The following is a 60,948-nucleotide window of genomic DNA, read 5'->3' on the forward strand; positions in this document are numbered from 1 at the left end:
CCACATTAAAAATAGAGAATCAAACACTACATATATGGTTAAAAAAAGTAAGAAAGGAAAAGGGAAAGGGAAAGGTACCTCAACAATAGCTGAACACTTTGAGACCCAACTTTCTTTTTTGTTTTGTTTGAGACCAGGTCTTCTGTGACTCAGGCTGACCCCAAGCTCACCAAGTAGCACAGGACGACCTGGACACCTGCCTCCACTGCCCAAACACTGGGATCACAGGTGTGAACTACTGTATTTGGTCCTAAGACTCAACTGTCTTTCTTTCTTGCATGTCTTATCTTTGTGTGTGTGTGTGTGTGTGTGTGTGTGAGAGAGAGAGAGAGAGAGAGAGAGAGAGAGAGAGAGAGAGAGAGAGAGAGAGAGAGCGTGCACACGCATGCATGCATGCTAGGAATTGAATTTAGGTGAAGCATGATTAATAAAAACTCAGAGAGAGAAATTGGGGTTCAACCCGAAGACCAGAAAAGCAAAGCAGCCAGCCACTAGTTCTTACCTTGACCTCAGTCAGAAAATGGTGATCCTTGCCTCCAGGAATCTCAGAATGATACTGTACCTGAGAGCTGTTTTCTCTCTTCGTTAGTGCTGGGATTAAAGACATGCACCACCTGGTTTCTATGACAAACTAGTGTGGCTACTGGGATTAAAGGTGTGTGTCATTGCTGCCTGGTCTATAATACTGTCCAGTGTGGCTGTTTTATTTTCTGATCCTCAGGCAAGTTTTATTTATTAAAATACAAGTGAAATGCCACTCCACACTGGGCCTCATGCATGCTAAGCAAATGTTCTGCCACTGAGCTATAGTACAGATAATTTTCAATTAGACACTTGGTTTGGGATTAAATAAACATAATTATTCATTGCTATTTAATTTCTTATAATAATTTTATGCAATGAGAAAGTTTTCCATGTTACTGATTCATAAGATTAGTAAAGTTAAAAAAAATAAGTCATGCACAGTTACATAGTAAATGATGAGACCTAAGTCTGAAGCCTAAGTCTGTCTTAAATGCCATGTTCTAAACACTGTTCTAGCTATTGTATAATATATATATACATATATATATATATATCAGAGCTAGGCACCTTTTAACAAGGACAGAAATGCTCACTGAAACTAAAATTAAGTAAAAATTATTGTTACATGAGAAAGCAAATCATTACAAATTATATATGTATAGGAAGGAGGTCTGCTTGTTCGTCCTGGCAGCCTGGCTGCCTGGCCGCCCAGAACCAAAATAATCACACAGAAATTATATTAATTAAAACACTGCTTGGCCCATTAGCTCTAGCTTCTTATTGGCTAACTGTTACAACTTAATTTAACCCATTTCTATTAATCTGTATATCACCACAAGGTCATGGCCTACCAGCAAAGTTTCAGCACGTCTATCTCTGGCAGTGGAACCATGGCACCTCCCTGACTTTGTCTTCTTCATCCCAGCATTCTATTTAGTTTTCCCTGCCTACCCAAGTTCTGCCTTATCAACAGGCCACTGCAGTTTCTTCATTCATTAATGGTAATCACAGCACACAGAGGGAACTCCCACATCATATATGTTCTATACTAATGGTATAAAACACTAGAACTAAATTTCCACCCCTCCATGCATCTAGAATCAGCCCTTTTCTTACTTTGCTGTTAAATACTAAAGGCAACCACCCAAGCTAACACATTTTTACAAATACGGTGCTGAGGTTAGAACCCAGGGCCTTGGATCAGCTCCCCATGTGCTTTACCACTGTACTATCAATCCTCAAGCAAAAACTTCTAAGCGGCCTTCTCTTTCCTATACCTAATACATTAGGAAATCCTATAGCCTGTCCCTTCATAGGTTATCTCCATCTCACCACATTACCTCTCTTACAGTCATCTAAGCTGCCACCATCTCAGTCAGATTCCTAGATTACTTCTTCACGGAGGCAACGCAGATCCCTAGAAATCTATTTCCACAAAGCAGACAAGTAAATCTTCTAGGACAAATTTAATGTAACCCTGTGATTTCCCCAAATCACTTCATGCAGTTAATTTGTAATGAAATCCAAATTCTACAGCTCTTTATGGCTTTATCCCTACACCTTTAACTCTTTCTCTCTTTCTAAGATCCTGTCTTTCTACATATTCCTGGAATTATGTAGACCAGGGTGACCTCAAACTCACAGATATCTGCCTGCCTCTGCCTCTTGAGTGCTGGGATTAAAGGTGTGTGCCATTACTCAATGGCTTCTGCCATAATTTCATCTTCACTATCCTTAGCAAATTACTAAACCAAATTCATAATATAATTCTATTTTGAAAAACATAACACATATGCATAAATATGAGAAAGGATATTTCCAAACATGAATAATCATAAGTAAAAAGATTACAATTAATTTTTTTCTTAATGTAAAAAAGTTAATTTCTAATTCCAACAATTGTTAAACCAAAACAAGAAAAGGCATTAAACCCTTTGCATCTAGTGTGGCAATAGAGTAACCGGCCCCCAGACCTTAGCACAACCTATGCCATGTTGGAAGCACCATTTTTATCTTAGAACCTAGCACATAGGTTCCAACACCTGCTAAAACTGGAACATCGAGCTAACCCACCAAAGACCTGGTCCATGATTCCAGGATCCAAGAAAGTCTCTAAACGGTCACCTTGCTTTTGGGCTTCTGTCGTTTTTCTCCCTTACTGTTCTTGCTAATCAAAGTGTGACAACCAGATGTGTTTTTTGTGCATAAAGGACAAAAAGAGATAAAGCTTGGGGATGGATGATTTGGGTAAGTTCCCTACACAGTCACCAGCAGGAAATACAGATTTTCTATGTGTTCTTTATTGGAGTTCCCATGCAATGCTAGTACTTATACATAGAATATATAGAAATAAATCATATGTCACCAAAAATAAATCACACAAGAAATACTTAGTAACTGCTATTTATTAATATAGACATTTTGGTCATTATTTCATTTTTATACAATGAGAACTACTATCCCCATATTACTGATTGGTAAAACTAGAAAAATATAAAAGTGAGTTATCCTTAGCTACACGATAAATGAAGAAGCCTTTATTGACATAAATCCTAGGTTATTTTAAAAATAGTCCTATTACATCTTATTTGCGTGTGCATTAATAGAGGTCATTAGACAATTCATGAGGGGGTTTGAATACTGAACCTAGCCTCAGGCCTCTGGACAGGCATCTTTTCCCAATGAGCCACCTTACCAGCCAGCCCCCTTGCTTTTTCTAAACACTGTTCTGTTTTTCTTTATAGTTATAATAGCACAAAAACTGATACAATCTAGACACCTAGTAACAAGAAAAACAATGCAGCTAGATGTTTGCCAAAGCAGAATGACATAAACACTGAGAGCTATCACATCAGAGAGCAAACTATGTCACCGTGAACACAAGCGCGAGAAAATTAAATATTTCACATAGGAAAAGACTAAAAGTAAAACGACATATTCTTGTTTGTTCAATGTGGGTAACGGAGGGAGAGTTTTCTTTACTTTGCGTTTGCCCCGTTTTCATAAATGCACCAGAACTGCTTCAAAACAACAAAACGCTAAATTAAGACAGGAGGCATGATGCATCCTCATGCGTGTTAACATCAGTTTGGCGTCTTCCCAGAAAACTCCAAATTCCAACTCTAAACTCAAGTGCTGTCCACTTGGCTGGCGTTCTACATCCTTCAAAGACATCTGGAAACTACAGGAGTCAAAGGAGTTTACGATGCCCGTAATTTGTTGGTAGTCTGTCACAATGAGCCTATTAAGAGCTTACTGGGATTGATGACTATCTGCCTCTTAGAAGGTACAAGTTTAATAGCTTTCCACGGGAATAAACTTAACTCAAAGATATTTTTCAATTACTTCAGGAATGTGCATCTCGTTAAAAATAATACTCGAAGCAAGCACAGGTGGTAGGAAAAGATGAAACGTTCACAAAGACGCGCTTGCCTCCAAAGCCTCAACTTTTTGCAGTCTGCCCGCTGTGCGCCAAGCGTTGTCTCCAGTGTCACCATACAGGACGGAGCTCTACTGGAGGGAACTTGGGGTCCGCAGGGAAGCGCAGAGCGCAGAGGCAATCTCCGCTGACGTCGCAGGCCAGGAGGCGGAGACGCGCTGGGCAGGAGCCCGGAACTGGCAAAGCCTTGCCAGACCAAGCCCGCCGCAGTACTGTGGCAGCAATGACCGCGGCCCGCTTTGAACACGCCCACGCGTTTCCCAGGACGCACGCACGCCTGCGTCTTTCTAGGTGCCAAAGACTTCCGGGAAGCTGGTGTGTTCTTAGAGCGTTCACTTCCGCCCTGTTCCGCGGAAACCGTGGCTACGGGTCAGGGCGTTCCGATAACAGGGCTCCCGAGGCGGAAAAAGTACTAGAAGGAACTGTTTGGTCTGTCCGTCACTTTGTAAACGTTTCCGGAATGATTAATGTTTGATTCACCTTTACTAACTGTTAACAATATGGAATGCTTTAATCTTCTCTTTTGCTCGCAAACCGATAATAGCATGGGAATGAACTTGGTGGAAAAAAAAAATCTTCAAAGGAAAAATTTTGCCAAAAATTCCCTGCCTGCTTTATTCTGCTCTTTTTGTTTTGTTCTAATTGTTTGTTTTCAAGACAGTTTCTCTGTAGCTTTGGAGGCTGTCCTGCCCTGGAAGTAGATCTTGTAAACCAGGCTGGCTTTGAACTCACAGAGATGCCCCTGCTTCTGCCTCCTGAGTGCTGGGATTAAAGGCCGCCTGGCTTTATTCTGTTTTAAGAAATTGGTCGCAGTTCGGTATCGGACAACGTCCGTTATTTATCTTCTACTTATCCCTTCCAAAACCAGAAAGCGTAATTCCCATATAAAGCAAACCACAAAGAACATGTGGTCAAAAGGGGACCTGCGGGAGATTCTGGTGGTTTAAAAGCTTTCGGCTAATCAGTCAACAGCAGTAAGAGACACAGAGGTATTTTCACCCACTTCTGGGCCCCATCAAGAATCAACTCCCAGAGATGCACGTCCAGTAATACCAGCAGCCCACCCCGCTCCTTACTCTAAGTTTCTACACGGAAACAGTCAGCTTCCCTATGGGGCGTCGCTCAAGTTAGAAAGGCCTTCGTCCCCGCTTGGCCCGCCCCTACCTCCGGAAGTGACGTCAAGGCGCGCCTGGTCCCGTCCCCGGAAGTAGGGTTTTTCTATCCGGATTCTTAGCGCGGACTCGGAGCGCTGCTTTTCTCTACGTGCTTTGCACATGCGCGACTGCTTTCCCCTTCTTCCTCCGCTTCCACTGGCGTCCACGGTTCGCGGAGCCGCCGCTAGCGCGGCGGCGAAGTCAGGAAGTTCAAGATGGCCGCCGCGGAGCCCCCGTCGCTGCGGGAGCAGCCGGAGTAAGTGGACCGTGCGGGGCGGAGGGTGAGGGCGCCGGGCCCGCGGGCCGCCGGCCGGGAGGCGGCTCCGACCTGCGCGACAGGCGGGAAAGTTCAGGCCTAACGGCGACAGCCAAACTTTGCCTTTCCGCGCGCCGTGGGTGGTGCCACCGGTGGGAGGTGTGGGAGCGGCCCCGGCTTTGCTGCCCGTGGGGCCGCGGCTGTTGGGGCGCCGGCAGCGCGGCCTGCTGCGCGTCGTTGCCCTGGGAGGCGGCGGCTCGAGCGGCCTCTACAGGTCCAGTTCGCGTGGCGGCTGCGGCTGCCCTGAGGTCGCGCCTTCGTGCTCCTCCCCCGGAGACGGTGGAGCTCCCTGGCCTCGACCCTCGGCGACCTCTGCGTGGGGGAACCGAGGGACAGTGGCGGCAGGCAAACCAAGCCCTACTTTGCTAACGCGTCCCCTAACGCTGCGGTCCGAGACGGAGGTGGTAGGGTCGCACTTTCCGACTGTCTCAGAAATGGTCTATGCTAGCGAAGTCCTTTGCCCTCCCCTATTCAGCCACAGCCCGGTATTTCTCTGCCCATTGGCAGCTTTATTTCCAACTTCCAAACTTGAGGCAAAGTAAGGTGCACTTCCTGGTTTTTGAGGCCGCGTGAGGCCTGACAGTTTTTGCCCTAGTTTATTGCCTGTTCTGAAGACACATGGGAGAAATGTTGAGAATTGTTACGTCTAAACCATTCTAGTCTGTGTTTATAAGTAAGCTAACGCAGTTGTTGAGACCAAGTGAAAACACATCCTCGAATAGGCAAAGGCTAACCTTGCTTAAATAAGAGCATTGGTTTTATTTTTTCCTCGTCTTTATGCTAGAAAATTTAACTTAAAGGAGAATGGCATTGAAGACAGTGTTGCAACAGAACCACACACACACACACACACACACACACACACACACACCTGCATTATCTAGGGTTTCCAGCCTCTCTAGGAAAGCGTTTAATACCGTCTCTAGCAACTTGTGATAGAGGACGGCTTTGCTACCAGATAAACTTGACTTCTTTGCTCAGAGTCTAGTCCTGGGTTCCCCTGTCATTTGCTTTACTCAGCTTGACAGAGAAGTCAGCGTGTTTTTTTTGTTTGTTGTTTTGTTTCTTGTTTTTTATTAAGTGTGTTTTGTTGTGACAGTTTGGCTTAGCAGAGAACAGATAGGGTTTTAACTAGACACAGCTTATTGTTTCTCATAGAGGTCCTGGTGTGGCGGTTACAAAATGTCAGGTGAGTACAGTGGATGTCCTCGGCTGTTCTAGTAATCTCAAAAGTTCCTAGTATTATGTCCGTTTATTTAATTTGAGGGTAGAGTTCATTTTGAAGATGATTCAGCCCTATAACATTTACACGATTAAATAATACTATAGTTATAAACATGCATTTGTTTTAGGCTCTGGCAACTGCACATAACACTGGGGGAGTCTTTAATTTGCCCTCCCTTCCCCCACAGAAATTGTGTAAATGGAATATTTTTTTCTGTGCCCTATTTTCGCTAATTTGAAAGTAATTAATGAAGAAAGTGACAGTTTGCTATGAAAGCAGGCACTATGTGTGCTTCATAGTGCTCAGTGTCTAAATGGCTTCTAGTTACACTGATTAGCTTGTAGTTACAGGGAAACTATTCAAATAGAAAATTAAGAAAGAATGCATATGTTACATAGTTTAAAATTTTCTCAAAGAGCTTTTGTTGTAATTGCCTGTACATTTGTCAGCTTCTTTAGTTTAGCTTTTTTAAAAAAATATCTATTTGCGGTCACTAGCGACAAGGTACTATTCAAATCATTCAAATAGTAGCTCATTAATTCTTTTAACAATACTACTGAGGTAGATGCTGTTATTGTTGTTTCTTTTATGGGTGATGAAACTAACAGAAATAAGGTAGTTTGCTCAAGGTCACATTTAAATTTGTGTAGTCTGGTTTTAAAGACTCCCTTTTGACTGTTGTACTGTGTCCCCTTTTCAGTTTTGCTTAAGGTGTGAAATAATTTATTTTGCTAGTGTCCCAGAAAGATCCTTGTAGGGCGCCAAGAGGAATTAAGGATCAAACTCGACCCTTTTGCACATGTTAATAAGCAAGTACTTTACCCCTGAGCCACATTCTCAGCCTGAGATTATTGAGAAGGGCCTGGTACTAGGAGTGAACTCAGCCTCACCTTTGCTAGCCTAAGTAAGCACTCTGCCACAGAGATGCACTCCACCCGCATGAGGGTTGGCTGAGTCCTTCAGACCAGCCTCCCAAGCATGCCTTACCATTCCCAGATAAGATGTGTTTTTGATGTAACTCATTAAAATTTAATCTCTAAAACATGATATATATATATATATATATATATATATTTTAAGAATTGTCTCCTTAAAAAACAATTGTCTAGCTTGCTTGTTTCTAATCGATTAGCTGAATCCTTCCAATAATGATAAGACTGGGCATTGGTGGTGTATGCCTTTAATTCCAGCACTCAGGAGGCAAAGGCAGGATCTCTGAGATCGAGGCCAACCAGGGTTCACAGAAACTCTGTCTTGAAAAGCCACTAATTTTTAAAAAGGAAAAAAAAAAGAATATCGGTTGATAACAAGGCATGATCCCAGCTCTAGAGAGGCAGGTCTCTCCGAGTTCCAAGCCACCTAGGGCTATATAGTGAGACCCTGTCACAGTCTGTCTTCGATCTGCTCATGTTGGTGCATGCTTATAATCCCAGTACGTGGGTAGCTGAGGTGGGAGGAATGGCAGTCACAAGCCAGCCTGGTTGCATTGGGATAACCCCACCTTAACCTGCCCCTGTTTTCTGGGAGAAGTCTGTGAAAAACAAAGGTAAAATAACACTAGTGCTTGGTGATTAATGACTTCATCTTATTCTGAAGTTTTTCCGTGTTTGTATTTATTGTGCCAGATCCTTCCAAGACCTAGGTTGCTTACAGGGTAAAACTTAACAAATGAACACAAACTTCAGATTCAGCTTTGTTGCAGGATATTATGAATAAATGTTAACTAGTACTTTGTAGTAGGCTGTCAGTAATACTTGTTTGCACATTCATTTGTTACATTGTGAAACGCAGCTATAAAGAATAGATTTCTGTGTACGGGCTTTATAGTCTCTATTGTCCATGTAAACGATCCAAGAAATCATCACCAGCAGCCTTTTACTAAGCTTTAAGAGAAAGCCATTGATAATAAACATGTTTTTGATACTTTATTTATATACCAATTTCTTGTACCTATTTATATACCAATTTCTTGTACTTATTTATATACCAATTTCTTGTACTGGTCTAGTTCCAAGATTTGACACATGTCAGGCACTATATCACTAACGTGCCCTTGGAACCATAAACTGGGACACTTGTTTGTTTTGAAAGATCAACTGTAGAAGTTAGCAGTTTGCTGTCTGGGTGTATAGGATTATTTTAGTTAACACTGTTCCGAGGTAACGTTTGTTATCAGGAAATTATAATTTGTAAAATTGTAGATTTTTTTAAGCTAGAAAAAATGTCACTATTTCTAATAGAACTTATTTCATAAAGTTAAAGGCTATACTTAACATTCTATTTCCACCATTGAAAAAGAAAACAAAAAACCCAGGTGTTTTTGGGGGAGGAAATGGGTAGATTTGAATCACTTAGAGTATTGCATATTAAGTACCAAGGAGTAAGTACTATGTGTGTGCATAGAAATCTTCTAGGGAGCACTCTGTGCTAAGGAATCAAAAGCAAGACTCATGTAATTACTGTGACCACATTTTGTGTGAATTTAATCTAATTGTCCCAACAAGCCTATGATTTGTCTGTTACTGCTACCTAGATTTTATAGCTGGAGAAATAGCATTAGAGGAGCACCTTTCCCGTGTTGTGTTGGGGGCACTTTGAGTCAGGTAGCTTGATTCTAGAATCATTCCCTTTTTATGGTATTCCTTCAGTGAATTAATAACCACCCAGTCATCTCCACAGAGTATGTTTGAATAGGTATATTTGTCTAATATGTATACAATATCTAGCTGGGGGGCAGTTCATGCTAAATACGTTACAAATAAGCATTTAATATCTTTTTAGGTAGGTAGAGTTGTTTTCCCCTTCTGAACTTATAGATACTTTAAATTTGCCAAACCGTAGTCCCAGCACTGGGCAGAAGCAGGTGGATCGTTTGAGGCCAACCTGATCTACTAAGCAAGTTCCAGAACAGCCAGGACTACACAGAGAAACCCCGTTTCAGGGTTGGAGTGTGGGGGTCCTTGTCAAATCCTCAGTATAGTACAGTGGTGGGACCAAGTTTTCACTGCAGCAATCTAGCTTGGGGATTGCTTACTTTCATTTTAGAGCAGTTTTATGTAGTATGATTTATAATTACTTTCATGACGAAAATTCTTTACTATGAATACTTGTATTTTATACAAATTTAAAATGTGTGTTAAATTACCTTTAAAAAATTAGTGTAAATTTTCTTGAACCTTTCCCCCTTATCAAGAGTCAAGGAAAAAAATTGCGATTCAGGGAACTATCCTGTGTTTCTCCTGTATCATCTCATATTCTGCTAATAAGAGATGGATGCATACTAAAACCTGGCTCATCATAGGACAGTGTCCTCTGCATATCTCGTCAGTACTTTAACAGAAATTGAAGTTGTAGATTCAGGGTTCCTTTTGTCTGAACTGTGTAATGGCTATGTGCTTTCCATGCCTTTGTGTTGTCAGCTGGTACCTTCTCACTCAGAAATACTCTGTCTCCCTCGCCCCTACCAAGTTATTGAGAACGGAGGCCTGCCAGAGGAAGAGACTGTGTCCCGATGTCCTGCTGCAGTCCCCAGAATGGTGGTTTCTTTCTAGGTAGCTCAGCCATCACATTAACCTCGCAGTTCCTGTGCCTTTGGGTTCTCAGTGGATGTTTCGTTCTGTCTCAGTCTCTTCTAGAACGGCATACACTTGGTCGCCTAGGGTCTTGCACAGGGTTGGCGCATTGACCATGGGCATCTATGTGTGGTTTTCTCTATATGACTGCCTTGTGCTGCCTGCTTTCTCCATTCCAAGTGCTGTTTCTCCACATTCTTTCCTCACTCTCCAGAATACTGTTATTGCACCTTTAGTTTTTAGCCCAGACTCCTTCTCAGTTACCATCTTTTCTTTACCGTGCCCACTTAACAGATGGATTGGATTCTCGCCCTCCACACACACACACCTCCCTACCCCTGTGATCTACAAAGCTCCCCTTTCCTCTATTTTTAAAAATAGGTTTAAGTGACCTTTCCATGTTCAACACCCCCTTGTTTGTGTCTTTTGTTATTGGTACTTCTCTAGTGTTTTGTGTGGTGTCCTTTCCTTGAGGGAGGCAAATGTGTCTTTGCACATTTTTATTTTCTGGTCACCTTGCTTAAAATCTGTATATAGTAGTAGGTCATTTAAAAATGTTCAGGACTAATAGATTCATGATTCTTCCTTTGCAAGAAACAAACAAAACCTTACCCAGAAGCAGACAAACTATGCCTTCCTCCAAATTAGTGTGGTGGACAGAACCCAAGACTGTCCTAAATTCACCCTTGGTCCCATCTTGTAGAAAGCAGTGGTGAATTACTTTCAAAGGGAGATGATACGTGCTTACTGGTTGTCAAAGCTGTGACCTTTGGTAGGATTGGTGCATTCAATATGTTATTTCATTTAGAATGTTTTGAATTTACAGTGGTTGTGCTGGGACACAACCCCATGTAAGTCAAGGAGCATCTGCAGTGTTGTTGAGGCTGTATTTAATCTGGAATTACTGAACACTAAGCCTTGATAAGTTGAGAGTCAAACTCTTTCAATAAAATGTAAGCATTTAAATAAAATGCAGAACATACCTTAGTTCATTCTTTTTTGCATCCACCTGTGAATATGAACATAATTTGGGATAACAGTTTCTATTGGAAATTCATAGAGAGCGAATAATTTGCTGAACAAATACTAGATCAAATCCTGCAAAGTTTCTGGTATTAGACTGCTGTTGACCTCCAGAATGTCCTTCCCTATGGTTGTTGTAGCTAGCCAGGAGTCCTCACTCCTGGCTAGTTCTCTGAACTCTTAGCCCGTGGGGATTTGTTTATATTGTTACTGTCATCTTGAGAAACTTCCAGTGCACACTGACTGCTTATTTGAGCTAGTCAGTGGTAGCCTTGAGATTTTTTTTTTCTTTCAAGAGGGGATGATTTGGTGAGATGTTCACAAGTAAACTGCTAGGCTTATTGTAGAACCTGCAAGTTTTCTGAGTGTCATGCTGACGAGATTAGCTTCTCAGTATGTCAGTATCTATGCTCTACGAAAACAGAAAGTGGGCCTTTTGTTTAAGTTTGTGTGAGAAATGCTCGTTTAAAATCAAATTACTGGAGTTTCTATGTAACTAAAATTCATGGGATTTTATTGTTGCTGGTTTGGATTTTGTTTCAATTAAATGATTTTTTTCTTAAAGCCATACTCCATAATACTTGTAGTTTTTTAATTCAACTATTAAAAACAAATTGTTGTATCTCTACCATCTCAGCACTTATCATACACCTCCTTTGAAATAAAATATCTGAAACTTAACAACTTTTAGTGACTAATGTGTTACATTGATCAATCATTTTATCATTACCGTTGTTATAACTGAACACTGGGTGAATATTGTGATTGTTAAATGTGTTTCATACATTTATAGAATGGATGATGGTGATAATTCTGAAAAGAGTGTAAATGAAGAAAATGGAGAAGTATCAGAAGACCAGTCTCAAAATAAACACAGTCGTCACAAAAAAAAGAAGCATAAACACAGAAGTAAACATAAGAAACATAAACATTCCTCAGAAGAAGATAGGGATAAAAAACATAAACATAAGCATAAGCATAAGAAACGCAAAAAAGGAGCTGTAGATGCCTCTGACAAAGAAGGCCTCTCCCCTGCAAAAAGAACTAAACTTGATGACCTAGCTTTGCTGGAAGACTTGGAAAAACAGAGAGCCTTGATTAAAGCTGAACTTGACAATGAGTTAATGGAGGGAAAGGTCCAGTCTGGAATGGGGCTCATTTTGCAAGGCTATGAGTCTGGCTCCGAAGAAGAAGGAGAGATTCATGAAAAGGCAAGAAATGGAAATAGGTCCAGTACCAGGTCTTCCAGTACACGGGGGAAACTTGAAATTACGGACAACAAAAATAGTGCAAAAAAACGAAGTAAAAGCAGATCCAAAGAAAGGACTAGACACAGGTCGGACAAAAGGAAAAGCAAGGGAGCTATTGACATGGTGAGAGAGAAAGCAAATAGGAGCAAGTCCAAGGAGAGGAGAAAATCCTTAAGTCCGTCCAAAAGAAGCAAATCTCAAGACCAAGCAAGAAAATCAAAGTCCCCTACCCTTAGACGGCGGTCCCAAGAAAAGATTGGGAAGGCCAGATCTCCTACTGATGAGAAGATTAAGATTGAAGATAAAGGTAAAATAAAAGATAGGAAGAAATCACCAATTGTAAATGAAAGAAGTCGAGATCGATCTAAAAAATCCAGGTCCCCAGTTGACCTAAGAGATAAATCCAAAGACAGAAGGTCAAGGTCCAAAGAGCGAAAGTCAAAACGGTCTGAAATTGACAAAGAAAAGAAGCCAATTAAATCTCCTTCAAAAGATGCCTCTTCAGGGAAGGAAAATAGGTCACCCAGTAGAAGACCTGGCCGGAGTCCCAAAAGAAGAAGTTTATCTCCAAAACAGCGAGACAAGTCAAGAAGAAGTAGGTCCCCACTTCTCAATGACAGGCGGTCTAAGCAGAGTAAATCGCCTTCTCGAACTCTGTCTCCAGGTAGAAGGGCCAAGAGCCGATCCTTAGAAAGAAAGCGAAGAGAGCCAGAGAGGAGACGACTTTCTTCTCCAAGGTAACCTGCTTAGGAAACATTTCATGCTCTTTACTAGTGCTTTATATTTTAAAGGGAAAATAGAGTGTGATGGTAATTTTAAATGAGATAGTGATTAGTTTCATAACTTTAGTGTAACTTAGTACATTAGTTATATTAACACTGAAGTGTTTTATAGTAATTTGTGTTTTATGGATAGTTTGATGACCATTTCTTTCAAATTCTTGACTTAATTTAGCCTCAAATTTGTTCAGTCAACCATTTAAATCGAAGCAATTTGCCAAATCTGCATGGGATTATTTTAGCTCACTGAGGGGGTAGTCCTTCATAAACTCTTCTTTTTAGGGGAGGGTGTTGAGGCATGGTCCCATGATGTAGATGTGACTGGCCTCAAGCTTAGTGTTCTCACTTGAGTCTCCTAACTTCTGGGTTCACAGGTGTGCCCCACTACTCTAGCCCTAAGCTAGTAGATTATATAACCAAAGGAATGATATCTTAGAACCATAGAATGAAATTTGGGGAAAATGGAAGAGGCTTTTTAGAAACTAGTTTATTGTGTATATAGGAATTGTGTATTTGAAATTATCTGATCTGCCAGCTTTTACTTAACTAAAAAGATGTTGGGTTCTAAAGATGGCATGAATTCTTAACTATTTATTCATTGCTATTAATATTAATATGTTCATGTAACTATAAGTTAATCTTAAAGTTAAATCATCACATTCTGAGAACTCTCAGGAGTGTTTTCAAGAGACTCATTCTTCACTTCTGAGTAGCCTTATATTAAACATCTCCCCTTTTCCTTCAGCATTCTGCTTTGAGGCTTTTACTGATCGTCTTATCTGAAGTGTTTTAGTCATCGCAGTTTGCTTGGAGTTCAATAGGAAATTCTGAAAGTTTTATAGAAGACCAAACTTATATAGAACCCCCCCCTTTTTAATCATAAAAAAGATACAGACTAAAGAAAAGGTCAAATAATATAGAAGCCTATTAAGTCCTTTGCTTCCCCATCCCTCTAAGACTCTCCCAATAAGTTTATATCCTGCTAGCCCACGTCATAAGCACATTATAGTTGAATATAAGTGCTTTCTTATAAATGGAGTCTGTACATTATCTCAAAGTACAAATGGTATACTATTTTTTGAAACATGCTTTGGTAACAGTATATAGGTCATTTTTTATATTTTATAGCCACAGTAACAGTGTAGCTGTTCTGTATTTTGCTGATGAACATTAGATGGGTTTGTTTTTCACTATTGGATACAGAGGTTCTATTGGTTATATTTGAAGCTTCTTTGTAGAATAATCCCAAGTGAATTTGTCCAGTCTCTATATATACAGTTATATCTTAGAAGATTTTACTTAACTCTGAACTCTCACATGTCCCAAGACACAAACACACACACACATATATTATATATATAAAATAAACAAATAAAATAAGATTTCTTACTACAGAAATACCAATATATATATAATATATATATAATATATATATATATTATATATGAGGAAATAGAATATTATAAGCCAGTTAGGCAAAATTCCTTTGAGTTATACATCTAAAATTAGAGTTTCTTTTTTAACAGGAATACCCTTTAATTCTTTCATTTTGAGTTCATGGGAAATACTTTCATTATATGCCTTCTGTAACACCATAATGCCAGTGGGGTCGTCTGACTTTAAATGCTAATTCAGAGTAAATTAATCAGAGTTACTCTAAGTTGGTGAATCTTAACACTCTTTACATGTTGAGAGGATTCTTTTAGTTTGTTCTGTCAAAAGGATTTTTTTAGTTTGTTCTATTTTCGTCTTAACCTCCATTTGTTTCCCTTAAGAACACGACCTCGAGATGATATTCTCAGTAGATGCGAACGATCAAAAGATGCTAGCCCCATTAATAGGTGGTCTCCAACCCGAAGAAGAAGTAGGTCTCCCATTAGGAGGAGATCCCGTTCCCCGTTGAGACGCAGCAGGTCTCCAAGACGAAGAAGCAGGTCCCCTCGGAGAAGGTAAATATAAAGGACAAATGTTACCGTTTCGACTTGTTCACCTTTGACTCTTTTTAAAATTTTAGTTAACTGCATTGGCAGGTTTTCCCATAGACCATTTTTCTCTGAAACATTTTTGTTGCTTCCATAGCCACCTCCTGCCTGCATGTGGTATTGCACACAGTTTTCTTTAGTGCAGTTTCCTTTGAAATTCATGCAAGCCATAGGTCTTCAAGAACTCAGTTACAGGGCTAGGGAGATGTCTCAGTTGCCTTTCCAGAAGACCCAAATTTGGGTCTTATCATTCATGTTATGTGACCAAAACCACTTGTAACTCCAACTCCAAGGGATCCAGTGCCCACTTCTGGTTTTCCTGGACACGTACATACACATGGTATTCATGAATACAGGCACACATAATAAAAGGAGTCTTTAAAATTGATAATACTTAGATTTTTTTTTTTAACTTGTAGCAAGACCTTTTTTAAAAAAGGAAGGTTGTATAAGTAACTTGATTTTTGGTTAGGATTTCTGACTAAAACATTCCAACTCATTGTTTGAAAACATTTTATATAAAGTGTATTTACAGGTTAATAAGAAAAGACTTAAAATCCATGCATACATTAACCTGAACTTAAGCATAAATGAATAGTCTTTTGTCAACCTTTAACGTTTGAATATAGTTTAGGAAGACAACAACACACTAAAGGCTTACATTAAAACCATTTCTTTCTTAAAAGTATCTTCCTAGAAATGGGAATACATAAAAGTGCTTCTGCTCAGTGTGAGGTTTCTGCCTTTGCCAAGTTTGTGTGTGCCAGTGTGTACAATTGTGATCTCCTTCCTGCACAGACTCAGGCAGGTGGTGTTCCTGCTACTGTCCTCTTGACCACTTTCTTTCTTCTCAGCTGTAGACCCATTTTCTGTTCGTAGTGTCATTATTTCGTGTGTGCCAGTGTCTAAGATGCCCAGAGGGCACTGGGTCTTTTGGAACTGGAGTTAGAGGCAATTGAGTCACAGCAAGTTGTGAGCTTCCTGATGTGGATGCTGAGAACTGTATCTTGGTCCTCTTTAAGAACAGTAAGCTGGGCTGGAGAGATGGTTCAGTGCTAAAGAGCCCTGGCTACTTTTTCAGAAGACCTGGATTTGGTTCCTAGCAACCACATGGTGGGTCACTGTTATATGTAACTCAAGTTCAGGAGATCAAATGCCCTTTTCAGGCCTCTGCAGGTATCAGTTGTAAACATACATACATTTAGGCTCTCACAAGCACAAATCTTTAAACCAAATTTTTAACAACTCTGGGTCAGCCTCCTCCCAACTGCTGAGATATATGGTGTGCCACCATGCCTGTGCACCTTTCTTCAGTAGACTAGTTTTTGGAGATAGGTGAGTTCCCAGAAAAAGAAAGTCTTCCTTTATTCTTCCCTATACATGTATGCCCTTCGCTTACCTTAACTGATACTTTAACAAACACTTATTTGTCCCCTTTTTTCCTTCAAATAGAGATAGGGGTCGGAGGAGCAGGTCTCGCTTGAGAAGAAGATCTCGGTCACGTGGTGGTCATAGGAGAAGGAGCAGAAGCAAAGTAAAGGAAGATAAATTTAAAGGAAGTCTTTCTGAAGGAATGAAAGTTGAGCAAGAATCTTCATCTGATGATAAGTAAGACTGGAACTATGCCCATTTCATGTGTCTAGTGTAGGAAATGTACTAGGTGATGTAGATGTACAAGAGATCTTTCATTTCTACCTAAGTGACATAAGTGAATCCCTAATTGCGTGCAGAATATACAAGCTAACCTTTTGTGGTCATTAGGTAGGCTTATGGCATAGATACCTCTCTGATTTTAGGGGTTCTGTTTTGTCTAGATTGAGTTGAATGTTGGGCCATCATTTTAACGAGTCTTCCTTTTGTTTTTATTAGAACAGACAAGTTTAGGGGAAGACTTCTACAAAATTCAGACTTTTCAGTTTGTCAGATGTCATGTGGTTTTCAGTTGGACTAGTTGTTAGTATTTCTGTTAGAATGAGATAAATACTTCAGTGGTGTTTCTCAAGTGTTAGAAATGTTTTAAAGTTTCTATAAACACTATCTCCAAAGCTAATTTAGTTGGGTATTTCTCACTAGCACTTCTTGTCCCCATTGGAGACATTTTTATTGGTGTCTGAAGACGTTTGATTGTTACCATGTGTTAGAAGGCCAGGAATGCTAAATCTTGCAATACACAGGCTAATTTCACCTCATAAAACAACCCATCCCCCTAAATCAGTAGTGCTTGGGTTAAGAAACCCCAACTGGCTCTATGACTGAGGAAGATGGGAAAGAGAAGAGTTCTGCATAGAGCCTGACAGTCACAGTGCACTTCTTAGTGTCATGAACTACGCAGCAGACGCTAAGCATTCAAAGGACAACTACGCTTAGGAGGTCCTAAAGTTTGGGGGTACCATTGAAGAACATGTGGGTGGATATTCAGAATATGGACATTCGGAATAGTGTGGTGGACATTGAACCTTATTGCCCTTCTGAAAAGAGTCAAGTGTTTGCATGAATACTTTCTTTTTTCTTTTTGTGTTTTTTTTGGGACAGGATTTCTCTGTGTGGCCCTGGCTATCCTGGAACTCATTTTGTAGACCAGGATGGCCTTGAACTCAGAGATTTGTCTGCCTCTTCTGGGATTAAAGGTGTGTACCACCACCACTATCCAGCAGACCATGAGCTTTCTGTTATCTAGAAAAAAAATTACAGCTTACTTGTTCCAACTTTTCTTTAGAGGTGAGAAAACTCAGATCAAAGCAGGAAAAGAACTCTTTTATGTTTATGTAGAGATCCTTCTTGTTTTCTAGTTTGGGTGCCATGAACAAGGTGAGGATAAAGTTTGCTAGGCTTCCATCAGGCAGCTGAGAGTTGGACCAGCAGTGATGGCTCAGACTGTGGCTCCAACTTTAATTTTTAAATATTCGAGTGAACAGTTTGGGAATCTTCAAAACTGTTTGAAAACATTTTTTTTTTTTTAAAGCCTTGAAGATTTTGATGTAGAGGAAGAAGATGAAGAGGCTCTAATAGAACAGAGGAGGATACAGAGGCAGGCGATTGTACAGGTATGTGATGTGTAAATGGACATTTCCTGTTCCAGGAGTCACTTCCTGGTTTCTCCATAGAGGCTTATATTAATTAATTAATAAAATGCTCAGCCAGTAGCTCAGGCTTGTTACTAGCTTTTACACTTAAATAACCCATAATTCTTACCCATGTTTAGCCATGTAGCTTGGTAACTTTTATCAGTATGGCATTCTCATTTTGCTTCTCTGCATTTGCCGGTGACTCCTGACTCTACATCTTCCCAGAATTCTAGTCTGGTTCTGGTGCTCAATCTCTTCCTGCCCAGCTATCAGCCAGTCTGCTTTTTATTAGCCAGTGAGAGTAATACATGTTCACAGTTTAGGAAAAGATTGTTCCACAGCAGTGGTGTTCCTTCTAATGCCTGGTACTCAGAGAAAAAAAAAGATTTTTAGGTTGAGCACAGAAGAGGAGTAGTGACAGTAACCAGATCACTAGAAGAGCCTCCACATTTATGACACTTGCATTTCTTTAGTTACTAGAGCTGACTGTTTGGTTTTTCATAGAATTGTAATATATGTAAAACGTGAGAATTTGAAGTATTCTTTTTTTAAAAAATAAACATGAATTTTTTTTTTTTTTTTTTTTTTTTTTTTTTTTTTTTTTTTTTTTTTTTCCGAGACAGGGTTTCTCTGTAGCTTTGGAGCCTGTCCTGGAACTAGCTCTTGTAGACCAGGCTGGTCTCGAACTCACAGAGATCCGCCTGCCTCTGCCTCCCGAGTGCTGGGATTAAAGACGTGCGCCACCGCCGCTCGGCCTAAACATGAAAATTCTTCTAGGATAAATTGTAAATTCATTTAGCAAAATCAATTATCTGTTACTATACAAAAAGCACTTTAGTATCTAAAAAGATAATGGCAAGGTTTATAATTGGAAAATTTATTTTTTTGCACATATGTTGTGTGTACATGTACACGCATCATGGCATGAGTATGGTGTATGGTGGTGCTGTGGATAATTTGGAAGGACTTGGTTCTGTGTGTGTGTGTGTGTTCTGGAAATTGAACTTCGGTTGCCAGGTTTGGTGGCAATTAACTTTTACCCACTGTGCCTTAGTTGCCAGTCCATAATTGGGCTTTATATGAAAGTTGAGTAAGAAAGGCATTCTGTTCAGGTTTTAGTAGTCACAAAGTAATAAAATTTGCTGCTTTGAAAGGCAAACCACATGTCTTTTGCGGTCCTGATACAAAATCCTGGTACATCTTTTGGGGCCATTGGGGACAACAGTCCTCATAAAGTGTCTCAGAGGACAAAGACAAGAGCAGCCATGGCAGCTTACCTGCTCACATATAGTAGACAGTAAGTCAGGAAGCCAAGGAAAGAATCAAATGCAGAGGAAGCAAGATAGACCTGGAAAGTTTTTAATGGCATTCTGGTAAAGTCTTTATTAAGCCCATACCCCTGAAAACTTGGTTGAGCCTGTTTTTCTTTTGACCAGATTCAAGATCCCTTATCTGCAATCCTTCCCAGATGAGATTCAAAACTTAGACACTTTTGATATGGGGTGTATCTGTGTACATCACTTAGAGCCATCTGAGGAATCTAAAATAGATCCTGTAATCAGCACATTAATATTTCTAAAATGAGATACATGAGTAGTCAAACCAGTGGGTAAAGAGCAATGATAAATAGAAATTCATATAGTCAGGTCAGGTTTACCACCTGGTGAATGTACACCAAACACAAATACTTCTCAGACTTGGTGAAATTTGGAATTTTGTAAGGATTGTACACCTGATGCAAGCCAGGTATGGATGTCTTTGTTGTTTTAGCATTTGCATGACTCCCAGTGTCTTAATGCAGCAACTTTTGAAAGTCATATATGTAGATAATTTGTTTTATGAAGCTCATGTATCTATTGTTATTACAGAAATATAAATACCTTGCTGAAGATAGCAATATATCTGTGCCATCTGAGCCAAGTAGCCCCCAGAGCAGCACGAGGTCACGATCGCCTTCTCCAGATGACATCTTGGAGCGGGTAGCTGCTGATGTAAAAGAATATGAGCGAGAGAATGTTGACACCTTTGAGGCCTCAGTAAAAGCCAAGCATAATCTAATGACAGTTGAACAGAATAATGGTGAGTTAGTGTCTTAATGATGCTTTTCTTCGGTTTTAGCTGTATAACCTTCTAATGATTAGATTTGAGGGAAACTAAAAGGGAGTAGGACTATTGTGCTTAACATGCTTTTTAGCTTATTTTGGGTATATGTGTGTCTACTGTATGGTAGGGGTTTCATGTGTAGGCCAGGGGACAACCCCAGGTTTTATATCTCTGGCCTCATTCATTTTTTCTTGAGACAGATCCTCTACTGTCTTGGAGCTTGCTGAGTAGACCAGGCTGGCTCACCAGGGCATCTACCTGTGTTTGTCTTCCTAGTGTTGGGATCACAAGTGCAGCTATGATGCCCTGCTTTTTTATACAGTCTCTGGCAAAACAAGGACTCCATTGATTCTCATTTCTTGTTAAGGGTGTCTATGTTTTATTCAATCATCTCACAGACGTGTGTGGATTATGTTCAGTTGTGGCTACCCATTAGATACTAATTTAGTAACACTGTATATCAGGTTGTTTTCAGTGCTAATCCACAGAGTTTTGGAATAGTTTTCTAGAAAGCCAATGTGTAAGAAGTAAAAAAAGTTTGATTAATACTACTGATTTTTCTGTTGACTTAGGTTTTAGTTTCTATTTTCATTTCTCAAGTATTAATATGATCCCTGGATCAGGAATGGATTCTTTGTGTGTGCTCTTGCTGTATATTGTCAGATTCTCTTCTTTCAAGTTATGTCATCTTGCCATTCCATAAACAACACCTACGTACTTACTTAGCCAAAGTCTTATTAATAATATAATATTAATTGTCTTCTAAATAAGATTTTAAGGGTAACTACATTTTAATCCAAGATTATTATGTAGTAGCTGTTAACTTATTTATTCAAATTGACAGTGGCTAAAGTTGATGTTAGTCTTTCTGACGTGTACTTGTGGATTTTTTATATCAAGTTTTATGAGCTGCTTTTCAATTACTGGTTGAAAGCCAGTGTGAAAAAGGAAAAAGATTTGATTAATACTACTGATTTTTCTGTTGACTTAGATTTTGTTTTTATTTCTCAAATATTAATGTATATTTCATTTAAGGTTCATCTCAGAAGAAGCTTTTGGCACCTGATATGTTTACAGAATCTGATGATATGTTTGCTGCTTATTTTGATGTGAGTAATTTTAAGTCAGTACTTAGGAAAAATTCTGTTTAACTAGTGCATATAAGCAGTTACAGAGAGAAATGAGGTTCTCTTTGACAAAGTAAGAAAACATCTGAACAGGCTATGTGAATAGCATTTCAAAACCAAAGTGTACTAATTTTGTACCTCACCGAAGCCTAAACTGTTGGAGTTGTTAAAAGTAAGGTGTTCAACAGAAGAATTGGAGAACTTAACCAGAGTTCTCTATCCAGAAGCCTAAATGTGCAGTACTTGTCTGCATATATGTACATACCCCACCTCAACACATGAACAGGAATATATGCATGTGTTAGATACCATGGGGAGTTAGTTAACAGACCTAAGTCACTAGTTGGTTGTGTGTGTTGTGTGTGTGTGTGTTTTGCTGTAATGTTTAACAGTGCCATTTTATTGGAAGTCTTAACTACAAATACAGCTGAAAGTCTTGGGCCATTTTCAGTTTATATTTAAAGGATCATAAGAAATTCAAGGCCTTAGTAAGAAGAAATAGAGAGGATATAGCAGGAAATAAAAATGAGGTAGAATAAACAGTGTGTGAGACCCTGAAGACATGATAGGCCTAAGTAATCTGCAATGCATCTCATGAACCACAACGGGCACATGAGATGAATTTGTCCTCATTGAACTGTCAGCACCTATCATTTGCCTAGATGATACTTTGTGTTCCCATTCTATTACTATAATGAAATACCTGGACAATTATTCGTAAGAGAAAAGATTTATTTGGGTTCTGATCTGTAATCAGCTGGCAGCACATCATGGCAGAAATGGATGGCAATAAAACTGCTCATGGTCAAGAAGGGGAAGAATACGAGAAGGATTTTGTGTCTCAAAATCTTTGAACTTATGCTAGGTGATGGCTCTTTAAAAGATTCCGCTGCCTTCTGGTTGTGCCACTTGAGAAACCAAAGCCTTTGTCACAAAGACTTGGGAGTGTGGGTTGGGGTGTCTAATAACCAAACTATGACATCATTGCAGGACCTTCTGGGTACCATGGAGAATAATACAGAATAGGGTTCTTCACAAATACTAGTTAGATGTTGTTATTTTTAATTTTCCACACAGACTCAACCTAGAACAGCCATTGAATGTTAGTGTATTTCATGCCCGTGTGGTAAGGGTACAAATGTCTCTGGACAAGGAGGCAGAGAAAGGAATGATGGGAATCAGTAGGCAATGTTGAACACTGTGATAGTTGACAAGTTATGTAGGGCTTTCTCTAGTTTGTCTCACCAGCTAAAGGAAACCAGATCTGGTTTTTAATTTTTGTTGTCATTTTTAGTGCCCTAATCATACCCCTAAAACTTCTGGAAATCTTGAATGTTTTTCCTGGTATTAAGATATAAGACATTTGGTAATTATATTCTGTCTACCTAATGAAATGTTAGTTTGCCAATTTTTGTTACTAAGGAGGTCTGCAGCCCCCCAGCAAGCACTCATGTTGCCTCCCTCATTTCAGAGTGCTCGTCTCCGTGCTGCTGGCATCGGGAAAGATTTCAAAGAGAATCCCAACCTTAGAGATAATTGGACAGATGCAGAAGGCTATTACCGTAAGTTTGCATTTCTCATCAGCTTTAAAATTCATTGTGCAGTTCCATAAAAGCACACACTGTTTAGTGTAATCACACATTGTTCAAGTCTCAGTAGAAAAGTGTGGCACAACTAGTCGTGGCATAATGAAGTTTTGTTATATTCCAGTCAACAGCCCAGAAGAAGCATTGCATGTTAATTAAAGCAAAGCTAAGTTTGTGTGTAGATAATTTCAGCCGTGAGTGAATCCTTTAGAGGAGAGGTCTATCACGTGACAATCTTTACATTGTAAGTCAAGAGAGCAACATGCAGAAGAACTCAGGTGCCAGTCACAGTGTTTGCAGTGTTACAGCTGAAGACACTTCAGTGAGCATGTTTATAAAGTTGCCAGCAGTTGATGGGAACTCTTAGAATTGTCTGAAATAGGAATGCAGCTTCTTTCACATTTTGAAAAGATGACCAGCAGAGACCGTGACTGATTTTCTATTGTGTATTGGAAACAGTGGAGATTTGATCCAATTTTTAAAAAACTTGGTTTTGTTTTTATAATCAAACTTTTTAACTTTTAAATTTGGTTTTAGGTGTGAACATTGGGGAAGTCCTAGATAAGCGTTATAATGTGTATGGCTACACTGGGCAGGGTGTGTTTAGCAATGTTGTACGTGCCAGGGATAATGCAAGAGCCAATCAGGAAGTGGCAGTAAAGATCATCAGAAACAATGAACTCATGTAAGTAACTGAACCCAAAACAACAGCAAAACACCCAAACATGAATCTTTGGGGGGGAAAAAAGAAATTTATGTCCTGGCAGTGTGGAAGGGATGCATGGGCAGCCCATATATGGCAGTTCTGTTGAACTTGTCAATCAATATTGGGTTTCATGGTCTAAGTTGATGAGGTGACAAACCAGGCAGGTCTCTTGCTCAAGAAGGCATTAGATCGAGCCACCATGTCATTGCTAAGATTTGAACTCAGGACCTTTGGAAGAGTAGACAGTGCCCTTAACTGCTGAGCCATCTCTCCAGCCCATGAATCTTAGTTAAATAAAATTTTTAGAAGATTTTTTTTACTGTAGATTTTAATTTACAGCCATATCTTACATGTGGTGGTCTAGAACCATAGATTATGTTGAACTCATTTTAGTACCTACTCTGTACCAATATGTTCTTAGTTCTGCTTCTGCCTTACCTAATGCCATGTTCTATTTTGACAACCTTAATCTAGAAGAAAGATATCAAAGTATATTGATTGCTGCTGGCAGGAATTATTTGTCTTTTATCTCTTGACTTTTTTCTTTCATGAGCATAAATAATTGCTGTACCCATATATTTAAGTTTGTACCACACACTGAACTGGTAATAGAACCAGATTTTCACTGAAGTCTTAGAGATTTTTATTCAAGTCTTTGATTAAGCTTAGAAAGATGTGTTTGGTTTGGAAGGTCTGACCTGTACTATAGACACTAAGATGTAGCTTATGACGGTTTATTGTCAGATTTTCATTAGCAAAGTTATACTTAGGAAGACATGCCCAATAGTTACGTTCTGAGAAGAACCAAAATAATTATATCAAGCTATTTTGAGATTTTTTTTAAGTTTTTATCTTATGTGCACTGGTGTTTTGCCTGCATTTATGTCTGTATGAGGTGTCAGATCCCTTGGAGCTGGATCACAGACAGTAAGTTGTCATGTGGCTGTGAACCCTGACCCTCTGTAAGAACAGCCAGGGCTCTTAACCACTGAGCCATTTCTCCAGCCCCAAGATTTAAAAGAATTTAATAAGTTTAATATAACACTTAGTGTTACATGTGTTACAAATGGCATATCAGGCTGTATCTGAAAGATGTTACTCCTAAGTTCTTGTATCCTAATTTTCTTTTTCATTGCAGGCAAAAGACTGGTTTAAAAGAACTAGAATTCTTGAAAAAACTTAATGATGCTGATCCTGATGACAAATTTCATTGCCTGCGCCTCTTCAGACACTTTTACCATAAGCAGCACCTCTGTCTTGTATTCGAGCCTCTCAGGTAACATGTCAAACTGAGCAGTCAAGTGCACATGTAGTATCTGCCTGCCAGCCTCATCCTGGGTAAATGCAAGGGAGATTTCGGGACTGCTTAGGGTTTTCCTGCTGGTTCTTTTCGTTAACCATATTCTGAAAATCATCAGTGTGTAAAACATGAATTGATTGCTGTATTGTGTAGCAGACAGTAAGTAACCTCAGGTACCGTGCAGGTCAGCAGTAATATGGCTTCCGAGTTGTGTTTTCAAGGGGGCTTTTCTTGAGTAAAGAAGAAATTACTATATAGTATCTCTTCCTTTATTTTGAAAATCGAACTTTGTTGGAAAGCTGTACTATGGATATATTGTTATTCTCTCAGATAATTTAGCAAACATTGGGGATAAGCTTTCTTAAACAATTATATAAATTGTATTTTGTACTTTATTCTTTTTTTTAATAAAACAAGAACTCTTGTTCATTTTACATACCAATGCCAATTCCCACTCCCTCCTTCCATTTCCTTCACCTTTCCCCCACCCCATTCAATTCTTTTTTTTAATGCTTGAAAATATTTTTGCCTTTTGTGTTTGATTTTTGACATTTTCTTTTATTTTCTCTCCTTAAAGTATGAACTTGCGAGAGGTATTAAAAAAGTACGGTAAGGATGTCGGGCTCCATATTAAAGCTGTGAGATCCTACAGTCAGCAATTGTTCCTGGCGTTGAAACTCCTTAAAAGATGCAACATCCTGCATGCAGATATCAAGCCAGACAATATTCTGGTAAGTCAAACAACTAGGTCAGCTTTGGTGTATGTCCACATCTCTTCCCGCTGATAACAGGACTACTGTTATATTGCAGAATAACATTTTAACAGTATAATTCTGTGTATTAATAGCCCATTATGACCTAATTTGCCAAATTTTATCTTTTTTGAAATTGAACCATGAATTTCATAGAAAACTCTTGAGGGAAGATGAAATGAATTGTCCCTTTTTAAAAATTTGTTGATGGATTTATAGTGTGCAGTGGTCCTAAGAATGATGGCTGTCATTTCCTTGAGTAGCTGAAGACAACTGTGCAGTGTTGCTGTGTTGAAATGTGCTCTGATCTTGTGAACACTAAAGAAGTTGCTCTCTACTGAGCAGCTATTTGGAGTTCAATGTTTAAGGTGCATGCTGAGATTACAGGCACATCCTACCACATTTGGTTCCTGTCTTTTATTTATTTTTTTTTATTGCCTTTGAAGCTGACTTCTGGGAACTCAAGCAGTGAGGCTCAGCTCCAGCTAGGTGTTATTGTTGAAAGGTCTTTCTTTGAAGTCATAACATCTCTTATTAGTGATTTCTGCTGTAGTACAATCAGATTTCACAGTGACTGTGGTGATTTTGCAATCTGGAGACGGTGATAGCATTAAGGCGCTGGCATACCCTGCCTTTCTTTCCCTTTCTGCAGCAGTCAGAGTTTGAATCATATTTACAACTTGGTGAATTGCTTCATTGTTTGCCAGTGATATGATCTACAACATGTGTTTTCTTTTGCAATTTTTCCCCTTTAAATCTTACTTTATGAATGTAAGTGTTTTACCTGCATGTATGTACATAGACTAGGTGAGTGCAGTGCCCACAGAGGGCAGAAGAAGGTGTCACATCCCCTAGGACTGACATAGTAGACAGCTGTGGGCACCATGCATGTTCTAGGAATCAACCTCTCTCTGGAAGTGGAAGTCAGTACTCTGAACAGCTGGACTATTTCTCTAGCCTTAGCACCCCCAGTTTTTCATTGTTTTGTTTTTGTTTGTTTTGTATTTGTATTGCGTGCTTTTTTTTATTTTGTTTTGTTCATTCTGGAATAATGCCATAGAGGAAAAGCCATGTATGTAAGGTTTTCTTTACTGAGATCGTGTTTGAGCTGTGACAAACCAAATTCTTAAAGAGATTGTGATTGGGCAAGGGTCTGTTGTAGCTCAGAGGTAGAGTGCTTGCCAGCATGCCTGAGACTCTGGGTTCAATCTCCATCCAGTACCGTACCCCAAAATTGCGATCTCATAAAGTTTAATGACTCCTGAGGCTCTAATTTTTAGTTCACAGTTATTTTGTGTGATTATATGTATGTGGTACATGAATGTGTACGCGTGTACATAAGGGTGCTTGTGCCCATGTGTAAGCATGTAGAGGCCAAAAGTCGGCATAGAATGTCTTTCCTCTTGTTCTCCATCTTGATTTTTCGAGGCAGAGACTCTCACTGATTCTGGGGCTTGCTCATTAGCTAGCTTAGCCAGCCAGTGAGCCCCTAGGACTGTCCAGTGTCTGACAATACAGTTCTCCCACCACTCCCATCTTGAGTGAGTGCTTGGGATCTGAGCTCTGGTCCTCTTACTTGTAAAGCCAGCATTTTGCCCACTGAAACCACACATACCATCTGTCTTAAAGTAATTCCTTCCAGTCTGTGACATTAATAATGATACACCTTCTATCTTGATACTTGGTTTGTGTTTATTGTATTGTACTGTGTGTCTAGTAAAACTTAGGGGTGGGATTACTGAGAAATTAGCGAAATGATAGGTATGCTCTAAGTGGATTAAGAAATTAATAGCCAACTTTGTACTTTTTACTTCTGATTGGTCTTTTTAAAAATTGTATCAAACACCTGCAGTTTAGAAGATACTTACACAGCAAATACCTGTGTATTATTATGGCACTTAAAGATATTTGGCAGTAGCTCCTCTTGTTTCCTTTTAATGTTAGATTTTCACATGAATTTTGGGAACCACGAAAAGGGGGAAAACAATCTTAGAGAACACCTAGAACTGATTTCATTCCTGTCAATCTAATGCTCTTAGCCTAGTTTTAGCTGCAGTGTGATTCATGTGCAGCATTCCTCATGGGGAATAAAAGTTGCATAGCAAACTAAAGAGAGGCAATGCTGAAGGTATGGTGCAGTGGTGTATTTTTAGCCTACGTGAGGGCCCTGCACTGTACCCAGTACCAGGTAAAACACCGTCTGAGTGAGTGTAGGGCTCTGCTATCGTTGAATGTGTGGAACCAGCTCACAAGTTTCCCTGGTGCATGGTTCCATGTGTTTTAAGTAGCTAGATTCATTTTTTGTTGTTTTGTTTTGATCACAAAAAAATGTTTACCATTTTAAGATAACTTTCTGCTGGTCTCCAAAGTAAAGAAATCAGTGTCGGTATTGTGTTATAGTTTAAAATAATTTGTGTTTGTTTGAGCTTCCTGGCTTAGGCCTTTAATCTTAGTGCTTAGAGGCAGTCAGACTTCAGACTTTGTGAGTTCAAGGCCAGCCTGGTCTACATAAATAAGTTCCAGGCCAGCCTGAGATGCATAGAAAGGCTCTCTCTAGGTCTGTGGGGAAGAAACTATTATAGCTCAATTCTGTGGGTCCCAGTAACAGTCCAGCCTGTTCCACTAGTTTCACCTTGTGGTGATAACTCACCTCACACATAGAGAGTTCTAGAGCCAGCTAAACTAGATTGTCACAGGGCTGGGATTCAAGTAGGCTGAGTTTAAGTTCCACCTTGGCATATGTATGTGTCTCTTTGGGTGGGGGGGGGGGGTTGGAATATTAATTAACTTCACTTGTTAGTCCTAAACATGCTTCTGATCATGAGTGGCAGCAATCGTGGAGCAGCTCCAGCCTTTCTCAGCAGATGTCACTGTTACTGTGTATGTGGGAGTACTTACCAACGAACAAGGACAGATGGCTAAGAGAGTTCATGTTTGTCAGTTCTCTCACATTTAAATTTTTCAGATTTAAAGTGATTACAGTGGATAGAAACCAGGTACACAGATGAAGAATCATTTAGTGTTAAGTGTCATCTTTCCTTTGCCATTGTATTTTTCTGGCAACTGGTAGTTGACTTTAGTCATTTTTTTTATTGATAAACATTCTCATGCTCTTTTTAGAGAGTAACTTGACTTTAGGTATTAAAGGAAATATTAGAAATGCTTTGCCTCATGAAATAAGATTTTTATTTCATGATTCAAATCCATTTTAAATATCGTTAAGTCAAATTAAATAGGCCTGATGTTCCCCCATGCTGCCTTACTAGACAAAAAAAAAGTCTTACTAGTTGTAATAAAATATTTTAAAAGCACTTTTTTTATAATTAGGAACTTGTATAATAGAAAAGGATTTTTTTAAATGCGTGGATTTTTGTATTGAGTTTAATATAAATTTTTAAAAGACAGTTTTAATTTGCCTAATTATTCCTGGCATGAATTGAATTTTCTTGAAAAATGTTTTGCAGGTCAATGAATCAAAAACAATTTTAAAGCTTTGCGATTTTGGATCGGCTTCGCATGTTGCAGATAATGACATAACGCCTTATCTTGTCAGTAGATTTTATCGTGCTCCGGAGATCAGTAAGTTTCTTAGAGTGTTCTTGTACCTGGGCCATCCTCTGTGGTGGCGGCAGCGTGTGTAATGTCTAAGCACTGTTTTCCATCGCACTTCAGCAGCTGCACCAGTTCATTCATGAGGAAGGGAACCATAGCAAGTTCATCCTCCTCAGGTGGAATGAAGGTAGTTGTGGCAGGAGTCTTGATCATGTCGAGCAAGAGTAGCAAAACAGTTGTGGAAAACCCTCGACTTTAGAAGACTGCTCTTGATTGTTCAAGGTCTGATTATCACGTTTATGGATTGTGTGGGACCTTTGGTTTGCTCTTCCTGTTGCCTGGGTTGAGGTGGACTAGCACCTCCAGCAAAAGTGAACAGAAAGAGAGAAGGAAGGCAGCACCTGTGCTTGTCCCTCCAGTTCTCTCCTCCCGTTGTTAAACCTGTTGCATTTTTGTTTTTCTTTTTTTCTTTTCTTTTTTTTTTTTTTTTAAAGTATATCTCTTAAGAGTTAGTGGGAAAGAACATGGATCTAAACTGAGACATGGATGTGGCTATAGTTCAGGCTCAGGTCGTCCCCATTACTGGAAATAAAAGTTAAGGAGTTGTTCATTCTTATTCTCATGTATTAACCCCCTGTCTTGTTTTCAGTTATAGGTAAAAGCTATGACTATGGCATCGATATGTGGTCTGTAGGTTGCACCTTATATGAACTCTATACTGGAAAAATCTTATTTCCTGGCAAAACTAATAACCATATGTTGAAGCTCGCCATGGACCTCAAAGGAAAGATGCCAAATAAGGTAGGATAAGTTCCTTCCTATAGACTTAAAGACTCCTAACACTTCGTCATCTAGACTACAGCTTGTAAAATAAAGCTCTCAGAGGCGTGGGTAGGTAGCTGTTGTGAGGCCTTAGCTCCTTTCTTGTTAGGGTTCCAATTAATGATTCTAATCAGCCAAAAGCTATGAAAGAGAACTCCCTTTTCAGTAGCATAAGGAGGGGGCACCCTTGTTGATGAGAAAGAATTGCAACCATGAGACAGTAAATGAAAGACAGAATGAAAAGCAGCACATGAGTTAGTTCACATGTGAGGGAGTGCACTGGTCAGAAGAGAAGGTAGCTAAACATGGCAGACTTACTTGATAGTGCTCTTGGTTCTGCGTCCAAGGGCTTCTGGGCACTAGCAAGAGTCTTAAATAATGTTTGCATGAATTATTGCATAGAATTGGTAGTGTGCCAGGCTGCTTTATAATATTTTTAAAGCCCTTTCCCCCACTGTTTTTTAGATGATTCGGAAAGGTGTATTCAAAGACCAACATTTTGACCAAAATCTGAACTTCATGTACATAGAGGTTGATAAAGTAACAGAGAGGGTAAGTCTGGCTTAAGTGTGCCACAGTGGTGGTTGCTATTTGTCTTTTCAATGTGGGGACTGAGATGGGGTTTCACATTTATTAGGTCAGTGCTCCTGCCACTGCACTAAATCCCAGATGCTGTGTGCTTTATTATCCATGAATTGAGTTCTGTGTGGCATATGTATTTGTGAATATTTTTAAAATGACAACAGAATATGCAATTTCTTTTTGCTATTAATTCCTGAATAAAGCACATCAGGCTGTGAAGGGAGTGAAAATGTTTCTCTATGGTCATAATAGTCCCTAGTTAGGCCCTTGCCACCTCACTTAGATCCCTTGATCTGGCTTTCCATGTCTTCTATATTGCTATTGGAGGATGTTTTCTATATTTTGAGTTTTGCAGAGTCACAAGCCAAGTTCTCCATAAACTCTGCCTTATTTAGCATTCTTCTCCTTTCTGCAAGGCCACTCTTGTCCAAGAAACACACTGGTTCAGGCATTCTTGGGCTTGGTGCCTTTGCTCACAGGTTTCCATGAGCTGAATCATATCCTGAGTTACCTCCTCTCCTGAACACATTTATCCAGCATTGCTGAAATACACATTCCGTATCAACCTTTCTATAACCTACAGGATGAAGTAATAATTTGCTAATTTTTGATCTGTAATACCAAACCCTTGCTTTGTTGGAGCACTTAACTTGTTCTGGTACTGGCCTGGTTCAGACTGTCTCTTGCCACTGAAGAATAAGACCAGAGAAAGCATAGTTGAGGCAGCCTATGCTCACTGTGTTTTCATGGCTAATTGGGGATTTTTCCATTTAAGTTCTTTGATTGTTCTTTGAAAAGCTGTGGAGGATAAAACTACATAAAAACCATGATTGGTCACCATAAGTATTCTTGTTTATATATTAATATAGACAAAGTTTGGTTTACATTTATATACATGTAACCTATTTAGAACCATGCATTGTAAAAATTATTTTTAGGAGAAAGTTACTGTCATGAGCACCATTAACCCAACTAAGGACCTATTGGCTGACTTGATTGGGTGCCAGCGACTTCCTGAAGATCAACGTAAAAAAGTACACCAGCTAAAGGACTTGTTGGACCAGATCCTAATGTTGGACCCGGCTAAGCGAATTAGCATCAACCAGGCCCTGCAACATGCATTCATCCAGGAAAAAATTTAAACGAGATGAAGAAACTCCAAGGGTTTGAGTAATTAAATACAAAGACTGAAGAAATTTCACAGCAGTTTATTATTAATGTATATAAACTTATAAATATTTCTGCAGCAAATTTGAGGAAGCATGATATATTTGAATTAACACCAAGGGTGATATTTCTTTTAGAAATGTTAGTTAAACTGTTTTGTGTCTTATGTGAAATTTCACTGTAGAAATGTTTTAATTGCCAAGACTGCACAAAATTAAAGTGCTAATGTATATGGTTGCAGTTCATATAAAAGACAAAAGCATCTGTTATGAGTAGCAGTGCTGGGTGGTTGATTTGTTTTTAGCAGACTTGGCTTCATTTTGGTCTTCAGATACAATGGCCAGCATAAATGCTGTTTATATTCACGTTTTCCTAGGTGTGTGAGTGCAGGCCACAGCAGCATGCCCTTGGTGTAGTCAGTGCCGAAGGGAGTCTGTTCCTTCTTGAGCCTGCCTGCAGGGATGTCTCCTCTTTTAAAGCAGGTTGTGTACAACATTCAGTACACTGAAGGTAAGCTAAACCATCAACATCACCAGTGTTTTAAGATGTTATTTTATTGGAATAATTGAAAATGAGGGATAGCTTTGTGGCAGAATTTCCTGCATGTGTGATAATTGATCTTGTTTTATTTTTCTGGCATCACGACTGTGGCATAGTTACAGTTTCTGTTCTGTTCATCACATTTAAAATTTGAAGTGTATGCGCTTGATGGATAGAGCGCCTTCAGTGTACTGTTTCTTATTTACTTTTTTTTAATCAACTTGCTATAGACTTTATATACATTTTGTTAAATACAGTTCTTAGTGACATAGAAGCTGCATAGTTTTCATTTCCTAATTAAAATGTTGAGGTCTACTTCTGAAAGTCCTCATATTTAAAAGATAGACAGCATAATGAGATTTTTAACTATTTGTATGTCATTTTGAAAGTGTACTGCTTTATGGTAAAAGTGTTTTTCATTTGTTCATTGTTTGCATTATTTGTGATCATGTTGTCTTTCAATACAGGCATAAACCTCCCACTCTTGAACAAAGCAGCTGCTTTTTAAAAGCGGTAATTGCTTCTTTACCTTTTATTTCTTTTGTAAATGAAGCTTTTCTTTAAAAATGTGACTTTAAAGTGTTGTCTATTGCATAAACAGTTGACACTCACTTACTGTAAAGTGAACATTGTTCTCCTGCATGGGAAGTGGACCATGCAGAATTGTGTATGTTCTCAGTATGCATCACTAGATAATAAAGTCTTTTGTGAACAAGGCATTGGTAGCCATTTTTAAAAGATTTTGTCTTCAGTGCTGGTAAGTCAGGTAAACTGTAAATAGTTAAAAACAGTCTTTGTTTTTCTCCTGAAAGTATTACCTGCTAAAGATATAACTCAGTCTAGCCTGAGTTTTAAATTTTTCTTAATTATTAGGGTCTTAATTATTTCACGCAGATAAAAAGTTTTGTCAGCTTTCAGTGTAGTGAGGTTATTCCTGTAGGTTATGGGGTATAACTCAGGATTTAACTAATGTTTCTGCTATTTTCTCACTTTTCCTTTTGATGGTGCGGAAAGAGAAAAAGGAAAACGGGGCACAGGCCATTCGACGCCTTCTCCAAGGGGTCTGATTTGCTGAGACACCAGCTTCACCTTCTTAACAAGGTTATTTCTGACAGCATGTGTAGATAAACATTTAGCAACAATTTAAAACAAAATCATGTAAATCAGCTTGGTTTTACAACACAAAGGAATTTGTATTTTTAATATGGTATAAGAGAATTTTCAGAATCCTGTGTAATCTTTTCTGTTTGGGAGTGGGTAAACTTACTGCTTGTCTCCCTGAGGATTATGAGAACAATAAAATTTTGGGGTTTAAATAATATTTTTACATTGTAAATGGGATTTTTTTATTCACCCAGGCACCTAATTACAACAAGCATGCACATTTTGGTGCATTCAAGAATGGAATATCAGAGTAGCAGCATTCTCCTGGTGGGTTATGCTCCATTTAAAGACATGAAATGAACTACACAGCCAGGAAGGTGATAGATGAGATAATAAACCACCTATGAACCTACACCCCGTCTCTTCATGGTTAGACTTAATAAAATAAGTACAAGGTGATTTTCATCTACGAGTAGAGTGAGGCCTTTAAACAAGGCGTCACAGGTGCAGCGTCCACCTTAATGATCTGAGTAGCGAGTTTCCCACCATGACTTACTTTATTTTGGTGCTGGTATGCTGCATAGTCAAGTCTTTTGTAGTTGTTTTCACTCAGTAGTTAATGCTTTGGCTTCTGGTGGTTTTCATGGCTTCATTTTATAGTTAATAAGTTAATTTCCACTAGAAACCATTCATCTTATGCCTTCAAAGCTGTTGCCTACTCTTTAAAAAAAAAAACAAAAAAACAAAACAAAAAAAAAAAACAAAGTTGCTTGTTACTTGTTCTTTGTGTTTTAGGTGCGGCTCAGTGGAAGATGACGGCAGCCAGAAGACATGAGCCAAGGCTTCTGTCCATAAAAGACCTTTTCAGTTCTCATTTTTAGTTTCAGCATCATACTTTGGGTGTCACTGCTGTGGTAGAGCAGTGGTACTGTTATGCTCGTCTGTAAAGTGTTTGTTTTATCACATTTGCTGCAGCTACACCCTTCTTCTAAAGTGAAAATCAGCTTAGACATAGAAAAAGCCTACACTCGTGGTCATCAGAGTCACTGAGAAAACAATAGCTGCCAAGTCAGTGTACATTTGAAAGTAATCTGCAAGTTGGGTGTATTGACCACACCGGGCAAGTGGAGGCAATAAGAATTTGAGATCAAGGCCTACTTAGCCTATATGAACTCCCCCTTTTGTTTTTGTTTTTGTTTTTTTTTTAAATAATTCTTCAGCTTTAAGCAGGCACCTAAATTGTATGAGTAGTAAAATTTTAATAAATTGTTTGACTCTCTTAATACTTATTCTTTCTCTTAGTCCTTCATGACCAGCTTTTTAGTGCCAGAGACTTAAAATAGTACTGCAGACAAGGGGGAGGTATGAACCATGGGACTGCACTATTACTCTTCCCAAATGGACTCTGTAAGCTGTGTCAGGTATACTCCATTCTTTGTGCTGGGTGACTTCGCTGAGGAAGTTTGGAGGTGTGTGAGACCCCTGTTAGGTTGAGGTCATTTGGCTAATGACCCTATTTATCAAACCTGTGTTTGTGTATCTGAGTGGCTGAGCCGTTTCCACATAAAATTGTCAAGAGCTTTAGACTTTTCATACCTTCTGGGAAAATGACAAGTGATTATTAGGCTTGAGGTTAATACAACTATTTTGTCTTTTAGAAAAATTTTAAAGCCAAGTTTTCTTCTTAGGAAATAAAGACACATGGATATTCATGTAGTCATTATACACATGGGCAGTTAATCCAAAGATCTTCTGATGTTAAAACCATTATTCAGGGCAGTACATGTACGAATGCTCAGAAAACTCTTAAGTATAACTCTCAGACATTTGATTATTTGAGATTAGAGGAGGAAAAGACAGGAAGCATCCATTGTAGATGTTAGGTCTCTTGGCAGACTTTGTTCTCGGGGACCATCAGAAATGAGGGAATTTGGTGGTTCTGAACAGGAGCAGCTTATTGGTATAAACAGCAACCTCTCAGTATTTGTGTTTACACTGAGGTCCTGATTGAAAACTTTCTGGATCTTTATTTCCAGTGGCTATTTTCTCAGCTATTTTGTTGAAAAATAATAATGTGATTTATATCTTACCATTGCAGTTACCATCTTTTTTTCTAATGAAACTAAATACTCAGGACAGTTTTGGAATAGAAAATACATATTTTATTGTGTGTAGCAGACTTAGTAAAATGTAGTTTTCTCATTTTAGCCCCAGGTTTGCATTTATCCTAGTCTACTTTACCTGCATAGGCACAAATAGACTGAAATGAAACAAAGGAATTACATGTATTCAAATTTAGGTTAGGCATTTAGGGAATTAATGTATTTTGGCAATAAGATTATATAGTGAAATGTGATATGTAGTATGCTTCCTTTCTTATGATACTATTAGCAGATGGACTCTATAAGAAAGTATTGTTCTGTGGCCATAGTATACGCAACATGAATTTATTCTCCTACATGAAATGTTCTTATACAAATGTTCACTGCAAATTCATTATACTTTTTACATGTTGATGCTATATACAAAGTTGACTATAAAATGTCTTTTGTTTTTCTTTTGTTGGTTACATTGAGATACCACTGTGGCATCCTTACTTTCTCTTCTGTATATAGGGTAAGGGACTGTTCTGAAGAACCATTCCATTTAGTGATCAAGATACAACAGCTGCTCTCCGAAAATGCTTGATGTGTATCCTAATTGTTTGCAATACCATTTGAGTTGTAACTTGCATTGTAGCAACAAATGATCCCCAACAACCTAATAGGAAGCTTAATAAAGTATGCCTCTTGCTACCATATTGTCTGTTGGTATTTTCCTTATAGACACCATTTATCACCTGATATTTCTGAGTTATTTCACTAGTGGCAGATGTGTTTAGAAAAGAACCTCTGCTCAAATGTTCATTAAAGTCAAATGGGAATCTTATCTAACACACTCTGAGAAAGGGAGCACAGGGAAATGGCTCAATCACTGAAGTGTTTGCCTGTGTTCACATTCCCAGACTCACATAAAAGCTGGGCATTGTGGTTTATGCCTGTAACCCAGTGCCTGGAGGGCAGAAATGGGGTACTCTGGACTTGCTGACCAGACTTTCTTACAGAATCAGATGCTGCCTCAGAAATAGAGTGACATAGGAAAACACCCAACATCAGCCTTCACATGTGTGCACACACAAACCATACATACAAAGAGTGCCTTGGGAAGGCCTGAAGGGGAATGTCCGACTTAAAAACCTGGAGTCTTGGAAAATAGGCTGTTGATTTTACTCAAACATCAAAATGTTTTCAAAGCATTAGGTACAGAATTTCAGAGTATTATATTCATGTTCCTTCTCTGGTTTTTCTCTTGGCACATTGCAATGTGAAAGCGAGGCCTATTAGATTTTCTTACCCCTCAGTTTTACTCATTTAAGGAACTGTTGACAGCTTTAAAAACAACAGACATAAGTATGAGTCTGTAGCACAGAAAACAGGATTAATTTTTTTTTTTTTTTTTTTTTTTTTTTTTTTTTTTTTTTTTTTTTTGCAGAAGAGTAAGTGTCTGTTGATCTTAACTGGGTTAAATAGCCAAGTGGCAGGTAGAGTTGAAGATAGCCTGGTCAGGTCTTAATAATGAAAGATCCAATGGCAGAGGCTCTGAGGGGTTCTGTAAAGGTCCCTGTTAAAATTTTCTGCTTGGGCTGGCAGGGGATTGAAGCTCCATAATCACCTCAGCCTTGAAGGTTTTTTTTTTTGTTTGTTTGTTTGTTTTTTTTTTTTTTTTTTTTTTTTTTTTTGGTTTGAAAAGAGCTGTGCGGCTTGTATGAGTGGGTGTGCCAGGAGCCCAAAGACCTTTAGTATGTATCTGATGAAATACAACTTCAGACCCTTTGAGAAGCTGAGAAAATCTAAAGTATGGAGAACAGGACTTAGAGCAACAGGGTTACTTTATATTGAGTTGTGTTTTAAAGTCGTCAAAAATAATGGCAAAAATTGGCTTCTGGCAAACCTGAAGAGTAGCCAGATGTGTCTTTGTAGTTTGCTCCAGCAGTAAACTTTACACTAGATTCATGTATATTACCTTTTGTGTAAGTCATTCTGTCTTTACCTCAATCAGTTTCTTACTTTCCCCTCATCTAGTCCTTGTGATGTATGCCATCTCCTTTGCAGTTAGGTCCCAAAAGCTAAGTAGAGATGAAGGAACTGTCTTAAGTGTTAGAGCTATAATTCCATAGAATTTGAGTTCAAAGTCTCCGAATAAACTGTGCTGTCATGGTACCAAGATTGGGGTAAAGTTCATTTGTCAATTTCATAATAAATACCAAGATGAGATAGTAAATAATACAGGCGTGTTGACTTCTAAAGATCTCATACGTTACATTATGGATCTAAAAGTGAGGGGATGAAGTCCAAGTAACTAAAGGTAAAACAATGAATACAAGCACTTAGTTGTTAAAGGTTCAGGACTGATAAAAATAAGAGTCAAGATGAATGGGAACCATATGAAATGAGTGAAAATGTATGTCTTATGTTTTCATTCTATGAAAGAGTGTCACTAAGCATCTCTGAATAGTGGGACTGACAGTGTGACAAACAGATGCTACTTACTATTTCTCTGTATTTTTATTGTTCCAGAAAATTCTTTGACATTAACCTAAATGCTAGACATGTTTTCTGTGACCTGTGGCCTGCCTTTAAGAAAACTACCAGTAAATAAGAAATAAGCAACAGCTAACTTACTTCAGCATAAGTTTGAATCACCCATTCCAGTTCCAAGATTCCCGGGAATCATTTAGGAAAATAATGAACAAAGAAATAAGAGCTGTATTTACATATAGCAATGGTAAGGGGTTAGGTATGCCTTTTACTTATTTGGTATCTTTGCTGTTTAAGGAAAACTCATTAGAATTCACCAAACATCTTAAAACCAAAGTGTATAATACTCCTCACAGACATCCTGACCTTGATGCAGTATCATTATATTGGATGCTTACATTCATCAAGTTTCTCGGATGATTGAACACATTTATGGATCCCATTCCCAAAAATTCTCCTTCAGGAAACTTGCAGCTGAATCCAGGCCTCTACTTGTTTTCCTGATTCTTAGATGCAATAAATACTGTCAACCTCGGGATCTGCCTCTTGGCAGTTCATGAGTTAAGTTTTAGCTGTTTAGTTTCTATTGATCAGAGCTAATAACAAGGAGCCAGTAGGGGAGAACTGGAGCAATGTGGTATTTTTGATTACTCTGTGGACTGTGATCTTAATTTTCATGTTGTATTTTAAAGCTATAAGGTCTAAGAAGAAAAGGGTTATTTCACACTTAAGTGTGTACTTGGACTTGAAAGAAAAGTGATACTACTTTCATGTCTATGATAGAAGAGCAATGGAAATGGAAAGTTTCTAGCAAGCAAGTCCAATATGTGGACTGCAGATTGCACTGCAGTCAAGGGTGGGTGTTGTTGGGAGCAGTGAGACCCCAGATCCTGAATTTCTTGTAATCCCCTCATCTGAGTGCCTACAGCTGCTCTAAGCACGAGACCTTCAGGAGTTCCTGATGGCAGGAGAGTGGTTTCTGGTGGGTTTGGCTGTGGCGTGGCTATCTCTATATAATCTTCCCCTGAACACAATAAAGGGGGCATTCTTGGGGAATTCAAGGATGGCCCATGTCTCTGTCTCTCTGTGTTTTTTAACCTCCAGCCCCTTGCCCGAATCTCGCGAACTGGGTAAAAGTGCACCGAACGCAGACACGGCACGGTGTGCAGCAGGGTGTCATTGTCAAAATGTGGACCACCATGCCTGTGAGGATACGGTTTGATAGTTAAAAATTTGCACATAGGTAATGTTAAAGGATATGTGGCTTTCTGCCATCTTAGCTACTGTACCCTCATTCGGGATGGGGTCAGCCGTATGGCTGAAAGCTATCTTTGCTGTGGTTGGGGAAAAAAAAACTCCTCCTAGCTATGAAGCCCAAACCATATAATTCCGCTATTTTCAGTCACACTAACAAGCCAGCCTACCCTTATTAGCCTCAACCCACAGTCCCTTTTCCTCTCCAGCCTCTTTGGTTTCCCTTTCTCCCTCCTCAGTGACTGGCCACCCAAATCAACCATCCCCCTGGTACCTACTTTCAGCCTACCAGCAGGCTCTAGTTCCCCTGCTACTCTCCCTCTCTGCCATGGGACCCTTTTTACCTCTTGCTACCCAGCCTAACCTGGCCATGGTTCTCCCTTTGCAGGAAGTCACTAGGGTAGATGCTTGGTCAGGGTACATGCCCCATACTCATTAAATGAACACTCTCAAATAGAAAAGGATTAGGGTTCTATAATGTTAATTCTTCCACCTTTATTAAAGGATTCCAACATATTACCCAACCTTACAACCTTACTTTACATGACATTTATATGATTCTCACCAAAAATCTACCCAAGGAATGCAGGTGTAGTAGTAAGGGGGCTGCTTGTTCTTCCCAGCCACCTGGCTATCTTACACCTGAAATAATCACACAGAAACAATTAAATCAATGCTTGGCCCATTAGCTCTAATTTCTTATTGGTTAACTTTTACATCTTAATTTAACCCGTTTCTATTAATCTGCATCACCACGAGGTTGTGGCTTACCAGCAAAATTCCAGTGCGTCTATCACTGGTGGCAGATCCATGGCATCTCATGACTGCCCTTCTTCCTCCCAGCATTCTGTCTAGTTTTTCCCACCTACCTAAGTTCTGTCCTATCAACAGGCCAAGGCAGTTTCTTTATTCATTAATGCTAATAACAGCACACAGAGGAGAATCCCACATCATGCAGGCAAGTCTGGGACCAGCCTAGAGCACATGCAGGTGAAGTCCAGACAAATGCCCCTGGCCTGTCTATCAGCCTGCCCTTAAAGAGCTGCTTCTTCCATTATTTCATTGATATTAGGTCCAAACTTAAACATCTAGGAGGGGAGTCCCTAATTCCACAGGCAGAAATCTTAGCAGTGGCCTTTAAGGTGTACTATGGAGACATGAGAAAGCTCCAAAGCAAAAACACCTTCTGTTGACTAAAGCCTTTTAGCTGGTTAGCAACTGCTCAGGCTCTCTTGCCTCCCAGAGCCAGAGGGCCTCAGGATCCCACTTCAAATGTGGTCAGGAGGGTCACTGGGCCCGTGTCTGCCTGAACTCTCATAAACCATGCAGAACCATGTCCAAGGTGCCATCAAGAGGGGACACTGAGCTGTTAACTGCCCCCCATGTCCCTCGAAGTGTAAGGACATCAAGCCAAGACTGCCCTCCAGCTGACCCCTTAGGTCTGGCCATGGATGACTAAGAGTGCCCTGGCCACTGCCATCTCTGGCAAGGTAGTCATCACAGTATCAGGGCAATCCATCCCCTCTTTCTGGACACTGGGGACACTTTTTCAGTCCTGATGGAGTTTGAGGTACACATCTTTCTTCATTCACCATTATTGGGGTGGGGGACAGCCTTACCATCCTTACCAAATCCTACCATAGAGCTGTATCTTTAGGGGTATTCCCTTTATCCACTCCTCCTAGTGGTATCAACCTGTCCTGTCTCCTTGTTAGGAGGGGACCTTCTAAATAAAATAGGAGCTTCTATTGCTTTTGCTTCTCCCATCCACTTGACCCCAGGTTCACCAGCTGTCCCCCTTCTCCTTCTCCAAACCATACAATCTAATACACCTTTTCTCTTACCAGTCTCCCAGGTTGATCCAGAGTTACGAGATACCTGAAACCCCTCTATAGCCAAACCTCATTCCTCTCTTGCAAAACCCTACCAATTAGATCATCCAGGCTCAAGACCTATGCTCTCTCTAAAGTCTCAAGGGCTTAAGCTTCTTATTTCAGCCCTCTTAAGAAAAGGCTTTTTACACATCCCCCACTCCAGTCCTTCTCCTTTTAATATTTCCACACTTGCAGCTAAAAAACCCAACAGAACCTACCACTCGGTTCAGGATCTCGGACTTAGTAACTCTACAGTGGTTCTTCTCTATCCCACAGTCACCAACCCCTACATTCTCCTACCTCCCATCCCCTCAGGGACCTCTGTCTTAGGATGCCTCAAGGATGCTTTTCATTCCTCTCAATTCCCAGTCACAAAACACTGTTGCCTTTTCTTAGACTGACCTGGACACCCATCTTACTGCCCAACTCACCTGGACTGCCCTACCCCAGTGGTTCTGGGATAGCCTGCATCTATTTGGCTGAGCTCTCTTTTGTCTCTTCCTAAATCCAAGCTTATACAATACATGATGATCTCCTCTGTAGTCTGTTCCTACAAATTAGCCAGGTTGATATCTCTACTAAGCTTCCTGTCTGGCAGGGGATATATAGTTTCACCCCTAAGCAGCTGTGTTCCTCCCCCCACATACACACCCTGTTTACCTATCTGGGACTAGCTATTACTCCATTGACAAAACCTAGAGAGGAAACACTTAATTCAGTGGCTCACAGTTCAAGGACAAAACTATATCCTTCCTAGGGATGGTTGGTTTCTTTTCTTTCTTTTTTCTTAAAGAAAAAACTTTTTCATTATACATACCAATCCAAGTTCCCACTCCTTCCCTTCCTTTCCTTTCCTCTACACACCCTCCCACTCCACTCCATCCAATCCTCAGAGAGTGTAAGGCTTATTGCTTTGGGAAAGGTCCAAGGCCCTCCCTATTATATCTAGGCTGAGCAAGGTATCCATCCAAAGAGAATAGGTTCCCAAAAGCCAGTACATGCAGTAGGGATAAATTCTGGTGCCACTGCCAGTGGCTCCCCAGTCTGTCCCAGTCATACAACTGTCAGATGGTTGGTTTCTTACTCTTGGTTTCCTTCTTTCTCTCTTCTCATCCACCCCTTACATGCGGTGGTCCTTGACCCCTCACATAAACCCCTCCTTGTATCCATTATTCAGTCGTTTTGTAAACTTCAGCGGACCCTCCCAGCCTGAACCACTATTCAACAGGCAGAACTGATAGCTCTTACCTGTGTCTTTCAGCGAGCAAAGGAACTTGGCTGCTCCGAACTAAGCTTCTAGTCTGACTCAAGTCACTGATCTGACTCTCCTAAGCTGTGTACAGATCTTGTTTCTGCTGGCTTCTGCCACTCACCATATTTGAGTCCAAATTCTGGAGTCTGCCTCTTCAGCCGCTTCTTCCCTCCTCCTGCTCTACCCATCCATCTCTTGCCTACTTGGTAAGTGTCTTCTCTCTGGTTTCTGGAGCCTGCTTTACCCTCTGAAACTCCACCATAGAGGTAACTCTTCTGGTTACTAAGACACTCACTCCTCTCCTCCTGTTGGAACCATTCCTATTTCCTTGCCTCCTCCTGCTAGGAGCTGGCTGCAAAGTCCTACAGCTTCCTTAAGCCCTTCTGGGCCCATTTGACCTCATCCCCTTGTCCTTCAGCTCCCCCCGGGAAGCCTCACAGCTTCTCTATGCCCTCCTGGGTTTCTCTTTGGTGTTTCAGCTCCATTTGGGGTTTATAAAACCCCCTTTGTTGAAATTCATTTTGTGACCCTGTCTAACCCCACAGACTAAGAGATTTTATTAAAGCCTCACTTTTAATATAAGTGGCCTATCAGTACATCTCAGTGGCCCAAGATGGAACACTTGATTTTCAAATTCTCCCAAATCCTAACAACTTTTACCACTGCACAGATGATCCAAAAATATTTTATATATAAACTTGCTCTCTCCTCTACTTCTTCCTATCTACACTTGTCTGCGGTAGCTCTTACATATGGAAGTTCAACGTCTAAAAGACCCTTGCCAACAACCCATCCTAATAAGGTCAGGAAATAAATTTTTATCAGTCTGCCAAAGGCCACTTCAGTTCCCTAGAACTCCCTTATCCATTTCTTCTTCACCAGGGCTTATCCCCATGCTGTTTCTCTATGACCGAAAGGAAGCTTACAGTAAAAGTAGGCAGAAACTTACAGAGGTTGCTCATATTGGTCCTGCAAATACCAAGTAACAAATCTGGACCATCCTGATCCCCTCTCTCATCTTCACATATAAGAGGGATACTTCTACCTCTACATTCCAGACCCCTGGGACACCGACAAACTGTGTTATGACTTGTTCAGCAGGCACCCAGTGGGAACAAACCAAATAGTGGGTATCCCTCTCCCATCATCTAAGTATGGAAGAAAACGGAAGGTGTGAGCCAACATCCATCAAAGGTTCGTACTTCCCTAGCATCTCCCCTCTTGGATGACACCAATCCCACCTCTCTGGCCTCATGGCTACTTCATCTCTTCTTTCAGACCTTACCTTCCACATATCAGCTACCGATTAACATTCTGTCTGGCCACTTTGGAGAATGCTGCTTGTGTGTCCCTCCCGGATCAAACTCACAAAGCACCATTGATGGCCTCACCTGTTGGACTACTGGGCTCTTACCTCACCACTTATAACTACTCCGAGGCAAATACCACTACCACCCCTTGTCTCTCCCACATCTCTCTTCTTGCTATCACAGACTGTAGTGCGAATTCTAATTGGTCTTAATAATAAACACCCAGAGTCAGACATTAGGAGGTTAAAGCTGAATGATCGGAAAAGCAGAGCAGCTAGCCACTAGCAGTGCACTCAGCTGCCTCTACGGGATCCTCAGACTGAATGAGAGATCCTGTCTTTAGAAATCAGACTGAATGCCTTCTCTGAAACCTCAGGCTGAATCCTGAGCTCCTGTCTCCACCTGCCTTATATTCCTTTTTTTCCACCCAACCATATCATTTCCTGTCTACACCTCCCTAGTGCTGGGGATTCAAGGTGTGAGCCACCACCACTTGGCTCTGTTTCTCTTTTAGACTGATTCAATCTCGTGTAGCCTAGGGTGGCCTTGAACTCACAGAGATCCACCTGCTTCTGTTTCCTGAGTGCTGGGATTAAAGGCGTGTGCTACCACTGCCTGGCCACTTTGGTTAACTAGTGTGCCTAGCTCCACACTCAGATCTTCAGACAATCTTTATTTGTTAAAGCACGCACACACACACACACACACACACACACACACACACACACACACATATATCACCACACAGACTGCTTTAAGTCCTCAGAAACATGCTTTGTGGGCACCCTGGATTCCGTAGACTGCAATAATATCTTAATCTTTAGTCTACTGTGCAGCCTCTATGCCCAAACAATTCTAGTGCCTCGATTCTCTGAGGCACTCAAGTTTCCCACTGCCTACCCGCTGCGTGGTTGGGGACTTGTGCCCTGGTGTTCCTTTCTCTAAACCTAGGGATGGTACCAGGTGAAGAACCCCTACTGAATCTCATCACAGGTTCTAGAAGCACAGCATGACTAACGAGTGGTCCAGGTGCTAGCAGTCTGGGGGCATAGTCACAGGCAATACTGCTGGAACAGTGGGGCTGACTACTTCCACAGCTGTTTACCGCCAGTCTTCCTCTGAGTTCATCCAAGATCTCCAGTGGGTGACTTAGACCATCCTTACCCGCCAGGGCCAAATGGACTCACTGGCTGACCCGGTACCACAAAATTGGCAGGGATTAGATGTACTAATAACATAGAGAGGTGTGCTCTTTGTTTCTTCTTCCGGCAGGAATGTTGCTTCTATGTCAACCAGTCACATATAGTAAAAGACAAGATCTGACAACTCCAGACAGATCTTCAAAAAAGTAAGCAACAGCTCAGCGCCTCTGACCAGTGGATCATTGACAGTCCAATATGGAACTGGATACTACCCTTCTCATCACTTCTCCTCCATTTTTTATTCCTTCTATCTGCACCCTTCCTTCTAAACTTCTTCTCTAGATTTCTTCAACAACAGATCCAAAAAATTTCTAATCTCATTTTTAATCAGTTGCTATTACTGACTCTGAGCTATGGAGCCAGAGGCCTGCAATTCTGTGATATTAGCCTTGTGGTGAAGATCGTTTGTCCTAAAGTCTTCAATGTCCCTATTCAACAGGAAATAGTCTAATGATAATGTCACCCCCTCTTTCTTACCTCTGATGTAAACAAAAAAAGGGGGAAATGTAAGCCACTTGAGACACTCAGGCGGCCAGGTCCTGCTGCCGAGGACCTCCAACCACCAGGCTCTGCCCACAGAACACTCTGAGGGCCATAATGACTAGACCCAGCCCCTTGAGATGCAGGTGGCAAAACTCTACAGAGTAAAAAACCCAAGATCAGGCTACAAAATCTCACCAATTCCTGAGCTTGCCCCAAGATCCAGCAATAAAATCCCACCAATCCTAGGTCACCCTAGAAAGTTCTGCCCCCAAGAAACCTTATATGAAGCCTGCCTCCTGCTTAGTTCTGGGATGCTTCTCTCTCAAGCAGAGGCAGCCACCTTCCTGTGTTTTTCCCAATGAAACTCTCAGGTGAGATTTGTGCAGTGTGACTTTGTGGTATTCCTTGACCCCCAACTGCCAGGATACCTTTCCTTTCAGAGCTCTAACACTTACAGGAAGGATTAGGACAATCACTTCAGAGAACTGCAACTCTTACCTGGCTGTATATTAGAATAAGACAATAACTGCAACAGAATAAGTCAATTGTACCATTTATTGATGATGGAATCATATTGGAAAACAATCACAAAAAAACAGTCTTCTGAATAATTTGCTTTACTAAGTGAGACATTTCATGGAAGTACAACATACAAAGGATTGTCAGTATGTCAGTGAGGAAGCCCTTGACTACATGCAGAGACGGCAGTGACGTCACAAGTTCTACCTCATAACATATCGAGAAGTCATTTTGTAAGGGTGGAGTGGTTTTTATTTCTAGTACCTGTTTCTCAATGATGAACTATATTTTTGATGGGTTTCATGGAATAGATTTACTCACACTGAGATGTACAGAAGCTATTTTTGGTCAGTGGGTGAACACTTGCTTCTGGCTATAAGAGAAGGCGATAGGCAGTTTTGCTTCTGAGTGTAGAAAGCTTTATTCAGTAGTATGCTTTTCCGGTGAAGTTTCCTTTTGGCTTTTGGCACCTTACTTTCTTCCTTTGGATTTTCTGGAAAAGATAGGGGTATGGGAGAAACTGCAACCGGGGACCTTGGTGGGAGACATTTCGTTGAGACCACTTTGGCCAGTGGTTGAGTTGCTTGGGTAGTAGTAGGCTTGGGTGGGAGTTCCTGGCAAGGGATTAGAATGGAGCCTTTGGGATTCTTAAAGTCATCGAGAGCAGCAGCGCACTGCTTTGCGGTGGTTGAACATTTTAGCAGTGATCTAGAGTTCGACTTACATTTCCATTTAGAAACATTTTGTTCTGGCTTTCCGGAACAGGAATTGTTTTTTCTCTTGTCTCGACTTCTATCTCCACTAGAGGTCTGTAGAGTCAATGTGTCAGGAAACTTCGGTGGCCTGGCTTTCAGTGCAATGGTTTTAGAGGAAGAAGGTCGTTCTGCCATGGAAAATATTGAGAAAGTGCTCTGTAGCCTTGGCTTCTCTCTTTGTATGGTCATATGTTGTAATCTTTCCAGTTCCAATAAACGCATTATTAATCGCTTGATGGAGCTTTCTGGAGGATATACTGCGGCCTTCCAGCTCTCGCATTTTGACATGGCAAATCTGTGCAAGTCCAGAGTGTTGAAAGGAGCAGGGAGAAAGTCAGCGTAGACAGACGCTTCATTTGCTTCCTCTGTGAAGGATCTCTCCACGTGTTCTATTTTTTCTGGCTTTAAGTTCAGGTCCATCTTTTTAAAATAGCTGAGCAAAGAGTCAATCCTTTTCTCATTTTCTGATAAGTCACTCTCATCTGTGACATTTTCTTCCACACTGAGGTTTCTGTATTTTAAATTCCAATTTATAGCAGATATAGAGTCACTGTTGCTGTTTTCCATTGTGGAGTATGACCTAAGATGAAACTCACTTCTGTCCTTCAGGAAATCTCCATCAGCATAGGGCCAGCAGAGACCTGCTGGCATGAACTGACCAGGATGAGCACTGACTTCCTTGCTGTCTGTCAAACCCGGACCGCTTGTTAATGAGTGGTTTAGAGAGAAGAGTCTGGCAGTGTTGGCTACACTGAAGCCAGTTTCTGCTGAAGATTTTTTTAGTTCCCTTAAAAAAAAAGAATTAACTAGAGGCTTCTTGAGTAGAATAAAATACTACTAAATAATGAGACTGGAGAGATGATTCAGCAATTAAGAGTACTTGCTCTTGTAGAGGACCTGGGTTCTCAGTTTCCAGTTCCCACATGGTGGCTCACAATCATTGATAATTCTGGTTCCAGTGGACCCAATGCCCCCTTCTTACCTTCATGGACACCAGGAATCCAATACATACATGAAGGCAAAATACTCATAGATGTAAAAAAAAAATACTCTAAGAATAATATTAGTAACCTTTATCAAAGATAGGTTAATGTTTAGTTTCCAATGGCATTCATGCACATAGCTACCTCTAAAATGTTAGTTTCCAAGTATACTTGAATTAGATGCAACTACATAAATGTCTTAAGGTATACTCTAAAGAACTGATGGGCAACTCTTTGTGAAAGCACAACTAAGTCCATGATGATGATTTAAAATGGTCAACTGTTGCTATGTGTATGCACTTAAAGTGGCTAAGTGGCTAAGAATAGGACACCAGAGAATGACTACCTATAGCTTTGAGTAGCATTGAAATTACAGTGAAATACTTGTGGACCTCGAAGTATATGAAACTTGTAAAGAATATATATATGCGTTACTTATGATAAAGGCTTCAAAGTTAAACTCTGTGATTTTTAAAAAAATATTTTAGCAAATAATGAACTCAACAGTATCTGTCAAATAAAATTTATCCCAGATGTAGTCCCTGGTAATTGTCTAGGTATTAGATTAAAATGATACTGGAAAAATAATATAGAAAACAGGAGTTGGGAGAGCCAGGCCAAAGAACACTGGATTTCTAATTAGGTTTTGTTATATGTTTGGATGTTTGCTTGTTTTAAAGCTAGCTAGAGAGCTGGTAGCAACAATGTCCACCTGTAGACCTAACTATGTGGGAAATTCAGGCATTCAGACAGCTTGAGCCTAAGCATTTGAGTATAGGCTGGCCAGAAGTGACAGACACACATACACATGTGGGCAGGGGTGGGAGAATATTAGAAATACTAATATTGAAAGGTTTGATGCACCTACTTGACATGTAGTCTCAAAGGCTTCTTAGTTCTTTTGGGTTCAACATTTAATAAAAATAACAATCTAAGTCTGGTGGAGAGGGGTGAAGTCACACATCTGTGAGTGGTGGAACTTCATGCTATGTCTTAACCATTGCAGTGCGCTCCCACACTGGGCGCTTGCTCTGCTGAAATGCAGTGCCCTTCATTTGACCTTTAACCTGAAATTCTTGTTCCCAGAAGAGTCCTTTCTGGTAAAAGTAGGTTTGCCCATCTCCTTCAGCTCTGCTATCCCATTAGGACTAGTCCCTACAATTCCGTGTTGTCTTGTTTGTAGCCACATCGCCTTTCCCTCCAATAAGAGGCCCAGTTGGCTCCATCTAAGCTTCACTGTAAGGGTTCAGTACAAAGACACTGAGCTTTTTTAGAGAGACTTTCTGTAATTCCCTATTATTTGCACAGGATATCTTTCTTCTGGATTCTGTTTGATCTTTCTATCTCAAGCAGTTAACAAGTATATTTAAATTGATTTCGGTGGAATATTAAAAGTCTATTTTCTGCTAGGTTTGGTAGTACATGCCTTTAATACCAGCACTTGGGGTTAATCCTCTGGGCAGCCAGGCCTACACAGTAAGACCCTATCAAAAAAAAAAAAAAAAAAACCCAATATGTAGACACTTTTCTTACCTGCTATCCAAGGTACTTCCTTTTTTGACCGGAGAACTCCATAGCTGAAACACCCCTTGGTTACTGTTCTGCTAATACAAAAAGCACACACAGTGTTTAAGAGCTCCGAGAACGTCACCAGCAGCAACCGAAGAGTGTGGGGAAGAAATCGCACCTGCACTCTACTGGGAGCATGCTCTGACACGGTCAGCTGCAGCACCAGTTGTTCTGCCGGGGTGCCCAGGTGGTTCTGCAAGGCAGCAGGAGACTTGAATACAACACAGCCCTGCTTGCAATTCATGCTCTAACAAAGTCCAGTGTCCTCCCAACTTTCTGCTGTTTCCGTGCTGTTAATTAATGAGACTTAGATACCACTAACATTACTTTTACAGTTAAATGTTCCACATGTTGATATGCAGGGTACGCGGAAAGATTATTTTCAACCACGAAGGAGGAGAGCAAGCATTTCAAAAGCTTCAAGGCATTTTAAGGGCACCCATTACTCTTCTTTTGACAATGACTAGGAAGCTATATTTATTACTGCCAAGTTCAGTTCACATTGTCATAGTGAAAAAAGTTAAAGTGGAATCCTTACTTTTCTTTCTTTTGTGATGCTGGGGGTTGACACTTAGCCCACGCACGCTAAGCAAGCACTCTCCCACTCAGCTGGATCTTCAGTCACAATTTTCATTTCATTCAGTGGCCCAAACAAACCCTGAATGAACTGTGCTGCCGACATCCCTCTGTGCCCCCACCTCCCAAGCACCTGGGTCTCAGGCCTGTGTGACCAGACCCATCCAAAATAGTAATTTAATCACCAATTTCTAACCCTGTAAAACGGCAAAGATTCTAACTCTCCAGAAATAAAGTTTCAAGTTTAGACTTGAGAAAGAGAGACATTTGAAAGAGCATGCAAATAATCTTCCAGTAGTATGCTTTATGAGTTACTTTAAGCCAAGCATCCTTACCTTGTTAGTTTTGCCTGAAAGAATGTATAAGAAAAATGTCAATTAATAGTTATATAAAGTAGGTTAAGATTTTAAATCCTTTGAGCCGTGCAATTCTTGTGGTATGACATACACATCCAGGGCTTCCCACTACCTGCCGCACCATCCTTCCCAGGTAACTGGCCTTCATTTTCAGCAAAGGTCTCTTCTGAATCCAAGTTCCACGGAGAGAGAGTCTAAAACAATATTCATTTTAAAGGATAAAGTTTGTATTGGTGTTTCAAAGCCCTAGCACAGCACTTTATACATTCTCCGGTAAAGGCTGACGGAGAGTAAGCACCCTCCTGCCTTCTCTGCAGAGGCCGTCAGCACATCTCTGTGGAGCACGTGGCCACCTCTTACCCAACCATTACCAGCTTGTTTGAGGGGAAATGGAAAGGCGTTTTTACAATCCATGGTTTTGTTATGAAGAGTGGCACGTGGGTTTTCAATACTGATTTCTAAAGTGTAACGAAACACACTAGTCAGTGTTTCACTGGTACGTGATGGTTCATCTGTCAAGCACTGTGCACCCAGTGCACAGCCTACAGCCTCGACCATCAACCACGGAGAAGGTCCCATCCTTGTGTTATATTCAATGATAAGCAGCTCACTACGTATTCTGGATTGCAGGGGTTAGGGAACACGTGGAAAGTATTCCAAAGAAAGCCAGAAATAGGTGGAAAGTACCAATATCGACTACTGGGCAGATGTTCTGGGAGAAAACTAGGGTGTGTGTGGAAGGTGACTCCAATACTTCCTTCTGGAAAAGACTGGCGAGGCACTCCAGCCGAGACAAACCTTTGTGGCTGAATCTCTAAGCAAATACAGCGTTAGGTATTGCAGGCGGCGCCTCTGGGCTGCAGAAGAAGAAATACACCTCATTCCGTGTGAGGATTTAATGTGCCCACAGAGAGGTTTCTCTGGGTACTTAGGTGTGTAAAGGAGGCTGCAGACTATCCATCTTTAAAGATTTTGAAAACAAAAATTGATACTTTTATGCGGCTGGAGTAATATAAATAAGGCCAGTCTCCGTGAGAATCACCTGAAAGGGGGAAAGTAATTGAGAGTTGAGGGTGTGACTCTTGGGTATCATGCTTAAGGTTTGTGTTTGGCCTCAAGCACTGGGGAAAACCCTGCAACTGACTGCTCTCCCGGAGAACCTGGGTTTAACTCCTAACTCACTACTGTCTGTCACCCCATTTCTGGGGATCTGACATCCTCTTCTGCCCTCCATAGGCACTGCATGCATGTGCACAGACATACATGCAGGCAAAGTACACATCTTCATACAAATAAAGAATACAATTTCCCTTTAAAAAGACGAAGGTGAGAACCAGCTATTGGGATTTTGAGGAGTCTAGGGAATTCTCAAGCTTCTTTGGGCTATGTATTTTCGGGACAGTGGTATCTGAAATGTCACATGTGAGGAAAACATATCCTTCTGTTGAAATGAGAAAGACCTGCTTACATACAGAACCAACAGTGTCAAATGGTAAAGAAGACTAGACTGCCAGTTTCTCCAGGGTTGTGGCTTGGCTCTATGTTTTTGGTATCCCAAACACCTTTGCTGACGTATAACAAACAGACATTGGAGAAAATAAGGAGAATATTGCTGAGTTGGCAACATAGTACCATCCTCAATGAGATTGTTTCCATTTGTTAAAAAAAGGGGTTTGTTTTGTTTTTCACCTGGTAATCAAAACAGGCTAAGGGGAAAGCTCAGCAGACACTGCTCAGCAGACACTGCTCACAGAGCAGAAGCAGAGTGGTTAATTCTCACAGGAGGGCTCTGGAGCTCTGTCCCTACGGTCCAAAGTCGCAATCTCAAGAGCACTGCCGTACCTCTGGAGAGATGCTTGACACATGCAGGTTGGTGACACAGTTCTCATTGCTTTTTCTTCCCATTTTGCTGGAGCTGCTTGTCTGTCCCCTTGAAGTCCTAAACGTTGTAGAACAGGCACACTTAGGGGAAGGTTTTTCATTTTTATACAAAGAAGTTTTATTAAGAAAATTGCTTAGATGGGCTAGAAGTATAGCTCAATGTCAAAACCCTTGGGTCCCTGGAGCAGCAGCACCCTACCAACCACAAAACGTCTAGAAAGTAGAGAAGGCAACCATGTAACATTAGAGAGGATGGCAAGCCAGATTGACACCAGGCTGACAAAAATAAATGGCAAGATCTAGTTGGTCGGATATTAGGAAATGAAAGCCAGAGGTTTGAGGTCAGATAAGATGATGTAGACAATTTGAGGAAAAACAAATACAGTGAGTTATCTCAAATTTTAAAACATATCCCAAGCCTGCTTTTAATCATTCAAAACGAAATGTGCCCACCTGAAAGCAAAACTAACCTTTACACGTAGGTAGGGCAAGAATCTCATGCATATCGTATTTCCCTAAAAAGCTCAAGAGAGCCAGGTATTTTCCAATCCCAAACTATTTGGTGTCTAAAATCCCCCGGTAGTATTTAAGATAAACATATTCGATAGAGAGTTATTCATTAATGCAATCACTGGAATAAGTAAGGTCTGGACAATTAGAAAAATTACAAACCACTGTAGTAGCCAGTAGATCTACTAATGGTTTACAAAGTATTATCTCCAGGGAATATTTATAGCTCAGGTCGTTTAAGAACCAACGAACTACCTGACTCTGGGGCTGAAAAGGGCAGAAGGTAGCAGACTGCTAAGAAGCAGGGGCGCCATTGGGATCACTCAGATGTGTCCCCCAGTAAGGCACCACACCCAGAGGAAGGGCTGGAAACAAGGACACCTTCTGTGACCTCCATTCCAGGATCTGCAGCCTTAGCTTCCCGTGCGTAGGGAGGCAGGTCACCCTCCCCTCCTGACTGTACCAGGCTTTAGTGGCCCAGGACATCAGGGAGACCCTGAGGGTGGCTTGGGCTCTTACTCATCCGCCTCGAAGACCCACGTGTCCTGGCCAGCGTCTTCTTCCTCGCCTTCTGCCCTGGGCGCGGGTTCCTCCTCGTGCTGCGCCAACAGCTCGGCGGGCGCCGGCTGGGCCTCGGCTTTCCTGCGGCGGGAGGACAGGGAGAGAGACGGCTGCGGGCCGCGGGCGCCCCCGGCGGGGTCGCACCCGGGCCGGGCCGGGCCGCGAGAGGACGCGTCGCCCAGCAACTACCTCGGAGCTCCGAGCGCGGCTGTCCCCGCCGCGCTCCACGTTCCACCCAGCCCCGAGCCTCTTGGGGGACGCCCGGCCTGCGGGGGGGCTGCCCCAAGCCCCAGCTGCCCTGCAGGCGGTCCAGCCAATCTGACATCCCCAGTGCCCTACCCCTGTTGGGGCCCCTGCTCCCCACTGCCTTCCTCAAGATGCTCCAGGGCCTTACTAGTCCTTCTTAGCTCTCTGGGAAACTCCTGGAGTCTTTTTGATCACTCCTGGTCCTCCCCGGACCCCCAGTTTTGGGGACGTTTTAGGCTCTTTAGGGCTTCCCTGGGCGTTCCTTCGTTACTTTCCTTCCCTAGATTCTGGGCTTCCTAGCTTCCTGTGGGTCTTCTTGGCCCTGGTGAGGCTCCATAGGCCTTCTCTGGGGTGTGGCTGAGGACTCTTGAAGTGGCCAGTAGGCCTGTGATACCCAGGTCCAGGCTCACAGACCTCTATTCCAATATACCTAGCCTGTCTAGGATACATTTATATTGTAAGAGTCCAGTTTTGTAACCCCGAATGAGCATCTCCTGCCACCTCTACAAATTAAGTGGAAAAGAGGTAAATAATATATACATAAATTTTATATAGTATAATTAGAACTTATACACATATAAGTAAGTGCCTTTTCTCAGAACAGTTTGGTATAGAGGAAATTTTTAAGAGCCACTCTCTATATAAGTAATGGACTATTAAAAATGCCAGTATAATAAAGTAATGACATTTGAGGGGTTTTGTTTGTTTTGGTTTTGAGACAGGGTTTCTTCTCTGTAGCCCTGGGTAGTCTGGAACCTGCTGTGTAGACCAGGCTGGCCTCGAACTCAGAGAGATCTCTGCCTTCCAAGCTGCTGAGTGCTTGGATTAAAGAGTTGTGTCACCATGTTCAGCTTTGAGGAGATTTTTAAAAATTGTTTGTTGATAATACTTTGTCTGATTGAACACCAGGCTCTAGACTCAAATTTCAAAAGGTTCAACAAGCATGGAAATACACTGGCTCTTTAAGGGTTGGAAGCACTGCCCTTTTGTCTTCTAGACAAATACACACACAACAAACATTTAACATAATTTCCAGAGCTCTGAAGATCTTTGGTGACTCCCCAACCCTGCCCAATTAGATGTCTGTCTCCTTCCTCTGCGCTTAGTCTGTTTCCCCAGAAAGGTTTGGAGAAGCCCTTCCTGCCCACCTTACCCTATTTCATACCCTTTTATGTTTACCCTTTCTACAACTTGCAGTCTTGTTTATGAGCCTGCTTACTTGTTGGCCTTAAAAATCATCTGTTTATGCATAGCAGTGAGGGAAAGGGCCTCGTCTGCTCAGTCCATTATGTGACCAACCCTACTTAAAACTGCTTGGAACCCATAGTGGGGGCACCATCAAGTGATGAAGAGAAAGACTCATTCCCCGCAGGCTTCTGCGAGTTCTAGCCTCCTCCAGGCTGCTTCCTGTCTCCCATAGTAGCTCTGACATATAGCTTGTCAGATGCTCTTCCAAGGCTTGAAGAAGGAAATTTTAATTCTTCAGCGCAGCTTGCAGGGGTTGTTTCCACCTTATCTCTCCTTATACACATCAGCCACACTCGATAATTTCACTATTTTGCCCAACTCTCCCTTTTACCAGTTCTCCTGTTTTGTTCTAAGCTGCAGGTTTGAATTGGAGTCAGATCTTTCTACCTCACTTGTCTTCCTAACTGCTGAGGAAGAATCAACAGCTATCTAGTCACCCCCAGCTATCTATTCACCTGAGACTGCTAGTCTGGGTTGTATTATAGTGGCTTGCTTAAGTCATTGATTAATGTGATAATTTTTCATCAAAAGATAAAAAAAAATCTTTTCTACATTTTGAAGACAAAATCTACCCTTATTCAATCTAGCAGAGTATCGGGCATATAGTAGGCACCCATAAAATGCTTGGATTAACTGAATTACTGTCAAACAGTAATTGCCTGCATGCATGGTATATTAAGGGTGCCAACCATACTGCTGAACATTTTATATGAATTACCTATTTAATATTCAACTCAATGAAGCAGTTACTTCTAGTTGTCCTAATTTGTAACTGAGAAATATGAGCTGTAAATATACTAAGTGGATGTTTTCAATTTACAATTACTTTGAAAAATTGTGAATTAGGGGCCATCACTCCCAGCCAATCACTTCTTGGGTATATGTAGCTGGGAATTTTTCTTCTGTCTCCTCTGGAAACAGAAATATATGTGCACAGTTGCGTGTCGTGCATATGCCACATTCATGTATCTGGCTTACTTGGTCTCGACTTCCTTGTTTAATGTCTCTGGTTCTGCCTTTTCTTTTTGTCTTCCAGGTTCCTAAGAATCACTCTGAGGTTTGTACACCCTCTAAGATTCTCTGTTTTCCTCTGTGGTACAGCCTCTCTCGTTATTATCCCTACTCAAAGGCTTTTCCTTCCATGCTTTGATGACATCAAAACCATGGCTCTCTTTTCCTTTGTCACTAAATGTGAACAACTAAAGGTAAGTATAAGTAGTTAAGTATAAGAAAGCAACTAAAAGTATGGTACCTTCTCCAATCCCTTGCTTCTGATTTGACTCTAGTCCACACTGGGGAAGTTAGATAGTAGGCCATTTTCTTAGTAGATTAGACCTAGCATTAGTATCTACCATTGGCCAAAGAGAATGCACCTACCTTCAAGGCCATGGCCAGCATTCAGTTCTTGGACATAGTCTCAAGATAGCCTTAGTTTAAATTTGCACCTTTCTAGTTAATACAGAGGGAAACATGTTTTCCAAGCTGAACTAGAATAAGGTGAATTTCTCTGTCTTGTAGTATTTGCCAATCTTTTCTACAAACTACAGCAGAGAACGTTTGCTGTTAATTTACTTATGTTTCTGAGGAGGTCAAAGGACTGTCAGAGTCCCTGTAGTTGGAGTTACAGGTTGTTGTGAGCTTCCTGATGTGGGTGCTGGAAATAGAACTTAGGTCCTCTTCAGGAACAACACATGCTCTTAACCATCTCTCCAGTCCCCAGCAGAGGTTTGAAGCAGAGAAAATGATAGCAAACCTTGGGTTAGGAGTTTAAGAGTGTTCAGTAAGCCTACCTTAGCTTCTCCTCTTATGGCAGAGATAACAATAACCACAGAAAGATACTATTGTGGAAAGCACCTCAACATTTATTAGTTATTCTTCAGGGAAAAGATTTCCATTTCTGCCTGTCTCTCAGTGCCTTTCATATTTGATAGTCATCGTTCAGGTATACACGACCTCAGAATCTCCTTCAGAAGGATTGTGTAAACAAATTTCACAAGGTTGGTCAGTATTTTCTAATTAACAATAAGCATTTTTTTGTGGTGCTTAAATAAGATACTTGATCAGGGGTTAGAGGACCCAGGTTTGATTCCTAGTCAGGACTGTCTGTAACTACAGTCCCAGGGGATTTGATGCCCTCTTCTGGCCTCTTTTAGTACCAGACATGCGGGTGGTTCACAGACATACTTGCAGGCAAAACACATGTATACACACACACACACACACACACAAACACACACACACAAATAAATACATACTTTTAAAAATATATTTGGCCAATGGGAAACATCTCAAGTCACTGGTAGACAGATGCTATTAGTATATGCTTTGGATTAATAACTTGATTTTATTTCATCCCCTATCTACGCCTTTCGGTAGTAGCTGATTCTTTTCCTCCCTACCTCAGGTTTTGCTTTTATGATCATTAATCATGAGTATCCTAGCTTTCTTGAGTCTGTATGGCTCCTTTTAAAGAAACATGAGTAAAATGTTTTCACTTTGAAGGATTTCTTTGTTCACTTTCTACTTTAAAGTTTTATTTTAAAACTCAACCTTTGCCTGGAGTAGTGCCGCAGGCCTTTAATCCTGGCAGAGGTAGGTGGGTTTCTGTGCTGTCAAGGCCAGACCGGTCTACAGAGTGAGTTCCAGGACAGCCAGAGCCACAGAGTGAGACCCTGTCTGGGAAAAATAAAGCAAAACAAGCAACAACAACAAAATTAACCTTTAATGTTTACCTCCTTACAATATGAATCTACTTGGGAAGCTACCATTTTATTCCAAAAAAAAAATACAAGAAATTTTCTTTCAAATTTACTTGTTCCTACGGTGGATGGGAGTGAGGTACAAAAACATTTTTCAAAGAAGAGAAGCACACACATCAGTGAATCCCACATCCCATGCCAGTGTTACAGCTGGTGCTTGGAACACATTCTGTGTCACATGTTTCCTATTTTATTTCACTCTTACGGCTGGACTTGACCCCTGGGTTTGCATTTCTGCCTAAGCCTTCTGGTTCTCTGGATGCTGGTACGGAGCTGTTTTCCTGGCTGTTTGGGATACGCTTACTTTGAGTTTGGGTCTACTTTTTAATAGGGACTTACTTTCTGGCACTAGGACACGCTGAGCTGGGATCCTCTTTCTGGGCCCTCAGCTTCTGCGAGCCAAATACTCTCTTTAGGACGCTTCCTTTGAGAAACCTGGGGATGATCTTCTCTCTCTGAACGTTGCTGAACACTCTGCCTTCTGGGAGCCAGCTGGCCTTGTCAAACGCGCAGCTGTGGCTTGCTGGCAGCGGAAGGTGCTCAGGAGACACAGGAGCCATCTTTGAAACAACAAAAAAAAAAAAAGAAAGAAAGGAAATTACCTGTTACCCAAGAGATAGTTGTAAGAGAAGAAAAAGCAAGCCTGGGTGCTGCCCTGTCCTGCCCCGTGCTGCGGGATCAATTTATTTAGTAAGTCTGGTGGCGAGGCAACTCACCCTCATGCAGCAAGGCAAGGGCACTCACTGGGCACAGCAGAATTCTCATGGCATTGTTCATTGGAGAAAAGAATTGGAAATAAGATTAAAAACACAAACATTGGCTGCATCTGGACTCAGAAATGCAGGCTGGACTCTGCCTAGGAGCGTGGACCAAGGCCATCATGCTAGCAGACTGCAGTATGTGGCCAGTCTTCCAGCCTCACTGAGCTCCCATCCCAAAGTTCCTTCCACCACAGTATGCTTAGAAAAAAGCAACTGACAGTAGCTCCTACAAGTCTTGCTTATTGTAGAAAATCCGAACCAGGCCAAAAAGAAAAATTCATCTGATGGTCTGTTTCACACAAAGTGGCTGAAACAGTATTCTAATGTGTATATGGACAGTTCCTTTTCTTTCTGACACAGGTCTCTCTATGTAGATCAGGCTGACCTTGAACTCACAGTGGTCTGCCTGCTTCTGCTTCTTGAGTGAAGGGGTTAAAGGCCACCAGGCTCAGCCTATGTACTCTTTCTTTGTCCATTTATCTATTGATGGATGGCCAGCTAGGCTTCCTCCCCATATGCTGGCTATTGTCACAGTACTTTGAAGAACACAGGTATGCAGGTATCTCGTCATCATAAGAATCTTATTTCCTTTGGATTACCCAGAATTGGAATGGTTGGCTCTACCCTAACTCTGTTTTTAAAGTTTTGGGTGAACCTCAATACTGCTTTTCTCAATGGCTATTGTCCGGACAGTTACCATGTTTACTCACAACAAAAGGGGATTTTATAGTTCCCATCTCCTCTCTGCCTTCTTGTCAGCACTTTATATTGTCTTCTGTTTTTTAGGGTTTTATTTTATTTATTTTTTTATTATTTTATATATATATGTGTATATATATATATATATATATATATATTTATATATGAGTGTTTTGCCTGCATGTATGTATATTCACCACATGTGCCATGCCTGGAGCCTGAAGAGGCTCGAAGAGGGTGTGGGAACTCCTGGGACTGGAACCTACCAATGGTTGTAGCTATCATGTGAGTGCTGAGAACCAAACCTGGGTCCTCTGAAAGAGCAGCAAAGGAAGTGCTCGTAATGACTTAGTCATCTTTCCAGCTCCTATTTTGTTTTCCTCATAATCAATAGTCAATTTTTTTCCAAGGATAACTTTTAATCATGACCTGCTTCTGTTTCCAGTCAATGTCCATAGCTTCAGTTAACTATGAACATTCCACCAAGTGCTACTTAGAGTGAGACTTCAGAGCATCTTGTCAGCCAGGCACAGCTGTGCACACCTTTAATCCTAGCGCTCACGAGGAAGAGGCAAGCAGATCTCTGCAAGGTTGAGGGCATCCTTTCTGGTCTACATATAAAATTCCAGGCCAGCCAGGGCTACATAATAAAACCCTGTCTAAAAAACAAACAAAACATTCTTAGTCACTACAGTCAGACAACCTTTAGGAACAAATTCCTTTATCAACACAGCTTCAACATGCCATTTCCTTTATCTTCAGCCCAAAGTTTATGAGGCAACATGCCCAGATGCATTCCTGTTCACAATTTTAACCTTTCAAGCATGTGTTCCACAACCTTGAGCTGAGCAAATGTGCCTGTCATCTTTCCTTCCTGAATTATAACCTTAAATGGTGTTACAAGGAGAGAGTCCCTTGCTTGTCCTGGCCACCCGGCTAGCTTATACCCAAAATAACCACACAGAAACTGTATTCATTAAAATACTGCTTGGCCCATTAGCTCTAGTTTCTTATTGGCTAATTCTTTCATCTTAATTTAACCCATTTCTATCAATCTGTGTATGGCCACATGACTGTGGCTTACTAGCAAGATTCTAACCAGAGTCCGTCTCAGGTAGAAGATCCATGGTGTCTCTCTGACTCTGCCTTTCTTCCTCCCAGCATTCAGTTCTGTCTTCTCCACCTACTTAAGTTCTGCCCTATCAGGCCTAAAGCAGTTTCTTTATTCATTAACCAATGAAAGCAACACATGAACAGAAGAACCTCCTACACCATTTCCCCTTTTCTGTTTAAACAAAAAGGAAGGCTTTAACTTTAATATAGTAAAGTTACATATAATAAGACAGGTATCAAATAAGAATTACAGTTATAATACTTATATTTACTTTATCTTTTACCATAACTAAAGAGAACTATAACTATGACTATAAATTCTTCAACTCCATCAAAGACTCCAAAAGGCTATAATATTACCTAAGTAAAGAGAAAGTGCATTGTAAGCAACTTCCAAAACTCTAGAAATGACAGAGATATCTCACTGCCTGGACAGTCACCCAAAGATCTTTTGTGCTGTTGGGGCATCCATCTTTGGCCTTCAGGCCCATAGTGTCTAGCAGACTTTTCCATGAAGCAGGGAATTTCAAAGACAGTTCAATCACTTTCTTCTGTGTCCTGCAGAACATCTGGAAGACTCTTTCATGAAGCAGGAACCCCGAAGGACCATCTCACCTTTAGGCAAGTTCAGCAGTCATCTCTCTGTGGGTACTGCATGTCCAGAGAAGCAGTCTAGGCAAGAGCAGTTTCTGGCCCAAATGGCTAGCAAGCTCCATAAGGAGCCTCTTCGATGCCCATCTTCCTCTTGAAGTAGCTCGTGCTACCAGGAGCAGATCGTCTCATTGTCAT

General features: G+C 40.7%; 2 protein-coding genes across 4 annotated transcripts; one reads left to right on the forward strand and one right to left on the reverse strand.

Moving 5' to 3' along the window:
* The first annotated feature begins 5,174 nt into the window (after window positions 1–5,174).
* Window positions 5,175–33,284, forward strand: Prpf4b (pre-mRNA processing factor 4B). Of its 3 annotated transcripts, none has more exons than XR_005285712.2 (16): window positions 5,175–5,374; window positions 12,048–13,241; window positions 15,059–15,232; window positions 16,718–16,873; window positions 18,228–18,309; window positions 20,199–20,409; window positions 21,469–21,542; window positions 23,032–23,122; window positions 23,684–23,831; window positions 24,991–25,128; window positions 25,730–25,883; window positions 29,369–29,483; window positions 30,106–30,257; window positions 30,744–30,830; window positions 31,799–32,537; window positions 33,035–33,284. XR_005285712.2 is itself a non-coding variant. In XM_038332838.2 (15 exons), exons 1-15 carry the CDS (start codon window positions 5,334–5,336, stop codon window positions 32,000–32,002), a joined length of 3,021 nt encoding a protein of 1,006 aa, XP_038188766.1. In that variant the 5' UTR covers window positions 5,175–5,333; the 3' UTR covers window positions 32,003–33,284. The 3 variants fall into 3 exon arrangements, 1 of the variants encoding a protein (XP_038188766.1); XR_005285714.2 differs by having other exon boundaries at window positions 31,799–32,079; window positions 32,404–33,284; XM_038332838.2 differs by having other exon boundaries at window positions 31,799–33,284.
* Window positions 33,285–46,480: 13,196 nt separating this feature from the next.
* Window positions 46,481–52,286, reverse strand: Fam217a (family with sequence similarity 217 member A). Its single transcript, XM_038332335.1, has 6 exons — window positions 52,224–52,286; window positions 50,491–50,575; window positions 50,361–50,374; window positions 49,568–49,642; window positions 49,414–49,481; window positions 46,481–47,684 (listed from the first exon to the last, which is right to left on the reverse strand). The coding sequence occupies exons 1-6, from the start codon at window positions 52,284–52,286 to the stop codon at window positions 46,481–46,483; spliced, it is 1,509 nt and encodes a 502-aa protein (XP_038188263.1).
* Between the last annotated feature and the right edge of the window lie 8,662 nt (window positions 52,287–60,948).

Source organism: Arvicola amphibius, chromosome 6, assembly GCF_903992535.2.
Source record: "Arvicola amphibius chromosome 6, mArvAmp1.2, whole genome shotgun sequence".
Taxonomy (NCBI): Eukaryota; Metazoa; Chordata; class Mammalia; order Rodentia; family Cricetidae; genus Arvicola; species Arvicola amphibius.

Coding starts and splice junctions, on each gene's coding strand:
- Fam217a (XM_038332335.1), bottom strand. CDS start 52,286: ATGGGAAGAAAAAGCAATGAGAACTGTGTCACCAACCTGCATGTGTCA. Junction 49,482..49,567: donor ATGCTCCCAGTAGAGTGCAG/GTGCGATTTCTT, acceptor TTGTATTAGCAG/AACAGTAACCAAGGGGTGTT. Junction 47,685..49,413: donor GGAAGTACCTTGGATAGCAG/GTAAGAAAAGTG, acceptor TTTTTTTTTAAG/GGAACTAAAAAAATCTTCAG.
- Prpf4b (XM_038332838.2), top strand. CDS start 5,334: ATGGCCGCCGCGGAGCCCCCGTCGCTGCGGGAGCAGCCGGA. Junction 5,375..12,047: donor TCGCTGCGGGAGCAGCCGGA/GTAAGTGGACCG, acceptor ATACATTTATAG/AATGGATGATGGTGATAATT. Junction 15,233..16,717: donor AGCAGGTCCCCTCGGAGAAG/GTAAATATAAAG, acceptor TCCTTCAAATAG/AGATAGGGGTCGGAGGAGCA.